Raw genomic sequence first — 58,595 nt, forward strand, 5'->3', positions numbered from 1 at the left:
GCCATCTACTAAAGTTCATTCTCGTGTTACTCGTCATTCAATTAAGTCTCATCTTTTTTCTGTGACTGTTCCTAAGTGCTCCAAAATCTCTGATTCGTCTAGTTTTTTTCCTCGAACATCAGTTCTTTGGAATTCGCTTCCTTCATCTTGCTTTCCTAATTCATATAGTTTACAATTCTTTAAGTCGTCATCAATCGTTATCTTGCTCTACAATTTTCATCTTTTCTCTTCCAGTAACTTTCAACTCTAATTAGTGGTTGCTTGCAGCCTTTTTGGAAACAAAGATGTTTAGAAATAAAAAATGAAAAAAAAGGTCTTCCTTGAACTTAGAGTAATTATTGCACGTACTTGCCTAAAATCAAACTCCATGTTATTGATAAATACACTGCTTCTTGTTTTTTTTTTCAATAACTTTTTCTAAAATCTTTAATACCTGATCAAGCAGTTTTATTGCGCGATGTAAACCATATTCTATTGTGTTTCAGTCTCTTTTATAATTCTTTACCACCCAATTTTTTTTTATATCATTAGCCATAAAACTATGGTTTTAATAATCAGGTTTCTACTTTAATTTATACACTTAATATTAATTTATATAATCAATACACACTGTAGTTACATAAATTTACTCACAAGTTAAAGTTACTTATTAGTAACTTTAACAAAGGTACTGAGTAACAATAACACGCAGGTTGATCTTAGGCCAGTAAAAAGCATTCCGAACCTACAGTAGCTAGTTAATTTACTTTGTAAAAATAACTAGTTATAACTACAAGTTATAATTACAAAATAGTTGTATACAATTATTTTGAAAATGTCTTACTGAATTTATATAGTAAGTTCAAGCCAATATTTTTTTTAAATTTAGATGTAAGTATGTACAAATAAATATAGAAATCAAAGTTTGAGCTAATTTTTAAAGTAATTACAATGTTCACAATAGTAAATAAATAATTTAAATCTAATTTTTGCGTATATGAATTTGAAAGTTGACACCTGAAAAAAGAAGAAAATGCAGAAGAAACCTTATCCAAAAGAAATGAGCTTTGAAAACAAACGGGATCTATTTGAATGGACGGAACAGTTTAAAACAAATCAAAATACATTTTGTTTATGTTTATTTTTTTGTTATAACTCAATCAAAATATATTTTCAAAGGAAATCTATTTTGATAAATTTTTTTTATTGGTGGGATCAAGTACTTATAACTAAAACTTCTTAGTTTTTTTATGTTGTGCGTAATATATTGGTTATAATAATTTATAATTATTTCACAAGTAGTTTTAAAATTTCAATTACATTTTTATAATAACGTATAAACTGTATATATTTCTTTTTGACTTCCAATAGCTCATTAACTCTATAATATTGATTGAGTAAATACAGTGTTACATGGGCATCATACCGAATGCTGTTTCAATTACTCGGAATAAAAAGCATTACGAATCTACAGAAAAAAGAAATACGGAAAAGTATATTTTACAAAGAAAGTACTGTCTATTTGCTGACTATTTTTTTCCGTTAATTCGTATGGAAAAAGTGAAATAAGCAAACCGTAAATTTTACGGAGATAATTGTCTCTTTGCTGCCGGATTTTTTCCGCCAAATCTAGGGAAAATTTTTATAACAGTGTACCGCTATCTCTTTTTTACAAATACAATTATGGTTATTGCTTAAGAAAGTTATTTTCACCTATTTTATCAATCAATTTAATCTCGCATGACTTATCATTCAACTAAGTTGCATCATTTTACTATAAGTGCTCTTTCTTTCTCAAAAAATTTTTACTCATATAGTTTTTTTCTTTAAACATTGGTACTTTGGCATTCTCTCGCGTCTTTTTCCTGACCATACAATTTGCAGTGTAAATCTTCTATCGACTTTCTTGATCTTTAACTCTTATTCTGCTTTCCGTTAACTCCCAACTTAAGGTAGTTAACCCCGATATTTCTGCTAACTCCCAATTTAAACAGTAGTTGCTTGGAGCTTTGTTGAAAGGGAACTCGTAAAGAAAAACTAATAAAGTTAATTAAAAAATAACATTGTTTGTTTTCTGTTTTGTATAAAATGTATGAATCCGCTATAAAGCAGTAATTCTTTTATTGCTAAATTAAATTCACACCCTTTGACTTTATTTTAAAGTTTCTGGTAGTTAAACTTAAAATATTTCAAAGTTTTTTAAATGCAATAATTTCACTACTTTATTAACTATATTCCAATATTATTATTTGTATCCTAACTGATGGATCCAGGAATTTTTTGTGGGGGGAGATGTTGAAATATCTTTGTATTTTGTATCACATTTAAATCTCCTAAAAAATAAAAAAAGTTCCTCATTTTCTAAGATATTTTAGGACTTTTAGATTCTGCGCGGGTGGGGGAAGGGGAAATGGGTGACACATACCCCCCCATACCCCCTCCTGGATCCGTGACTGATTGAAATAATAATATTATTTTTGTCTTCAGTTACATAAAATGTTTCACTTTAATGCTGCAAATTGTATTGAAAAAATTTATTTGATGAAAAATAATTATTTTTGTTTATATTTAAACTTGTTATTTACAAAAATATCAAAGATGTTAAATCATTTCATAATTACAACCACAAAAATATATGTTAAGAGTATTATAAAAACGTTAATCACCCAAAACTGATTTATACTGCTTGAGCTACTTTTAAAAGTGTTAGACTCTTTTATTATATCTGTTTTAGGATCGATAAATTGAGTAACTAGATTTTCAAATTGATGGATCTCTTTTGAATTCTCAGTGTGATTATTTGCTATGCCCGCATTGTCCGCTTTTGTGAAAAATAATGAAGTTGATGAAAGAAAGGTATTTACAAATGAAGTTATATTTGCATTACTTGGAGTAAAAATATTTTCTATTTTTGAGTTTTCTAAAAATGAAACTGTCTCAACAACAGTGATTGGAGTTGTTTCTGCATTTTTTGGACTAAAAACGGTTGCTTTCTTTGAGTTTTCGATTTTTGATTTGATTTGGTATGGAACTAGTTTTTCTCGTATTAATGTTGTTTTCTTTGTTTCCGTATAACTAGGTCTAAAGGTATTTTTTGTGCTTTCCAGACGGAGACGTGGAGTTTCTTTTATCATCAAATTTTCCTTATTAGTTAAATTATGGAACGAAATTATTTTAGATTTTTTCTGGTATGGTACTGTCATTTTCTCCATGGCAGTTTTTTCGCTTACTATGAAAGAGATTTTGTTTTCTTTGATGTAACTTAAATTATAAATATTTTTTCTGTTTGAGTAACTCTGAAATGGAATTGGTGTCTTTATATTTTCAGTAAAAACAATATTTTTTTCTGTATAAAGTGGATAAAAGGAATTTTTAATCGTAAAGTTTGCCTGATAAAAATCTGGGTTTTTATCTATGACAGTGGTTGCATTTTCCTCTAAAGAGTTATTTTCTTTCGAAAAATTTTTTTTTTTTAAATTTACTAGAGAGTTAACTGGTGTTTTCGCTATGGTGGTGGTGACAGCTGCTTCTATGTAATTTGAATTAGAAAACATTTCTGTTAATAAATTTTCCTTAAATAAAATGGGAGTTTTTTTTAAGACAATTGTTGAACTATGTTGCTCATCATTTAAATTTTGTAGGATTTCTGTAATTAAATATTTCTTAGATTGAGCTGGTGTCAAACTCATATTAGCAGTGCTTGTATTCGATACTTTGTTATTTGGAAAGTATGCTATAGTCAAATTTTCTAGATAAAAAACGGGAGTTTTCTTTACAGCAAAAGGTATACTTGCTTGAAATTCGGAAGCAGTTGCTTGGATTTCAAAAGGAGTTGTTTGGAATTTATTTAAAGTTGCTTGATTTTCGGGAGAAATCACTCTATTTTTAGAAACAACTGCATGAATTTTTGACACAGTTGCTTGAATTTTGTATAAATTTTCTTTAGTTTTAAGCCAAGGTGTTTTGAGTTCGGACAAAACCTTTGAAATGTTGTGCGGACTTGCTTGAATATTGGAAGAAGCAGTATGAAATTTGAACGGAGTTGGTTGAATTTTACTTGTTACTTTATAAAAGCTTCCTTCAATTACGTCATGCATTACAGTATTCGATGACGTATTCTCTTTAGAACTTTCATCTTGATATAAACCTGATTCTGTTAATAAAAATTTAAATGGAGATTTTTCAGAATAAACAGATAATGAATTGGCATTTTGAAATAGTGGTGTGTTGGGATTCAAAATATTTATTGGAGTTGGAAATGTGTCCTGAGATTCATATGATGTATTTCCCATTTCAAAAGTTTTGTATTTTTGTAGATCGATAATTTTTAAAATCTCAAAAGTTTTATATGAATTGTTGGTTGATTGTCGACTCATACTAATTTTCGGAGTTGATTGTCGACTCAAGCTTATAATTGGGGTTGATTGTCGACTCATGCCTATATTTGGAGTTAATTGTTGACTCATGCTTATATTTGGAGTTGGATGCTGACTCATGTTTATATTTGGAGTTGATTGTAGACTTATGCTTGTTTTTGTTGTAACTATTGCTTTTTTTTGAGATGTACTTGAAATATTAGGGTTTGCGTTGCTAAACTTGATAATTTTTTTGTTGACGACTTTAATACTGCTAGAACGAATTGTTACAAAATTGTTTACTTTTGTGTGTTTATTATTTAATAATGAACTTAATACCAAGTTTTCTTGTGATGGTTGTTCAAATTTTTCTAATATATCATTATTTTCTCCTGATCCAATGTTACTAGTAAAGGATTCACATATTCCATCAGAGTCGTCACAATTTTCTAGTGATTCTCCATCTCCCGATATCTGAATACTTTCCACTAACTGATTATCATCTTGATCTGAAATTATAAGGGTCTTTATTGAACTAATGTAATGATATTTAGTGGTTATAATAAAAATAAGTGTTCATAGTATTTGAATTTAGTGTTAGAGAAAATAAAAACAGAAAGATTTAAAAAGGTTTTCTGAGCAAAGATTATCAAAATATTTCAAATTAGGATTTTAATATCCAAAAGGATGGATAAAATAAAATAGCGTAGTAGGTAAGAAAACGCGACACTATTTACCAAGAATGCAATTTCGTCCATCTTTTTGAAGTATAAAGCCTTTCCTACAAAAACATTCAATTACATCTTCATCGATTGTTTTGCATAGCTGATTGCAGAAACCGTACGAGCAATCTGAAATAAATTGATAACAAATATAATCGATAATAAATGATAATAAATCGATACATCTTGTAAAACTAATCTAAATATTATGAGAAAATTTAATTTTAAAAACAAAAGGTTATACATACATTTTTTTAATGTTTCAAAACTTACATTTTAATACGATATAAAAAAATGGGAATAAATAACAAGGATTTATATTTTCTGTAACTACGGTATTATAATATCTTACTTGAGCTTTAAGTTCGTTACTTTGCTCTTTTTTAATAAGTATATTATATAAAAGCAATTAAAATTTTTTTTAAATTTGAAAAAGTTATTACAATTACAAATTATGACAGCATTGTTTTTGATAACTTAAATTTGACTATTTTACCTCCTATAAATAATTTTCCATTGCTAGTTACGATGCACATGATAGTAATTAGTGAAATGTTCTTTAAGATGATTTCTCCATTCTTTTTTTTTGACATTTTTTTATGGCTAGTTATTCATTTGACTTATTTTTACTTTTAGCTTTTTAATGTACCTGTTGTAACTATAAATTTTTTTTGACTTTCAAAGTTCAATGTAAACAGTTTTTTAACCCAAAGTATCTATTTATTTAAATATATTTAAACTGATTCATCACGATGAACAAATTGCTATTTTTAAATAATGGATTAAATTTTAGCCGTGTGATATTCGTTTGTCAACATTTATTATTTTATTAACATTTTTTGTTATTTAAATTTAATTATTACAAAGCTATCAGATAAGTACATTCAAATACGCAAACAAATTAGTCATACTTCAAACTTATCCCCTATCAAGTTTCAAAGAAAATAAACAGATTTTCTCAGTATTTTGTTAAACTTTTTTTGTTTTTACTTAAAATATTCAAGCAGTTGTAAAAAGTTTTACTCCATAAAAATCCTTAATCCTTATTTTGTCGATTTTTTTTATCTCTTTAAGCATCTACATAAGATAGCATAATATGGGATAAACCATGTGTTGTATGTTTTCATTTGTAGATGCGATTTGTGTTTTGATTACTATGTAATTACTGCTATGTTACCCCGTCACAGTAACAAATTTTTGCTTAATAATTTTTTGACTTGTGTTAGATTAAACGTTTGTACCAGTCACTTGTTGACTATTGTTTAATTATTTTATAAAATATTTGGGCCAGATGTCGAATTAAAAAATCATTTTATCCACATAAAATGAATGAAAAAATCATTATATCCGCATAGTAGTAAATAAATAGTACATAAATAACAACACAATACGACGGCCATAAATTAGACTAATATCTATTTTTTTGTTGCTGAAAAACTTTAGTTCAAAAATAAGTAAAACCGTGCTATAATACTACTTTTTATGCGTTTTTATTATGTTTATTTTAAATACTAAGCATTTAGGGGTCGTCCATAAAGGACGTCACCATTTATTAGGCATTTTTTGACCCCCTCCCCCCTACTTTGTCACCGGTTGTCCATTTTTTCTATACCCTTTTAAAATGCACTTGGCGGCAATGCGAACAGGCCTGACTTGCAAAAGAGTAATAGCCATTCGGGTAATAACATTGGAATGAGTAACATTGACATGCTTTTTGAGCATGACTTGGGAGGCAAAGTACTAGTTAAAATGCTTTCAGATTTTCTGAGACAAGTTTTATTGCACAGAGGGACACAATACAATATAATACAGAATACGGAATACAGAAGGAAAACGAATCTTTCTGGCGACGTCTGAAATAGATATAGCTTTGAAGCCATCTTCTGACTGGCTAATTGGAATAGGTGGAGGCAGAAATTGACCAGGAATAACATGGAAGTAAGAGCTCCTTTTCAAAGCGCAACATCCGGGATCTTCACATTTCACAATTTGCGTGAAATATTGACTGGTGCGCACATGAGAGGCAAACCAGTCCTGATCCTTTGATAAGAAATGATGGACATCGAGCTCCGTTTTTTTGTCTGGATCGAAATACTCGGCCACCGTTGGAAACTGGTCAATCATCAGACCTGAAAAGACAGAGGCACAGCTCTTTCCAGAAAATTCAAAGTTCTGTTTTTCCAAAAGAAGATCCACTGTCCTGCCTTAAATATAAGTCGCAATGCAGATAATTAACTCCTTAATCCTATATATATATTATATTTTGATAAACAGTTGATAATAAAAATGAATTTGTATCCCTTTAGAGTCTAGATGAGATCCATAATGATTATGAGGTAGAATCAATCCCGCCAACTCTTTACTCAGTGGAGCCATTCTTCTCTCGGCTCGATTGAAAGCACTCCGTCCTGGTGCATTCGTCATGATAAATAAGGCATCCAAATTATTTGTAAGGAAATGATGAATTGCTGTAAACAAAATAAATATTTAAATCATAATAAACATAATATAGATTGATAGATTGCAATAAAAAATTTGAAAAAGAAGGCTATACAAGTTTCGATGACTTTAGCGTAATGTGGATTTTCATGTGGTCCACCATCAACACTGAAGACAACTACTAGCTTGACCAACTTGGTCAAAGGATCTTTTGTGATAGAATTGAACTCTGGCAGAGTCAAAAGTTGATCAAAGTCCAATCCGTGAGCATACTCTGTCGATGATGAACGCTTTCTAGATCGAATATCAGCATAAGTGGAACCGGAATAGAAATCTGAGTCAGATTTTCCAAGCCCATCTGGTTTGATTGGAATACTTGCGTAGACGGACGGGATGAGTTTGTGCTTTGCAGCGATAACCCATTCATGATCAGGAAGAGAAACTCGATATTCCGTATGCATCAATATAGGAGCTTGTTTGTTGGCAGCGGTGATTCCAATTGGATCCAAGCTTTATCGTCTTGCCCAATAAAGCACACAATCTTTGGGGCCCAAAAAAGAGCAAACTTCTTCCACATTCCTTATACTTGCTTGTAAAGGGTAATTATATTTAATGATTGTTTTAAAGCTAACAATTGATTTGCGTTCGTTTGTAAATAATTGCATATTTTTATAGACGTATTTGTATATTATATAAAGACATAATTGTAAATATCAAGAGAATTAGTTTGTATATAAATTATGTTGAATTGTACTAAAATACATGAGGCGTTTTACGCTCAACTTAAAAAAGTTCTTTTGATATGATACAACAAGCTATTTCGGCTAAAGTGTCGACTAAAGTTGATTTAAAGTGCAAACTAATTGGTACAACCGATCTGGCGAGTATTGTTCCCCTCCGTCTCACGAATGGTACATTTGCAGTGTATCAACAGTTAGCAGAAACTGATAAAGAAGATTTTGACCTGATAAAAGAGGCGTTGCTAAAAACACTTGCCGTTAATGCATTTAAAGTTAAAGAATGGAGAGGCGGTTGATGTTCATTTGGCGGAACTGCAAAAATTATCTATGCTGATTGGTGGGCTACTAACAGAGCAATTGTATGTGCCTTTGTTTCTGGGCTCCCTGAGGAAGTTCGACGGATGCTAAGATCGAATTCTCGTATGGATGATCTTACTACTATATAAATACTTGCGCGAGCAAGAGCACTTATGATGAAGAACGGAACGATGGAACGAATGAAAATTTTGCTGCTGCTGCTGCAACAAAATGACGTGCTGTGCCAAGGTTGCTTGAATATCAAACGCAACCAATTTGCTATGAATGAAAACTCACCAATCATTTTGCAAGAGATTGTCATCTACGAAGAAGTAGTAATCAAACAAGGAAGCCCAGCGATGTTTTGTGTTACTCATGTCAAGAGAAAGGACACATTTCAAGAATGTGTCCAAAAAACATGCCGAGGGAGAAGATGATTGGGCCGATTCTCTCCTTAAACAATCAATAATGGCGTTACCTACTATACGCTCGGACATTAAGGGCGTTCTTCGGGATGTGTTGATCAACTCAGAATGTACCTGCTGCATCATTTATAAAAAGTGTGCGCTAAAAATTACGAAGAAAGTAGTTAGCGTGGTAAATGTAAACGGACAACAGTGCGAAAGCGTTAGCCGAACTTGAATTGTCACACCAAATGGAAATAAAGTTTTTGTGGAAGCACTTGTAGTTGACTTCAAACCACTTGGTTATTGTTTTTTGATGGGTATGGATAGAATAGTGGCTTTTGGTGGAATATCTGCAACTTGCGATGTTTGTTTTATGGGAAAAAACGAATCATGTTTGAAAGCGGTATTCCATTGGGTTACCGACGCGCTCCTGGGAAAATCTAGATTGAGGACAAAAGCGTCAAACAAAATGTTTATAAAAAGAAGACTCCAGAATGTTGCAAATATAGTGGACGAATACCAACTCAAAATAGATATTAAGCTTGTCGCTTCAGAAGTTAACTTGGCCGATGCCCTTACTAGAGTGCCCAATAGTTTGTTAAAATTGGTTGACAAACCCTCTGAAATGGCAGCAAGTGGCCTTTTTAGTACTTCGCTATCTTCCAAAGAAATCGAGCACGTTCATAGATCTACAGGACATTAAGGCGTGAAGAAAACATTGTACATTGTTCGAAAAATTGACCCGTCAGTGAGTAAAACAAATGGTTGAGAAATTTATAGCCTGTCAATCAATTGATCCAAGTCCAATAAAATGGCCGAAAGGGGAAATAGAAGTAGAAATTTTATTTATAGTAATTGCATATGTATATAGACGTATTTGTATATAATATAAAGACATAGTTGTTAATATTAAGAGATTTAGTTAGTATATAAATTATGTTGAATTGTATTAAGATACATGAGGCGTTCTACGCTCAACCTAAAAAAGTTCTCTTCGATGTGATACAGCATTGCTGTTCAAAATGGACCATCGACGTGACTTGAATGGAGGTCATTTTGAGCCCGCATCAACTTGACTTGAACCATGTGGACGTGTCTCTTTCCTTCAAGTGAATCACTCCGTTTTGGCAGCAAACGATTATATAAAGCACTTTTGCTAAAATTGTAACCTCTCTTTTCGAGCTCGGCACCAAGTTCATTCAACAATTTGAGGCTCTTTAAAAGTAATTATAAATTATCTGTGAATAAGTTCAGAGGCTGAAAAGTTATATTAAGACCTAATATAGTCCATTAGAACTTTTTCTTATATAAAGTTGTACTCTCACCCTATACACTTCAGATTGTCTTTTCTTGTGGGCAGCAGATCCATGTTTAGCAAGTTGAATGATGACACGCAATATCTCAGATTGTTCTAACCTCAATAGTAGGGCGACCAATTCCGTCACGTACTTAAAGAGCTTTTTTCACTTTCGGGTGGTAGGCGAACACCTACAGTACCGAAAGAACTATACAAACTAATTTATATTTTTTTTCTACAATATTATTATTGTAACTTATTATTATATGGTGCAATAAATATTACCTGATTCATGGCAGTTTTCTGGAAGGAAGGAACAGATTGCATGGTTGATAGATGGGCCCAAAATGAAATTAAAGAACCTTTTTATTTTCAAATTTTGCTTTTCCTTGATCTCATTCCATATTTTATGGACTTTTTTTTTGCATGACGTCCTTTATGGATGGCTCCTTAAGGTTATTTTGTAAATAATGTAGTATTTTGGCTTATTGTCTTACATATGATGAATCTTTCGCAATTAAATGAAATGGAATCAAATTAAACAAACCCGAGAGAGTTGCTTTTTGAAAAAAAATTTCTAGTATTGTCATATATCAATAGATCTAAAAAATCCGGAAAGAAATTAATATGAGAGTGCAGGAAATGCTTCTTAGGCGATACATTTGCTCCAATGACCTTATAGTCCGTTTTTTTTGACCAGTTCTGTGTAGTCGTCCAATTTTCTTTTTCCAAGAAACCCATCAACGATAGCCTTGAATGAGTCCCAAACTTTCTAATGCAAATCAATCAACTTCAAAGTAAGCATGGAGTCATTCATTACAACATGTCTAATTTGAGTTCCTATAAATTCCTATGATTTTGGAATCATTCATCCTTAAAATTGTCTCTTTGAGGTACGGAAGGCTGTGAAAGATTCACACTTCGGTTTCTAATAACACTTACCATCGCGCTTTTTGACCAGAGATTCCATTGTTGAAGACAAGACGCAAGTAGCTCTGCTTTATTATTCGGTAAATTCAGATCTCGTACTAAATTATTGAGTTCAGTTTGTTTGATGATGTGAGGTTTACCGTCTTCAGGTGCATCAAGGCTGTCACCACATTTGTGGGAGGAACGAATAGACGCTGATTCATCACTTTCAACAATGTCACTAGGTGGCACAGCAATTGTCATGGTGTAGTTGTGAAACACGAGCCTAATCTCAGAGGATACATTAGGATATTCAATCTTCTCCTTGTTCTTACTAGAAAATTTTCCCATCTTCGTGATGCATAAGAAGCAATTTTTGCTATAGTCTTTTGATTTTTTCTAAATTATAGAAACTGAAAATAAAAAACTTCTTTTGCCATTTAGCCACCTCGTAAAATTCGAGTAGCATGACACACAAATGATGCACGGTGACCATGTCTTGTTTTGGTCTCCAAGCTTCATATTAAAGTGAGCGTTATAAACAAATTTAACAAAAAAGGTGATATTCTTTCTCTGTGACTAATCCATAAACATAATAAAAACTGTGAATAATCCATAAACATAATAAAAACTGTCAGGATGGTTTACACATCTGCGTCTCTCAGCCATCTTTTCAAACGAATTATAGTTATTACTTTAGCTTAACACCTATAATAAATTTGTAATTAGAGCTAGTTTTTAGTTATTGACTTATAAATCTCCCACTTCACTGGCAAAACACTTTATGAAAGCTTGTTAAATACCAAAGTGTCTTGCTATGCAACCAACAGCAGCTGATATTAGCTACTATAAATAAGCCTTCATCGTTAACTAATGATGTCAGCAGATTTTGATATTATTATCAACTAAAATGTGCTGTGAGAACAAGTTCTGAGCCATCTAAGGTGGGGGAACCTGCAACTACAGTAATAAAATTAGCTGCATGACAAATGGCAAATTGATATGTTGCATGGCGAAAATATAATGCATTGTAAAAGTTGTAACGTAACATAACTCAAAATCCTGATGTGCTAGAAATATTTTGACTACATGTTTGAAATCAGCAGTATTAATGAATATAAAGTTACCTAACAACTTATAAGTTGCAGAAATGTGTTGCACAGTGTTATCTAAAAACTTCAAAAAGTAAACCAAGCTTTGATTATGAGAAGCTATGTGATGACGGGGAAGAAATCAACTTGCTTTAAAACACATTGACTTTTCAAACTCATATTTACTCTGTCGTGGTTCGCAATGAGGATTCCGTTTTCGAGGCACAATGAACCTTGATAACGAAAAATAAGGTTCATTGCCGTAAACAAAAAAATTTTAAGAACAATAAATTTCAAAGCGAAAGTTCAGGAACACGAAAAATGAATCTTCGGGAAAAAAAGAATTTTTAAAACTAAACAAAATTGACAAATGTATTTTAAAACATAATTTAAAAAAAAAGTAATAATTTAGAAACAATTTTTTTTGGTTTTTGTAGTACACGATTAGCGGGTGCATAAATAATAAATATGAAGACTGAATATCTGTGCAATAGTTATCGACAACCGGAACCTATTCATTTAGTATTTAAGTTCCAAAGGCCGTTTTTGTTTAATGTTTTCATCTGTTATGCTATCTGTTTATGTTATCTAAATTTAACCAATTTAAAATTTTAATTCACTCTTTAATTTTGTAGACTTTTATGTTGTCATTTTAGCACAAATTATGTAACTGTTCTTATAAACAAAAGAACTTTTTTTTATATTTGTTAATAACATATGTTCTTTGAAGTTGTGAAAAATCATAATTCTATTTAACATTAAGTTGAGGCCATCTAAAGAAATATCAAGAATAAAACTTCTTATAGTTTTTACTGTTATTTTTGTGTGTCTCAAGGAAACTCCTGGGAGATTTGTAGCTAAAAATCTATTAACATGTTTCTGAAGTGTTAAAAAAAAATTCAGCATGATAATTCAAAATATTTTGTTTGCTTTACCACTTGCTGTTGAAATTAGATGAGACTGCATTGTATATAATAGTGTTTCATCTAGTTAATGATTTTTTTTTTGTAAAGCTTACAAAATACCCGTTAACATAAATCATATTCTGAAGTTTGATTAGTTTCTGAAACAATAATTCCTATAGTCAAAAAAGTTCTATAATACTACCCATTATATCATACTGTGATTCATAGGTGAATGTGTTCAACACATGATTCATAGGTGTTGAAAAAGAACAACAAGTTCTTTACTTTTATTAAATATCCTGTTGCATGTTTTATGCAGTTTTGTTTTAAATTCAGCTATAATATTAAAATTAATTTTAGGAGGAAGAACATTTATAATTTTGAAACATTTAGACAAGAAACAGAAAAATATTGATGTATAGTAGTTGAGAAATACTTTGTTTCTTGTCACTTCGTGTGAAATGCTTTTGCAGTGTTGCTCATAATTATATGTAGTAACAGATCATAAATTTCTGACTTAAATATTGCATAGCAAGCACTTTACATGTTTACTACACTTATCTAGTTTAACATATTTGTCAGGTTCTATTTGTATTTATTATCTGAATGTTCCGTTTTTCGTTTAGTAATCATATTTATTTTTTTTACTGCTTGCATTTGAATTTTAGTATATATATATATATATATATATATATATATATATATATATATATATATATATATATATATATATATATATATATATATATATATATATATATATATATATAGACAAATTTAAAATTCTTCTCATTATAGTGATTAATAGTACTATGAGACTTTTTTTTTTGTGTTTTTTAAAATCAAATTACTTTTTAGTTTAAAAACAGTGCTGCAAATCAAAATGATTTTGGTTTAATGATATAGTTTTTTAAAATGTCACACTTGAGGAGTGCTAGAGTTGATTTAGCTCAATTTAGAGAAGCAACACGTCGCAATTTGTTGCTTTGTCTTGATAAATGTATTGGTAGCAAGGTATTGTCTGATTTTTAACTTTTTTTTTTCAAAATTTTCATATTTGTAACACATTTAAAAAAGCTTATTTTTGTTAAGAGTTTTTGGTGTTTATTTTTAGGCAATTATTTGGGATGATAAGCTAACTGGATCTGTTAGTCTTATTGCCGAATACAGTTTACTAAAGGTAACTATATTCAATATTGTTTGATTAAATTCTGCAAGTTTTTAAAATGTTTTAAAATGTGTAGTTGTGAACTCTGCCCTTTGAATTGGTTTTGTCATAAACACACAACTGAAGATATAAAAAATGTAGACATTTTTTATATGTTCATAAAAATTTGTAGCTCAAAAGTTCATAGAAGATTGTAGTAAAGTGGCATAGTAATATAAGTTTTTCTTTCAAAAATTGGAACTAGTTATAACTTAAGGGTATGTTATATCAATAAATCTAGCATCAACAATAAGGTAAAATTAACCCTAAGTATGGGCACCAGCAGGATTTTTTACAAGGGCGGGGGGGGGCAAAATAAAGTTCAACAGTGATATTTCAAAAACTACATAAATGCATCAATTAATCAAGTCATTTTATTAGACCAGTGACAACAGAAAATTAAAGAAAGCATAAAAATAAAAACACAAGAATTAAATCATTGTAATTCAGTAAATAGAAATTGTAGTCATCTGCATTCACTGCCAAACTTATTTACAATTTGTTTCATAAATTCGGATTTTCTGGAGCGTATTTTTTTATGATGCACGCTCAGCATGCAAAGCCCAGACAAACCCTCATTGGACATGATTGATCGTATCTAGTCTTCATGTGCTGCAATCTACTAAATGATCTTTTTACCATACATGTTGTTGTTGGCAGTGTTATTAAAATGAGCAAAGCTTCACGAACTGCAGGGTAGAACACAGTCCTTGGTAGTAAATCTGTGAATTTGTTTATTGTGTTTTGAAAAGATTGAATGGCCCAAAAATCAAACCAAATTACACTATTGAGTTATCAATTTTTTATACTTCATTGACATTTTCTCAATGAACTTTTCACGAGTTAAAGTTCTCATCTTTGCAGGATGAAGTAAACAAAGGTTAAATTGAGCAATGTTATCTTCTGAGAACCGCATATGAAGCGAATCAATGAATCAAGACAAGGGATATACATAGCCTGGCGAAATTCCTTGACATTTGTATCCATTGTTCCACAATTGTTTCGGTATAACTGCCTTGAACATTGCCTTGGTGGTGTTAGTTGAATGCTCAACTTTCCAGACAACTGGCTCACTCTCTTGTAGATATCTGCACTGAGATGCATATTTTCCTTGTTACGGTGTAGATTTATAACCAAGAGCAATTCATGAATGTGCCTCTGTACTTGTGGAAGGTCTAGTTGAATAGCTTGAAGTGCTTGAGTACAGGGTTCCAGGAGAGCTGAGTAAAACGAAATGATCATTAGTCCAAATAAAAAAATTGTTGAGCTGGATGCTAACAACAACTGATGTGCCGATTGACGTGTGTTTCCGTTTGCTTCGTTAGATAACACATCCAACTGGATAAATATTTGGTCAAAATTATCACAAAACACTTGTATGCTCTTATACTTTGCAGTCCATCGAGTCTTGCAGAGAAGAGGAACGTTGGGTATCATTGACCTTCTCTTAGGACTTTCACGGAAAAACGCAATAATTTGCGGAAGTGCACTCAAATTATTTACAACCAAGTTCAGTCTATGTGATGAGTAATGAACAAAAGCCGCCTTTGGATATTTCATTCTGGTTCTTGATTGGACGCCTTTATCCTTTCCTGCCACGGTTGAGCAACCATCATATCCCTGACCTAACAGGTGATATAAATTGAGACCTAATGATAAACACTTGCTTAATATGGCGTTGGAAATTAAAGCTGCAGACTTGTTGTTTAGTGGAACAAATCCAAGGAATTCTTCCCAAATCATTTGCTCTTTTGTTGGGTTGATAAAGCGTATTCCAATGGATAATTGTTCTGTCTCTAAAATATTGACTGTTTCATCAGCTAATACTGAGAATCCAATGAAGTTATTTGCAGTTGACACAATATCATTTACCAGAATCTGTTCAGATATTTTAATCAATTCTTTTTGTGATGTGATGTATATTTTGTATTCTTTGCAGCAGTATCAAGGTGATTTTTTATAATCTTATCACCAGCCTCAATTCGAAAGTTCAATAGCTGATGCATATTTCCTTTACTTCCTTCCTTCCCTCGCAGAGCCAAATCATTTGAAGAGTCCAGGGGGAAAAACGGCAAAGTCACATTTTCAGTTTTTTTAATCTATTGTGCTTGTCTTATAGAAAGTTTTTAAAATTATATCTTAAATAATAATTCAAGATAAAAAAAACATTTTTTACCACTTGAAAAATTAAAATGAAAAAACTAGGTACAATCGAAAAACCGGCAAAGTCCAGTGTTTACAATGAAAAAAACAGCAAACTCTACACGGTCTTCAGCCACCTGATTTTGATATCCAATGATTTATTTCAAAAATTAAATTTACTTTAAAAGATGGCTGATTGTGATGAGCTTGTTGAAGCCACGAGTAAATCGAGAAAAAGAAAATTTAAAGAAAGGTCGTCACAATTTCAGAAAAAGCAGAAACTTTCTGGTCATAAAACTGGTCCCAACTGTAACTGCTTCAGATTTAATTGTTTTGAAGTTATAAATGAGGAAAACAGAGCTTATTTATTAAAATCATTCATTTCAATAACAAGCAAAGAAATGCAAGATTCTTTTCTTGCTGGACTTATATCGGTAAACAACATAAAAAGCAGAAGACCACATAAATATAATGCAAGCAGAGTTAATATTTTTAGCTACCAATATAAATTGTTTGTAAATAATGGTAAATCTAATTTTGTACAAGTGTGTTTCAAAGCCTTTCTTTCTATATTTGGAATAAAAAAGGTAGAGTGGAAACAATAAAAAGAAGTATTTCTACTACAGGTGCAGTGTTTTTTTTAAATTGGAATTTTCGTAGAAGAATAATAATTATAATAGTTAAAAAAGACAACTATGTGTGAAAAATCTTATTTCTAGTATAAAATTTTCATTGATTTTACACTTAATGCAAATTAACAATATAATTTTAGTTGAGCCACCTAATGATATGAGAGGAAAATATTTTACAAGGCTGCATAAGATTCCAGATGATGTACGTTAAAAAATAATAACCCATATTTCATCATTCAGAGGAAGGTAGTCACTATTCTAAGGAGAAAACTAGACGCATTTATTTAGATGAAGAACTGAATATAAATAAAATGTATAGCATGCTTGTTATACTTCATCCAAATGTAAAGATTTGCTTTGAGTCATATAGAACAATATTTAACAATAAGTTTAATATTGCTTTTGGTTACCCTCGAACAAACACATGTGCTATATGTGATGAACTTAAAATCAGAATTGATGTTGCTTCTAAAGATATATGGCTAATGGGTCAAATCATTATATTTCAACCAATGGCTTGTGGGGTACCATCTCTGATTTTCCTGATTTTTACATATCATTATCTAAATGATGTAAATAGGTTAAATGTGCAATTTCAGAGTTCCAAGTGCAACGGTTTAGAAATTATAGCCTTACAAACACTCTCAGGTAGCCCCCCTCGGTTCCTCGAATGGTAAAAATAGACAACTTTAAGGTCTTATAACTTTTTTCTAACTTTCAGCAAGTGGCTCATTTTTTCTAGAACTATTTTATAGATATTTCTGTTTTAAAATTTGTGATTTTCATTAGCTTGTATCATGTTAGAAAAAAACTACAGCCTCCTAAACTTTGGAAAAATTCTGAAAAATGCTAAATAAAGGCAAAATGAAGTTAACCGTAGTATTTTTCTATTCATTAACAAGTCCTTACATGTTAGTTTTCTAATTAGCTACAATGGTCTACAACAAATTGGCAAAATATAAGCAGCTTGTTACATTTTAGAAATCAGTTTTATCCAAAAATATATAGTCCACTTTACTAAAAAGTCCCATTTTCAGCCATTTGGGGATGGCTCGTAAATTTTTCTAACACTTTGTATTGATCTGATATTAACAGCAAATAAGGCCATTAGATCTAACTATATAAAAATGTAAACATCACAAACTTGTCATGTTCACAACAAAAATGGCAGCATTTTTTATTAACCCTATTTTTCAATTATCAGGGCTGAATAGTGTTATTGGAAACCAGTGCCCCTCCAACCTGCTTTCTGGCCCATGTGAGGGATGTAGCCTATCATAAGTCATTTCTTAAAAAAAAAGAGATATGGTTAGTTACTTACTCCCTGATCTGGACTTTATACCGGATAGGAGCACAACTAAAGGGGTAATAACTATATAGAGCCTGCATTATTTTTAATAGGTGACACTCAAAAAAAAATTTAGTTAATCATAAAATTGCGATATAATCTTTAGTATGATGATTTTTTTATAGTTGATTGAATTGCTAATAATTCAAGGCAATAGTAGGACAGTGGGTTCATACATTACTGGCAATATGAAGTATAACAAGACTAATCAAGCCATTACAATATTGATTTAATGTTTTGTTTAAATAAGTTTTTTAACAAAGTATGAGTTTCAATTTTATTAGTTAATTTTAACTATTTATCTAAAAATGCAATGATTCTATATAATATACCCTTTTGCAAATGTAAATATATAAGCATTTATAACTCAAAATAACTTACCTTGATATTTTTCTGTTCAATAAACTTTGCTATTGCAGTTTGTTTCCATTTTTTTCATTACTTAATTTGTATGTGTTTTTAATTGTTGGATCTTATGTATGTATGTATGTATGTATGTATGTATGTATGTATGTATGTATGTATGTATGTATGTATGTATATACCTGCTGACCTTAAGAACTGGAATAAGAAATATTCATTTGCATACAATTTGCACTCACCATAGGTTACAATTTATTAATTACTATTCAGCATACCATAAATCATGTTGTGACCCGTTCTCAATTCATTCAAAGATTGTTAAAGGAAACCTGACAACTGTCACTCTGGAGCATAATCAACTGGACTCTAATTTAATTCCTGGGAAAAAAATATGTTTTGGTTGTGTAAGAAAAATCAAGAATGTTGAAGAAGTTGACAAGAGACATGATCCAGATTACATATCACCTGATAACTCTGTCGAACACAAATTGATACTATAAATCCTTGTCTTGTTAAATTTGGTGTGTCTCCTATTAAAAGATCATCCAGCATGAGTATGCTACAAATAGACAATAAAATAAAAAAGAAAGTTAAGTTGCTAAATGAATCATTGAATGCATCTGAACAAGATGAGCTTTAAATTAGTATGCTCAAAAGTTCCTCTTTAGATTTTATTGTAGAACAGCTTAAACAAAAGTTTCGTAATGAGATCAATATTTCACAAAAAATAAAATTGCTCACTTTAGCTCCAGTCCATTGGACTATTCAGGAAACAATAAATGAATTTAAAACAACACAATATATGGTGAAGCAAGCTAGAGCTTTGCGGGATGTTAAAGGAATCCTTGGTGAGAGATCAACAGACATAAGAAATCCTAAAAAATTGACTACTGAAGTTGTAAATCAAATTGTCAACTTTTATGAGGATGATAGTAACAGCAAGTTATTGCCAGGAACAAAGGATTACATTAGCATAAAGACAGTTGATGGTAGACAGCACATTCAGAAACAACTCATACTATGCAATCTTTCAGAACTTTACCAGAAATGGTTAGAAGAATCAAAATCTAATGGTGTAGTAAAGGTGGGACTGACATCATTTGCTCTTTTAAGGCCACAACATTGTATTGTTGCAGGAAAATCTAGCTCGCACACAGTCTGTGTTTGTATTGACCATCAAAATCCAAATCTTATGGTTAAATCATTAAAAAATGAAATAAAGTCAAAAGATCTGATGGCCTTAGCTGTATGTTCAATAGAAAATAAACCATGTATGTTTCATGAGTGTGAGAAGTGTCCTGGAAAAAAGAGAATTGAAAAAAAGTTAAATGAACTGTTAGGGGATTCAGCAAATGAAACAACTTATAAGCAATGGTTGAAGACTGATAGATGCTCCTTGGAAACTATAGTTAAAAGTCCTGATGAGTTTCTAGAAGAGTTAACAGACAAGTTATATAACCTCACAAAACATCATTATGTCAGCAAATCACAGACATTCTTTTTAAACCAGCTCAAAGAAAACATGAAGCCAAATGAATGTATTATGCAAATGGATTTTGCTGAAAATTTTTCATTTATTATACAAGATGAAGTTCAGTCATCCTATTTTTCCAAAAATCAAGCAACTCTCCATCCATTTGTCATATATGTGCCATCTTTAAATGGAAACCAATCACCAGAAAGCAAATGTTATTGTGTTATATCTGACAATCTAATTCACAATACTGAGACAGTTTTCAGTTATGTTTCCAAAATCATACCAATTCTGAAAGAGGAATATCCACAAGTTCAGAAGATCAATTGTTTCACTGATGGTGCAAGCAGCCAGTATAAAAATAGGTTAAATTTTCATATCATAAAAAATTTTGATAACAATTACCTATTCTAGACAAACTATTTTCAGCCCTTGAAATGATGTTTTTGAAATTAGATACAGAATTGATAATCTTTAACTGAATAGGTTTCTTTCTTATTGTATTTTAGGTTTAATTTGAAAAACCTGTGTTTTCATGAAAAAGACTATGGACTAAAAGCAGACTGGCATTTTTTTGGGACTGCACATGGAAAAAGTGCATGTGATGGAATAGGTGGTACAGTGAAAAAAGTTATTCATAACCTATCCCTTCAAAGGCCAATTGGCAATCAAATTTTGACACCGAGGGACATGTTCTTAGTTGCTAAAGAAAAAATTAAAAACATCAGGTATATATCATGCTATTGTCAAAGTGTATGTACATTTAGGTTATGATATTTTTTCAAATAACTGATGTCTAGTATCCTATATCATAATAGGCATTTAAACAAAAATAATAAAAATAACGTATGAATGTTTAGTTATAAAAAATCAAATAGTATAGAAAAGGATTCCTTAAAACAAGATCTTACTAAATACATATTTGGAAATAAAATTATGATTTATGTTAACTCTTTTTCAGATTTATCTACATTTCTGAAACCGAAACAGCTGCTATTACACATGAAGTGCTTGCTAAACGATTTGAGAATGTTCCTGCCATCAAAGGTACTCGCTCATACCATTATTTCTCACCTCAATCATGCTGTTTAAAAGCTTATGTAACATCAATCAGCAGTACATTTGACTCTTTTCACATGCTGGAAGATACTTGCATTAATACACAAAAATGGATGAATACTGATATCAATATTAATGATTGGGTATTAGTGAATTATTTTGGTGAATTCTTTCCTGGAAAGATAACTGATCTGAAGGTGACACAGTTTGTATTAGCTGTTTACAAAAAGCAGGCAATTATTTCAAGTATCCAACAACCACAGATATCCATTGGTATCCAGTTAGTGACATTATTGCCACGTTACATGACCCTGAGCTCAAAAACACTAGAGGATTTTACTCTTATCTTATTAAAAAAAGGATGAAATGAATTATCATATATAATTGTTTTCAACTACATTATTATGTATTGCCATTATTAAGGGAGAATACAAGAATTTTGTAAAAAAGATAACTATGCTTTTCACATAAACAACAATGCTGGGCTAGAAATGGTTTTTATAGCAATTATATAAAATTTTGTAAAACAAATTACAGATAGTGGGTTACATCCCTCACATGGGCCAGAAAGCAGGTTGGAGGGGCACTGGTTTCCAATAACACTATTCAGCCCTGATAATTGAAAAATAGGGTTAATAAAAAATGCTGCCATTTTTGTTGTGAACATGACAAGTTTGTGATGTTTACATTTTTATATAGTTAGATCTAATGGCCTTATTTGCTGTTAATATCAGATCAATACAAAGTGTTAGAAAAATTTACGAGCCATCCCCAAATGGCTGAAAATGGGACTTTTTAGTAAAGTGGACTATATATTTTTGGATAAAACTGATTTCTAAAATGTAACAAGCTGCTTATATTTTGCCAATTTGTTGTAGACCATTGTAGCTAATTAGAAAACTAACATGTAAGGACTTGTTAATGAATAGAAAAATACTACGGTTAACTTCATTTTGCCTTTATTTAGCATTTTTCAGAATTTTTCCAAAGTTTAGGAGGCTGTAGTTTTTTTCTAACATGATACAAGCTAATGAAAATCACAAATTTTAAAACAGAAATATCTATAAAATAGTTCTAGAAAAAATGAGCCACTTGCTGAAAGTTAGAAAAAAGTTATAAGACCTTAAAGTTGTCTATTTTTACCATTCGAGGAACCGAGGGGGGCTACCTGAGAGTGTTTGTAAGGCTATAATTTCTAAACCGTTGCACTTGGAACTCTGAAATTGCACATTTAACCTATTTACATCATTTAGATAATGATATGTAAAAATCAGGAAAATCAGAGATGGTACCCCACAAAGTTTTCTTGAAATTGGTTGAAATATAATGATCTGACCCTAATACCGAAGCACAAGAATTAAAAATTACACTTAAAAATTTTGAATTTGAAAGAGATTTGCACCAAAAAAAGGCTGAAACTTTTTATAGAAGAAAAAGAGAGTCTAGACTGAAAGCGCTGCGAGAGCAAAACTATGAAGCCATTGCATTTTTTTTTTTTTTTTTTTTTTTTTTTAGATTATTCACCTCCCCAAGGCCCGAGGGGGGCCACTACATTCGAGGAGGCTACTCATTTTTATTTTTTTTTTTTTTTTTTTTAATTTTTTTATTTGTTATTCGTGGTACAACCCTCTCTCAACTCTTTAACTCCGAAACACGAACCTTTCCGAGCAAGGCCGCTGCGCGGAGAAACTAAGTTGATTTAACTAGTTGATTTAACTAAGCTAATTTAACTATCAAAAAAATTTAAACGTGCCAAATAACTCTAATAATAATTTTTATTATAAGAGAAAACTTTTATTTTTCTTGTTCAACATTCATTTATTGGCTAATAAAGATGTTTTTATCTATAGTTATGACGAAACTGTTGCCAAAAAGGGTTCAGATGAAGTGACATCAATGCTATATAATTTTTTTATGCATCATTTAAGCCTATTAGTCAAAAACATAGATTTATTCTGTGATTCTTGTGCTGGGCAAAATAAAAACTATACAGTCTTTAGGTTTTTGGATTATATGATTCAGCATAAGAAAAGATTTAACTCCATTAAAATTACCTTTCCTGAAAGGGGTCATTCCTACATGGAATGTGACAAAGATATGGGTCTCATTAGGTTCAAATCCATTTCATGAATTTGAACCTAAGCAGGATATGTTTAAAAATATGACTCATTTCTTGAATCCTCTTTATAAATCTGCGTGTCCTGTAGCTACAAGACCACTTTGAGAAGTGTTTTTTTCTGTTAACTCTCCTGGAATAATGTCTTACAGAGATTGTTGAAATGGTGAATATTTAAAATCATTTATTTGTCAAAATGTAAGAAGAAAAAGAAAACTGGCAATATTAGAAAACCCTTTAAACTTGTATTGTGAAAGACTGTATATCAATAGCTAAATATAAAGATCTTCAGGTACTTAAAAAGTTTACAAACAAACATGGTTTTTTTGAATCACTACCATATGATGACAACACGGATGAAGATGATGAATATATATGAAAATAACTTTTTTTTTAAATTCTTTTATTTAAAAAAAAATCTTGTTTTTGTACTTTATTGTGAAAGTCTTTTGAAATTAAATTTTAGCGTGTTTAATAACATGAGCAATTAAAATTCTAAATATTGTAATATTAAATCTTAAATTAAGTAAGGATGATGCACACGTTATAAATCCAGCAGAATTTAGATCAATAAAGCTCCAAATTGCAAACAATATATAATTATATATTTAGCATTCAAAATCTCCTATAATCTTTGATATTTTTTAATTAAATTATTAATTTTGATAAAAAGAAGATAGTAATAAATTTTTTTTTTTTTTTATGATATTGTTAATAAATTTGAAAGAAAAAGTTAGAAGAAACGTTTTCCAATGGAAAAAACGGCATAGTCTGTGAATTAAATATTACTTACTTTAAATATTAAGTGATAAAACTTGTATTTTTCAGGTCGAAATAAATATTTCTTGATTTTACCTTCATAAAATAGGTAATAATGTGGAATTATTATGAAAGAGTCACTTTGTTGTAAAATTATTATTAAAAAACGGTTTTAAAACTTAAAAATTGATTATCTCAAAACTAATAAAATGTGACTTTGCCGTTTTTTTCCCTGGACTCTTCATTTGTTCCACACAACAAAATCGTTGAAAGGATAAAAAAGAGTCTGTTTGCTTCAAGAATGCGTTTTATAGAACCATCAAGCTGACATACAGTTTCCATGTTTGGATTTCTTCTCACTGCCATTAAGTTTTCAGCATCTTGTTGAGAACACATATGTCATGACAATGACATGTGATTTTGAGCACATTCGTTAAAATCCTTATCTTTTCTAAAGGCTGTAGTTATAAATGCGCCTTGAAAACCTCAATGTACTTTTTGTGGGAAAAGAATGCAATATATTCAAACAGCACCTTTTAGTTTTAAAGAATATGCCAGCCAAGGAGCATATTGAACCAACGCATGTCTAAACAGTCGCTTTCCGGCTCATGTTTTGGCACATCTTTTTTGAAATCATAAGTTTCATGGGGCTTGAATGGTTCAGTTAGTATATGATACTTGAGATGATCATTTATTCTACCTGTTGCCTGAATATAAAGTCCAACATCGAAAACTGAGTTATCGTTATCATTTTTACATTCTGATGATTTATCTGCAATTATAATTTCTGATATTTTCTGCATGTTTCCGTTGCTTGCATCAACATCTTGTTGCTGTCTTGCATCAAAATGGCTTTCACTTGGTGCCACTACCGGTTGAGGATGAGTAGAGTGTTCCTGTGATTTTTCGGAATCAACTGTAGTTGCAACACGTTTAAAATTGAAGTAATCCAAAATATTACTACTTTGTCGCTTTTTGGACATTTTTTTCAGTATTTTGAAAAAAAAAAATTGTAAAAACGTAAATTTAGAACAGTCCACAAAAGTAAATAAAGTGAAGAAACTTTTTTTCGAAAATTTTTTTATTATATCAATCATGTATATTTCTGAATAAAGATTTTACATTCATGGTTGTTTACAATTAGTTAAAAAACTAATATGAAGTAAACACCTAATAATGCTAAATTATATAATAATATAATGATTAGTTAAAAAACATTAAATGATTTATTAAATACAAATTAGACACATTCCAAAAAACAAAACAAAAATTAAAATAGGGGAGACCGGGGCTAGTTGGCTCGGTTTTTACTCTATGAGCTCTGTAGGCCTAACAGTATATTTTTTTGAAAGTATTAAAATGTAGTCTTAAAGAGTATGAGTTTACAAAAAAAATTTCTTGGGGCCTTTACAGGCCCTCAAAAAAAAATTTGCGCCAACTTGCCCTACCACAGAGTAAGTTGGCGCAAACTCTAAAAATGATTATAAATGCACTATTAAGTGCAAAATTAATAGAAATTTTTTTAATACTAATTTTAGCAACAATTTATCCCAAAATTTAATATTACTTTTAGCTGCTACCAAATATTAGTCCGTATAAAAGCCAAAACAGTTGCCCACTTTTTATCTGCGATTAAAAAAAAAAATTTTAACTTTTAAATTTTTTTGTAAGAATAAATTTTTTCAATATTATTAAAAATTAAAAAAATAATAATAATAATTTTATAAAAATATATATTTTTTTATAGTAAATGCTATGAGCCAACTTACCCTGTGAAAATTTTGCCAACTTACCCCGAAAGCTTTTTCTTCAAACTTTGAAAAAAAAGTCTGACTGGATATAGTAAACCAATTGTGACTGGAACTTTTACAATAATTTTTTTTCATACGACTAACTATTTTCTTTGTAAAGAAAAAAAAAAGGAAGCAATGTTCTAAAAGTTTTTGTCCAAAAAACGCATAAATTTTAATATCTCCCGTGTGCATGCACAAATCCTGACAATACTACAGTGAATGATGAAATGGTCAATAAGGAAGTTTCTGTGTAATTTTTGTCACTTTCTGATGAAAGGCTCTGAAGATAAACGCAGTTTGTCAACTTACCCCTGCGGCCAACTAGCCCCTACAGCAGGTTAATTCAAGTTAATCAAACTAAATATATTTAATTATAATAATCAACAATTAGCTAGCAAAAAACACAAGGTAATAGTATTAATAAAATAAATATAACACAATAAATTGGAAAAAAATAAATAGAAATACAATACAAGCGAGAAACATTTTGCCAACAAACAAAAAAATAACAACATAAAATAGTAAATGAAACTGACACATTAAAAAATAATTTAAAAAATTTGATCACTGTATCCAATTCTTTCTTCGTTAGTTCGAAGTTTATTTTTTTGCATAAGAACTTTGTTATTATAATTCGATTTCTTTTTTATTATTATTATTATTTCCTTTATTTTCCTTTTTTTTCTTCCTCTCTTCTTTTTGGTTTCTATACTTCTCCTTTATCTATTGTTTTTTTCTATTTATTTCTTTTTTTATTTTTCTATGATCTATTTCTATCTTTTTTTTTTTAAAACTTTCATTAAAAACATCTTTTTTTTGAAATATAAAAAATGCCTTTATAAAAAAACTTCCGTCATCGTGGAAGTCATTGCATTTGATAGTAATATTTCATTTAAATTCTAGTCATTTACATTATGGTGAGTAAACTATAAATGAGTTAAATTGATGAGATATCGAAATAAAATCTTTTAACAGTTAAAAGAAATTTTTTGAATATTAAAATTTGTTATTTTGCATTTCCAGGGGGGGGGCAACTGCCCCTCCTTGCCCTTGCCTGCCGGCGCCCATAACCTTAAGGTTACTTATGTTCTTCAATAGAGTTTAATTAAGTTAATAAAACTTTAACCCTAGGTTAAGGTTTCTTAAAGATCTTTTTTTATATATATCAAAATGCTCTTAAGTATGTAATTTCTATGTTATTAGTATTTTTTATATAAAAAAACAAACAAAAAAAATACCATGTAAAAATTAGGTTTACTAGATTATCTTGTTTACCTGCCAGAGCAGGTGATAATATCTCTGTTAATTAGAATCTCATATCGACACTAAATTCTTTATTTGTAACTCACAAAGGTTGCAAGTAATAAGTTACAAAAGTTGAAATTAAGTCTTGACATGAAAGCAATCAGTCTTGACATGAAAGCAATCAGTCTTGACATGAAAGTAATCAGTCTTGACATGAAAATAATTAGTCTTGACATGAAAGTAATCAGTCTTGACATAAAGTAATCAGTCTTGACATGAGTTATATTGAGCTTGTTGTAAAGCTGCTATAATAAATAATATTATTTTATATATATCACGATCATATTTCATGCACTATTTTTCTCAATAGTTTTATGTATCAAACTTCATTCTTCAGAATTGCAGGCTAAATCAAATGATTTGAATTGATTGTTTTGAAATAGACACATAGGTGTGAAATTCTAACCATTCTGGTTAACTATGGAAGACTATGTTTTTTATTGTGATTAATTTTTGTGATGAATTTCAAATTGTTTAAATAATTTTTAAAAATTTATTTTGAAGTTGTTTGCTTTAGGAACATGAAGTTGGAAAAATGTTTACACTGGCTAAAGGTAAATTGCCCAATTGCGAAGAACATCATTTGGTTTATTTCGTCCGACCAAAGCTTGAAACTATGAAAATTATTGCTGAAAACATCAAGTAAATGTTTATATAAAACACTTCACTAAATTTTATTTGTAGTTTAAGTTATTGCTAATAACACTAAATAAATGTTTACACAAAACACTTAGCTGAATTTTATTTTTTGTTAAAGTTATTATTACAGTAGTTTTTTTTTTTACTGGTGTGTTTTAAGCTTAAAGTTGTTGCTGAAAATAATTGTATTTTTGTGGATATAAATTGTTGTTTTACTTTAAGAGTTGGCTTTCCAGAGATTAAAACAGTTGATAGATATTGGCATCACTTTAGTATGAGTGGCATTTCTTCTAATGATAAAAATCAACGTGCCAGATAAAATATCTTATGTTTGGTTGTTCTTTAGGCTTTTACACAAATCAGAAAGGGATATTTTAACATGATAAAAAGATTATATCAGATGTTTATTTTGTAATGGACTAAGTATATGCTTTTATGATAGTGAATGATAGAATAGTGTAAGTTAATTGGAATAGACTTAAAGTAGAAGACTCAGTAAGAATATTTACATTTATAAATATAAGAATATAAACATTCAATAAACAATCAAGTTTTGTTTAAGTTTGATTTTTCACATTAGCAAATAGTGCCATTTTAAAGATAAGATTGTTGAGTAAGAAAGGTCACTAATGTAGATGTGAAGTAATGTGGTACTAGAGATGGAACTTTTTGGTATCCTAGAAATTATTTGAAATGAAAAAAAGTTTTTCATTTCTAATAATTTCTGAAAATCATTTTGAGAAATGTTATTATAGTTGATTATAATAAATTTATGACAAATAATTGAACTGATTTGTGCAGTACTACCAGGCGGATTTTTGGAATCAAACTTTGATTCCAAAATTGGAATCAAACTTTGGATTCAAATATTTTTTGCTTACTAAGTAAGTATTTTACCACTACAATATTATCAGCTTTACATTATATTTGGACTAAGACTTCTTAGGATACTAATTCCCATATGGACAAAGCAGATTAACTTGTTATTGTAGTTAGACCTGTTCCAGCAGCCAATCCAATTTTGATCCTCTGTCACATGTTCTAAGCTCTTTTTTAAAAATACTGAGGTTCTTGCCACTTTTATTTGTTTTATTTTTTGACTAGAAAAAATAAAAGAGTTTAGTGCATAGTAATAATATGTATTGAAAACCAAGTGAACATCAAAAGTTTTTATGGTTTGACTAAAAGATTGACCAAAAACCTTGATTAGTATTATAATAATAAGTTTAATAGAGGTGCCCAGCTTCCAATCTGAGCATCTCAATCTGGGCACCTCAAATCTCAATCTGACCACCTCATGGTGGTCAGATTGAGATCAAAATTTATCAAGAAATATGAAATTTCATCAATAATGTGGTTAATATGACATATTGTAATACCGTGTACAGTTTACAAACTCCCCAAAATTGATTATACTGTTTGATGAATTTTTAAATATAAGTATCAATTTTTATCTTGTCTAAGGTAATGCTGTTGCTTCTTGTTTGTTAAAAAATAGTGTTTCATAACAGTATACATCAAATTATAGATATTAATAAGTATGAAAATAAGATTATATAATTTGTTCATTATCACATACCAGTTTGAAATGGTTGGAAGCACTGACATTATTTTTTGACGGTGATACCCTCAAAACATGTGAATAAAATTAAGTTGATTTTATTTAAGCTAAACTCCAATATAAAAATATTAGGTTAATATTAGTATTATAATATTAGGTTGTTTATTTTGTCGATCTTTCCATGTCGATCTTTGCATGTCTTGCATTATCTGTAGCTAGTGAGACATTTTGACAGCGATACCCTTAACTTGATAAAAAAGAATTGGTTTTCATTATTATGAATAAAAGCTTAACTCTAATAGACTTTATTATCTAATAGATTTTATGATGCCTTTTTCCTAATTTTAATTTTAATTTTTTCAGCTAAATGTTTGTTGTACATAACACATTCTGAACCTATTTCACCGGTTATGGAGAAAATAATTTTATCTGAGACTTTCAAAGGCAATCAAGGGCAAATTTAATGACTTCAATGTATTCAAAAACCAAATAATTTTAGATGAATAAAGTGTTTATACACCATAAAACACTAGGAGTGGTCTTGTTGTTTTATGGTGTAAAAAACACTTTTTCAAAGTTTTTAAATTATCCAATGTATCCAATGTATTAACTTTGTTGCATATAAAATTACTTGATCACATAAAGACTTATATTAAAGTTGTAAAGTTTTATAAAATGTTTTTTTTGTTTGTTTTTTTTACATTTTTTATTATCTATCTACACGCAGTTTGAAAATTCTGAAAGTAATACTAATGTAATGCCCCAAAAAAGATACTTTAAGATGTGATTCTAGGCACATGTAGAGATCCATGGCAAGTGATTTTGAAATCTTTCCAAATCCATGAAACTTTTTTCACTTTTAGTTTTTTTCCACTTTTTTTTAATTTTCGCCTATGATAGGTTAGGTTTTTCAACAAATTTAGGTTAAAAATTTTGTCCCACAAAAAAAAGTTATAAAATAACAAATCCGTAGTAACTCTTTGCAAAACTTTTTTATTTTATGCAAATTTCTGCTGTGAGCAATAGTTGAAAAGATATTTTTGAAATTGAAAGTGTTTTATCAGTTTTCTTTTTAAAAAACGATAAAAATACAAAATCAAAATGCCAAATTCAGCAAAAACACATCTAGTTTGCATAAGGACTGTCTGTATCATTTGCATGAGAAAAGCTGACAGAACTTACAGAAAGCCTCTTGACAAGCATTAAACAAGTTCTACTAAAGGATGTTAACTTCAAAGATGACAGAGTTCCTTTGGCAATCTGTGACAACTGTAGAATTCAACTTGGAAAACTGGAAAAAGAACAAATAAAGACTGTTCCTCAGCTTTTCAATTTTGAATCAATTTTGATAAAGCCACCAACAAGACTGACTACAACATGTGACTGCTTAATCTGTCAAATTGAAAAACTGAAAGCCTATGAAAAACATCCTTTGAGCAACCCTAAGAGTATGGCAGGTAAAACTGATGAAGCACCTAAGTAGTGTTGTGTAAATTGCTTGTCAGTTCTTGTAAGAGGCTTCCACATCAGTGCACTCCTGGATCTTGCCATGAAAATTTGAGGATGATGGCTAAATCTGATCCTATTGGAGCAGAACAAGTGGCATCAACAGTTGTGGCAGGCAAGGATTCTTGTCCATTGGTACTATTCGACTTATTATCTAATAGATTTTTTTCAGCCAAGAGGAAAACCTTTACTATTAAGAAGAGGTAAATTTTAAACTATGTAGTATGTAAAAGGTTTTATCTAATATTATGGTATTACCTAAAAGTTGATCTTTTAAACAGGAGCTTCAGCTCCACGACAACTGTTCAAGGAACCCCTGACAACACAAAGCATGTTGCAAAAATGTTGCAAAGCACATTATAGGTCTTTCCAACAATGGGGTGAGAGTTAAGATCTGCTTTGAACCTTTTGAGTCCAGTCAGAATTTTGGGACCTAACATTCAACAGAAATTTGCTCAGGCAGGTCAAAAGCTCAATGATTGTTTTACAGTCACAAGTATTCAGCTCAGTGATAGCAATACCACAAGTCAAGTTGTTCACTGTTGGGATCTCAACAAACTCATTGAAATATTCATGTCAGCAAGAAAAATGTCTGACTCTACTGTTGTGAAACTTGGCATAGATGGAGGAGCAAATTTTCTAAAAGTAAGCCTCATTATGGTTCAAGATGAAGATGAGCCTCATAGCCCACTACAGAAAACTGCCAGATTGATGGCACCTTCATCAGCAAAAATTACCATTGTCGAGCAACAAATGCTGGTAGCAATTTCACAAGATACTCCTGAGACCTATGCCAATGTCAAGCCTGCATCAAAATTCAAGAAAAGTATGCCAATAATTCCCTAGTTGTCTCATGTAATATGAAGCTTGCCAATATAATGTGTGACATACAATTTCATAGCAGTAGGCACCCTTACTGTTGGTGGGACATTGTCATCAAATCTCCTTAACTGTGGAAGCCTGAGAACTTTTAGTGGCATAAGAAGTAAGCAAAAAGAGTTTGTCAGCTCAGGTAGCAATTTAAGAAAATAAAATGTCTTCCAAAATGTGGTGCATCTTTTACTGTTGGAGTTTCTGGACCAAATACTTATTTTAGAAGCTATTCCACCAATGAAGCTACATTTGTTGCTAAGTGTTGTGAATCATCTAGTGAAACATCCGATTGATCTTTGGCCTGGTGCAAAGGAATGGCGTTGTATATTCCACTTCAGCCATACCATGGTGGTTATTTCAACAGCAATGATTATATGAAGCTTTTGAGAGGTTTGGGCAAGTTGCATCAGCTTGCTGATACTGCCAATTTCAATCAGGCCATTCCCTTCATTTAAACATTGTCTCATTTTGGAGATGTGGTTACTGTATGCTTTAGCACCCAGCTGGATCCAGACCAAAGTCTGGATCCAGCTGGGTGAGATCAAAAAATTGAGTCAAAAATTATGAAATTCAGAGACAGCTACATCAAACTCCTAATTTCCATCACATTAAAAGTACATGCTGTTTTTCATCATGTGTCACAATTCATCAAAATAAAAAAGACAGGACTTGGTCTCTTCAGTGAACAAGCAACAGAAGCTCTACACTCAAACTTCAAAACTCACTGGGAGAGATACAAAAGAGATATTAAGCATCTGGACTAATCACAAAAACTTTTGAGATGTATTATTGATTATAAAAGTTAGAAGGTTTAAGAATAACTCCAGAACTGTTTGAGAATGTGTTTACTAGTCATTTTTGTTGTTTTTTGTAAGTCATGTGTGATATATTAAACAATATTTGTCATATATTTAGAGAAAATAAAGTTAGAAAATAAAATTTTAAGAGTTGTACACCTGTTTTTAATCTATCATAAATAACTTAACTTTGGTATGTTTTTATTCATTTTTAATAAAAATACTTATTATTTTTTAAGGTCTAAGGACCCATTATTAATTTATTTTGTGCGACAAAGTTTTGACCCTCATTTTGTGGAAAAAATAAAACCTATCACAGGCAAAAATTAAAAAAAGGTGGAAAAACTAAAAGTGAAAAAAGTCTCACAAGGGGTTTGGAAAGATTTCATAACCACTTGCTATGGATCTCTGCATGTGTCTAGAATCACCTCATAAAATTTTTTTTTGTTGGGGTATTTAATTAGTATTATTTTCAGAATGTTCAAACTGTGTGCATGTAAAATGTTTTCAAAGGAAAAACTATTTCAACTTTTCCGCTTGTGACACATGCTTAATTTTGTACACGAACATGTAAATATAATTTCAAATAAAAATTACAAACAAGTAAAAATTATCAGCTTTTAAAAAATAAATCAGTTTATAATAAGTAATACGTGTAGGTTACTGTTTCATGTGTGTTGTTTTGTTTTAAGGTGTAAACACTGAGCTGTTAAATATTACTTTTATTGCAACAATTTTCAAAATACTGTTGTTTTTTTTAATACATTCACTTGTTTGTTTTATACATTCACTTGTTTGTTTTATACGTTCACTTGTTTGTTTTATACGTTCACTTGTTTGTTTTATACATTCACTTGTTTGTTTTATACATTCACTTGTTTGTTTTATACATTCACTTGTTTGTTTTATACGTTCACTTGTTTGTTTTATACGTTCACTTGTTTGTTTTATACATTCACTTGTTTGTTTTATACATTCACTTGTTTGTTTTATACATTCACTTGTTTGTTTTATACATTCACTTGTTTGTTTTATACATTCACTTGTTTGTTTTATACATTCACTTGTTTGTTTTATACATTCACTTGTTTGTTTTATACATTCACTTGTTTGTTTTATACGTTCACTTGTTTGTTTTATACGTTCACTTGTTTGTTTTATACGTTCACTTGTTTGTTTTATACGTTCACTTGTTTGTTTTATACGTTCACTTGTTTGTTTTATACGTTCACTTGTTTGTTTTATACGTTCACTTGTTTGTTTTATACGTTCACTTGTTTGTTTTATACATTCACTTGTTTGTTTTATACGTTCACTTGTTTGTTTTATACATTCACTTGTTTGTTTTATACGTTCACTTGTTTGTTTTATACATTCACTTGTTTGTTTTATACATTCACTTGTTTGTTAGAGAAGAAAGAGCAAAAGGATCTTTAAAAGAATTTCACATTTTTTTTGTTCCGAACAAGAGCACGCTTTGTGAGAATAAATTAAAAGTATGGTTCATAATGTTTATTTTATTATTTTGTACATTATTTAGAAATTTATAATGTTTAATATTAATTACTTTTAGGATCTTAATATTTATGGAGATTTCTCCACAATAGATAAATTTGATATAAGTTTAATTCCATTCGAAAACGATGTGTTATCACTAGAACAGGATAAAGCATTTTATGTGAGATTTTTTGCATTAATTTATTGCATTAATTACTAAATGCTATGCTGGTTTATTTTATCTAAAAAATTTTAATTTATTTGGTATAAAGTATTTTTTTATAGGAATGTTATGTGGAAAATGATTTCACCACTTTGCATCAAGTTGCAAATTCCTTAATGACACTTCAAGCATTGTATGGTGTGATCCCACATATACTTGGAAAAGGAGAAATGTCAGCTGTGAGTTATTTACACTTTGATAATAATCTAGCTGGAAAAACAAATGAGAGTGCTCTTTAGGTGAAAAGCATTTTCTTCAAAATAACTCGTGATAAAATTAACAATTTTTTTTTGAGAGTTTTGATATTTTATTCATTCTTTATCTTTTGTTAGGAAGTCTGGTTTGCAAAAATAAAGTGAGCATAATATATTATTAGTACTGTGCTATGTGTGACTGTACCAATCCTTGTACCCAATAGAAGATCATTATCCATATAATTTAGTTCAAGAAACAAAAAGCCATTTAAATTTAAAACTGCAGTAGAATGATTTTGATCCTTAAAACAAACATAAAATAAAAACAGACAATGACATAATATCCTGTGTTTAATTACAAAAATAGGAATTTTAATTTATTCCTTCATTGAAAAACCATTTTGCTCTTATGTAATAAGTTACCTTTTTTATGCAAAATTTTATTTTATGCTTTTCAATAAAACCTAATTTGCATTTTTCTAGTTTTTTACCATGTTTTACTATTTTTAGTTAACAAAGTTTATTATTTCAATTTCTTTAAATAATAAAATGTTGTTTCATTATTTTTTGATTTTAAAGTATTTAGTATGGCTACTAATTCCTAAATAAAACTTTTATCTCTAGTATAGCTACAATTTTTTTGGTTGAAAAGCAAATAACTATGTCAAACATAATCATGTATTAGAAAAGTATTAAAAACAAAAAATCTTTTTAAAAATGTCTTTCAAAAAACATTGTGAGCTGGAGTTATTAAGAGGATCAAGTATCACAAAGTAAATGTGAGAGGATTGATTTTTTTTTTAAGAATTTATTTTATTCTTGTTTTTTTAATTTTGAAGCACAAAAGTACTTTTGGTAAATTGATTTGAATTGAATTTTTTTTCTACCTGAATTAAGGTTGATTTAAATTGATTATTTCAAGTTCTAATATATTACTGCATTTATCTACAAATATTGCTCACTGCTCACTGAATTTTGTAGAGACATCATCAATGCAGTTTATTGGTTCACTTCACTTTTCTTCTCAAAATAAGAAAAAAAAATTTATGTAAACATTTGCTAAAAACAGATGCAACAGGTACCACTGAATTTACTGGTTTGATAAAATCATTTAATAAACGCAAATATTTAGTTTCACATTTTTTTAGATGTATGTAGAATTCGTAGATAGAAGTAACAATAAAGTTGATTTTTAGAGAAAAACCATTGTAAATCTGAGCGCTTTGAAGAGTTTAAGCAATTTTTGCTGTTATTTTGCCATTTTCAAAAACATGGTTATATAATCAAAACCATCATAATTTTTTCTATATTCTCAATTATTATCTTTTAAATATTTGGTATTACACTTTTTATTTCTTTATATACTTTTCCTGCTTTTTTTTTTAACTTTATCCTCTTAATAAATAATATATAAAAAAATTTACATATAATAAAAAAATCTTATGATATAACAATAATTTTTCTTAGTTTGTTAAGTAAAACTGATGAGATTTTTTAGAAAGTTACTGAAATAATGTTGCGCAAGCGTAAAGAAATGGTGGACAATGAATCTCATATAACACCACTTATTGATACACTATTACTTATTGACCGTAGCATTGATTTGATTACACCATTGCTATCACAACTTGTATATGAAGGGCTTATTGATGAAATTTTCAAAATTGAAAATAGTAAGTGCTTTATGAATTGTTATCTTTTATTTAAAATTGTGTTAAAATGATATTATAATTAATGACACAATTAAAATAACCTAATAATTAATAATACACCAAATGAAATAATATTGTAATTAGTAATGCAGATTTGCCAGCTGACGTTTGTTTTGATAAGTAGGGTCATGACCCACCTGAGTAACTTATATCAGAAGTGTCATATACTTTTGATATTTAGGAAATGTAATTTTAGGCTTCATTACAGTCGAGCAACTTAATGTTTAAAAAGGGTAATATATTTCTGTAAAAGATGTATTAATTGATGTATAAATTATTTAATTGATGTATAGATTATTTAATTGATGTATAGATTTCTTAATTAATGTCAGGACCCTATTCTTGACCCTTTTCAACAGCGTTGAACGTATTTGGGAGAGTTTTGAGCACCATCCGAATTCAGAAGTTAAAATTTAGAACTTTTTATTAATTTTTTTTATTAGTAAATATTGTTTATTTGCAAAAAAATGCCTTTATTCAGCAATGTTTTCATCGATGTATTCTTATGGCACACATCAGCACAGGGGGTATTATTGTAAAAAAAATTTTCCTAGAATATAAGTTGGATGTCCAATATGTATATATCAATTAAGTACATGATGTAAAATAAGTAATACATTATATCTTAACTGATGATCTTAATTATTAATTATAAATCAATGAAGCATTAATACTTACTTTGTTTTATTAGCGAAAGATTTAATATTTATGCAATCAGGCTTGTTGCAAAATATTTTTTATTTGATCTCATTTATTTTTTATTACATTTATTTATTTTGTTATATTTTTTATTTTAGTATGATAATGTAAAATACAAAATAAATAAAGTTAAATACAGAAGTTTGTTCCAAATAGCAGCATCGTTATCAAAAAAAGTGTTCCTATGAAGTCAAGAAGTTAGTTACAGAATTATTTTCTATTTCTACTATTTCCTCCGGAAATACAATATGCAGTTAAGTTTAGGATTAGCATTGGTTAGCAAGGTTAGTAAATTGTTGCAAGGTTAGTAAATTATTTCAAAGTTAGTAGAGGTTCATGTAGAATATATTGTTGCAAAGTACTTTAGTAAGGTTGTTGCATTCTTGGTTAGAAATTGTCTGGCAATACAATACAAATACATAGCATTAAGAAAAAGAAAGCAAAGAGTTAAAAATTAAAAACAAAAACTAAAGGAGAGCAATTTTAGTAAAGCAAGTTGTTTCTCAGTCTTAATTTTTTTTGCAACACTTAAAAGGAGTTTACAACTATGTTGCAGAAATGATTACTAGTAATGATCATTATTATCTTTGCCTATTTCCATCATAGAAGAACTGATATTTTCAATTAAAAATGCATTGAAAGTTTTGTTTTTTAAACCATGTATGACAACGTTAATTTAAAAAAATTTCATGACGCTTATCCATTTAGTTTTTATCTGATGGTTAAGCCACTACCATTTGTAATGGCTTATTATTATAATTATTTTTTATTGGTTAATCAATAAAAAATCAACAGTTTTTTAAGTCAGCTCAATATATCTCATATTGCCAAAAGTATTAGTGAAGAAATTCAAAATTTCATTTATAGTTTTTTAATTCTTCAAAAGTGTATTTAGTTGTTATTCATGCTGTTAATATAGTAGATGAAATTAGAAAGGCAAGTTATGTTTTTTCATTGTTACTTTTACATATATTTACAAATTTGTCTTGAATAATATCAATGCCATTGAAATTTGAGTCATTCAGCTAAAGGATTAGATAATTGAATATGGCAATAACAAAAAGTTAAAGCAACAAAAACTTCAGATCTTTTAATCATTTCACTTGTGTCATACAAAGTTTAGAGAAAATATCAAATTCAAAGTGCCTAAAAAATAGCTTCAAACAAGATAACAACCACTTTATGTCATAAAATGACTTTTAATTTGTACCTCTTTTCCCAATAAAAACCTTTGGAGTATGATAGTACAAGAATGTAAGAGTACATTAGAGTTGGTCTTGAAATCTTTTATCATCATCTGTGAAAGAAAAATTGATTTAAAATTTTTGATTTTATTGCTTTGAACATTTTCTATTGAAAACATTTGAAACTTGTTCTAACATATTTATTTTATAAAGCAGTGTACTTAAAACTTAGAAAAAACAACAAACAAAAAGCATTCAATTTCTTCAGAAAATTTAACAAATCAGATATTAGCTATACAGATCAAGCAAAAAAAAGGATTACTCTTATTAAATACAATTTCAAAAAATTGATGTTGAAGAGTAATTTCTTACATATGTTATAATACATTATTCTCTACAACGAAGTCTAAAGGAATGCTTGCTGTTGTAATTAATCAAACAGTTTAGAAAATTCTTAGGGTAGTCGGGATGTAGAAAATTCTTAGGGTAGTCGGGATGTAAAAAATTCTTAGGGTAGTCGGGATGTAGAAAATTCTTAGGGTAGTCGGGATGTAGAAAATTCTTAGGGTAGTCCGGATGTAGAAAATTCTTAGGGTAGTCAGGATGAATCATTTGAACCATTGCCAGTGGTGATTACTGCCTTTTAAACTGCTGCCAGTGATGGTTGAAGTTATGATGGAGTGATTCTGTTGCTTGCTCTGAATAGATGCCCAGTGAGTAGTTGTGACGATCAATAAACTGTGTCACATGAAAAAAAACAGCATGCGCTTTGAGAGTGACACTCATGTTTGGAAGCTTGAAGTAGGAATCCTTGAATTCTTCAATGAGAATGCAATAGTTGTCTTGAAGAACTTTTCCAAAGGAAGCATGAACAACTGCATCAAACTTTCTGAATGTGTCAATAAATGGAAATGCTAAAAAGCAAGCATGCTTTTCTGCAAGTTGAAGCAAGTCAACATTTTGTAAAAGCTTTCTGCTCTCATTGCTTGCAAATTGCCCTCCATAAAAAGGTTGTTGTTGAATGTTCATCAATTTTGGCCACTTGCTTCACTCCTGAGTCCTTGAAGAGAGGTTTCTTAGTCAGGGGAGAAGCATTTGGTTCTAAGTCGAGAACCCCTAGAGACATATTCAGGAACCCTCCTCCTCTATCAATTTCCACCTTGATAAGTTTATTTGATTGAGGACTTCTGATCTGAACTAAAGTGTTTCTTAGAGCTTCAATATTTTTACAGTACACTAATAGTTTTTTTCAACTACTCACTGGGGAGCTACTTTGTTAAGTGTTGAAACAACCTTGTTCATTCCTCTGTTTAAAAGCCCAGTCTGGATTTGAACTTGTAGAATTTGTTGAGCAGTCAAGGTGGATGTTACTGCTGGAAAAAGTTCTCTTTGTCTTGGTGGTCCTGGAAAAAAAGTTTACATCAACATAACGCAGTTTCTCATAATAAAAATGTGTATATATATATATATATATGTATATATATATATATGTATATATACACTACAGCATTAATAGATAACAAATTGTTACTAGTTTTTCCTACCTATTTTTACCTACATTTTTCTCTAAAAAAGCCATATGCTATAGCATCTGGTTTTTTTAGAAAAAAATGAAGTATGACAGAAAAGATTGCTGTCCCATGCTAAAATCTCACTCAATATAGAAGCACTCCTTTGCAGCATCAGGCTATAAGAGTCTATGTGTGTACTGAAGCACTGGCAGGTTTACTAACCAACTTTTCGTATGGAAAATAAAGAAATCAAAGTGACCTGATTAATTTTTTTTTTAGTAAGTCATTCCATATAAGTTATAAATAATAGTAACCTAATGTATTATATATTTTTTCGTTGTATTTCATTCGGAATTAAATGGATCATTTTTAGAAAAAAAATGTTATGATAAAAAATAATCGTAATAAAATACTGTTAAAAAAGCTGTTATTCGTTATACTTAAGATCACTTCAAACACAGTTTTATTCCCAAATAATAATGAAGTCATTGTGTTGCTAAACTTTTTTCAATGTTATCTTTTGAGTGTACAGCATGAATACAATATGCAACTTCGTTCACTGAAATATTTTTCACTGTTTTATTAGTATAATGGTTTATATTTGATATTTAGACTTGTTTAATTTTTACCATTGATTGAATTTAGCATTGGATAAAAAAAAAATCAATTTAGTTCAAGCTAATATCTTATATTAGTCAAAGTTCGACTTTACAGGAATTGGCTTAAGTCAAAGTTTGTTAAGTCCAACCATTTTCCTTTTTCCTATGAGGTTCAAGTTATCAGGATTTAACTATATATATATATATATATATATATATATATATATATATATATATATATATATATATATATATATATATATATATACATACATATATACATACGTTTTTTTTTTTTATAAACAGCTCTTTTCTTTTTTGATATTGTAAAGGAATGATCCTTTACAATACCAAAAACAAAAAAAATGAAAATAGGTTAAACTGAAGATAAAAAACGTATCATTAATCTAATGAACTTATAATTATTCTAATGAGTGTATCATTAATCTTAGGTATAGATCATTATTCTAATGAATGTATCACTAGGTTTTACATTCATTAGAATAATGATCTATACATTAATCTAAAGATTGTATCATTATTCAAATGAACATATAGTTATAAATAGAAATTTCTTTATTTTATTGAACAGTTAATACTTTTTTCAACTACTATGTTTTAAATGTTCTAAAGTTAACAGATTTTTTAGTGGCTGATACTTTTTTATCTTATTAAGTTGTATCAGCCTATTGTTGGTTATCAGTTATTGTTGGTTAACAATTGTTGTTGGTTATTTATTGTCGGTTATTAATCATTGTTGGTTATCAATTTTTGTTGGTTATCAAAAACTATAAAAAAGTGGATTTAGATGATGTCAACTAGAGGCAGATTTGTATTGAAAAATAGATTTGAACAATTTTGTGTTTGGTTGATAATATTATCATAAAAATTGGTTGTCAAGGATTATCACTGTATTTATTAGAGTTGGTTTGTTAAAATAAAAAAATTGAAAAGTATTTGTGATTACTGGTTGTTTTGATTTTGTTTTGATAAGTATTGTACTAAAATTTAAGTTAATTTTTTTGAAGTTTTCAAAGTAATTTAATTAATTGTTTGACTTATTATTATTATTACTATTATTATTATTATTATTATTATTATTATTATTATTTTGCTTGTAATTTAAAATGTATGAATAGTAATTTATATCAGAATAATACTATTTATATCAAATTAATGTTAATTATTATGATATCTATCGTGCTATAAAAACCTAACCCAAGGATATCGCTTAAAGTTTATTTTACACTACATACAAAGTAAAAAAAATTTAGGTGAAAGTAGTGTTACTTGCTGTTGAGCTTGTATCTTGAATTAATTTTATTTTTCAGCTAACTGTCAGTTACCTTCTGATTGCATATCTAGCAACAAAGATAATCGACAACAGCAAAGTGATACATCAAAAGCAAAGGTTGCATTAAATTCTTCAGATAATCTTTTTGCTGAACTTCGATCGATGAACTTTTCAGCTGTAGCACTTGTACTGAGTCGAGAAGCGAAGCGTCTTGCTGCTGAACAAGAGGTTGTTTTTTTTGTTTTATATATTTATATATATATATATATTTTTTGTTTGTTTGTTTATAAACATACATGGATCTGATCTTAATACACTTCTAAGAAATTTCAAAGAACTTTTTCCTTAATAAATCCCTTAAATCATCCCAGAGAAACATGTATAAATATGTATATATATAAATATATATTGTTTTTTAATATATTAAATTTTTGCTGGATTTTAGTTATCAGTATTGTTAGCATATAACATTGTGTTTAATTTAAGTTGTAAAAAAAGAATACTAATAATTTGACCGATCTTTTCTCTAATTTGTTTTATTGTATTCTATTCTAACAAAACCAGTACTTTTGTTAAATAATTGTATATCATTGTGTTGAATGGTTGTATATTAGTACTTTTGTCAATGGTTGTTTGTTAAATGATTGTATATATTTCCATTAATTTCTTTAAATATCTTTCTTTGTTTTCTTGTAAGGTATTGATTTACTTTTTTGTCTATTTCAAGTTTCCTAAGAACTTTTTTAATTCAATGAAGCATTGCATTGTCTGCAATTAAGTATTATATATTTATTTTGGTCCTAAGTAAAGTTTTATGTAAAGTCTATATTCAATAACTTTGCTGTTTTTATAATTTGAATAACTTTGATGTATACTTTTTATTGTTCCACAAAAATAAAAATAAGTTTTTGCAATTTTTACACTGTAGTTTTAAATTTTAGTTGCATTTATGTTTTAAGTTTTTAATGTAAATTTTTTTATTTTATATTTCAATGAACATCTCACTAATTAACAGCAATCATCTTTCTGATCATGGTCAAACTCTAATTATCATCAGTTAACAGCGATCATCTTTCTTATCATGGCGATCATCTTTCTTATCATCAATTTCTGATTATTATCAGTTAACAGCGATCATCTTTCTTATCATGGTTTATCTTTATTTATCAGTAATCTTATTACCAATCATCTTTCATTTTTTTGATCATTTTTTTTTAACTTAAAAGGTATGATATTGCATGCACATGCACATGTTTTAACTTTCAAATACAATGCAAATTTTTGTAGAATTTTTTTTGTTTTGTTCTATGGCCCTTTGTTCTTTTATCTTTGAAACTTTAACACCCACAGTTTCCTTCTACCACTAATTTCAGAACCCCTTGAAACTGTTATCCACTGTTTTCTTCTGCCACTGGTTTCAGCGCCTGTAAAACTGTTACCCGCTCTTTTCTTTTACCACTAGTTTTAGCATCTTTAAAATTGTTGCCCACTGTTTTCTTCTACCACTAGTTTCAGTACCTTTGAAACTATCACCCACTAATTTCTTCAGTCACTAGTTTCAGTACCTTTGAAACTGTTACCAAATGATTTATCAACTTAAATGAGTATGTAGTTACTATATAAGTTTTATGAAATATTGTACTTTATTTGTATGAAAAATATTGATTAAGTTATAAATACATCAATAATTTTTACTTTTTGAAATTCCCTCAACTAATATGCTAACCCTCTATAGGGATTTCTTGAAAATGTGCTGAAAATTTTTGCATATTTTTACAACAGCTTTTTGTTTATTCAAAGTAAGTCAAAAAATCATGTACTAAAATCCATATTGTTATGTTTGCAGTTCATGTTATGTTTGTAACAAAATGTATAATATGTTTGACTTTTAACACTTTTTTTAAATACTTTATGAACAATAAGTTAAGTTTAGTTAATTTTCTTCTTTTTTTTTTAAATCTATAGGCTTGTTTGAATGTTGTACTAAATTTAAGTTTAAGTTTAAAAAACCATCAAATATCAAGCAGAGCTTCTTTTTTTTTAATGGCTTTGATGCCATATTTTTTTTCAATGTCTGTAGTTGTGGTATGTCTTTAATTTTCAATAAACTGTTTTATTAGGAACATCGTACTGCCAAAACAGTAGGTGAAATGAAACAATTTGTGCATAAACTTCCACATATACAAGCAGCAAAAAAGTCCTTATACTTGCGTAAGAAACTATTTTATTTTATAATAAACTTGTTGAAACTTATTTTTTACAAAAAGAGTAGTAATAGTATTGTTAATAGTAGTAGTAGTTGTTGTTGTTGTTTTATTGTTATAGTAGTAGTAGTTGTAGTATTTGTACTCATAAATGCATTTGACTTATGTGCTAAACATTGTTTTGCAGCAAATTCTTTTTTTCCCTTTACCATTCCATTTACCATTTAAAGAAATTTTTATTTGCTCAAAAATGGTTGAGTTAGTAAGGAACCGGGGCCCCGGCCCTGGCTAAAAATAAGACTTTTTGCAAACCTGGCTCTGGCCCTGGCAAAATTATAAGATTTAGCAGGGTTTGATAGCCGAGGCTAGAAAAAAAATTTTAATACCTAATATATTATAATTTTATGCTCACATTTATTATTTATTAAATACTGGCATACATTTATATATTTTTAAACTCTAATTTACTTCCAACAAGATTGCAAGCAACTATTATTAAGTTATGAGTTACTTTAAATAGAGAATAAGTTAAAATACTAGAAAACGTATAACTGTTGTATAAAAAATAGTTGTATAAAAAGGGAAAGCATGAAGATAGGTAAGAGTTATAAGGTTTTTTTTTATGTTCAAGGAAAAAACTGAATTATAAAAGTTTTTTTAGCCTAAAAGGACAGATATTGTAAAAGGATGCAATTTGTTTATCGTAATAGAGATGATACCTCATTTGAGCATTGATCGTGGTTGTATTATTAGAAAAAAGAAAGAAGAGGGAAGGCCTTCAAGAATAACTTTACTACTGCAGTTTTAAAAGAAATAATTTAATAACCTCAAAACTTTTATAAAAAGAAACTAATAATAGAGTGAAGACTAATCGTAGGATAGTTTTACCGGTCAAAGTGTTTTCTAGAGATTTGAAAAGTTGGAATCACTTATTTAGCACTTTTTAAAAGTTTATCGAAAGTTAAAGAGAGTTCTGGAGAACACTTTTTAAGACTGATGAATCACTGATGAATTTGGATGATGACTGATGAATCTGGAGAACACTTTTTTAAAACTGATGAATTTTTAAGACTTATGATCAAAATCTATTCTGGAGTACAAACTATAGAAGTTTTTAATTGGGAATTAACTTTAGCATTGAAAGCCAGAGAGATATTACGGCCATATTCAAGAGTCAAATTAGAGTAAGATTTCTTTGCAAAAAACTCTGCTTTGTTCTGGAGAGAAGTAAAAAGATCAGACCCATAAATTAAAGATTAAATGTTTGGCTTACTTTAGTTAGTGACATTGTTGAAGACTAACCAAAAGTTTCTAGAACCTAACAAAGCTTAACATTAGCCAGGACTTTTTTACATTGGCTTCTTACAATAATAAAAGGACATTTGTTCTTAAGAGAGATGTTCTAGTAAAAAAGATAAAAAAAAAAATGATTTAGTGTTTAATAAAGCAACTGCTCAAGAAAAACGTGGAGTAGAATGAAAGGACGTGGAGTAGAATGATGTGGAGTAGAATGAGGCTTGACTTAAAATTGAAGAGAAGTAACAAAAACTTCCAAACTTTTATTCCAGAAGGAATAAAAGTTTCCAAGATGCACTTTATGCATACTTATTAGGGATATAAACTTATATGTTTGCTATTTGTTTAGATGCTGGCATACAATATCTTTTATTGTTATATAAACTTTAGTATTTATATGGTGTAGTATTTGCTGAAAAAGATTTTGATGATGATGATCATCATCATCATCACCATGATGATGATGATGACCATGATCATGATTATAATTCTCAGGCTTTAGCCTTCCTTTTTTATGCTGTTGATGATGATCATGATCATCATCATGATAATAGTAATGATTATGATTATAATAATGATTATCGTGTTGATCATAATGATGTTCTTGTATGTATATATATACAAAATATAACATGAATTTTGAATTTAAAAAATATGCTTCAGGATGTATAAATTTCTATGCAGCCCCGGTCGCAAACCCTGGCCTCGGTTATATTTTATCAAACCCGGCCCCGGTCAAATATCAACCCCAGTCACTTACTAGTTAGAGTTAGTCTTTTTAATCCAGAAATCTTTACAGCCAAGTTTTATAATGTAAATGATTGCTGAATCTTAAAATCTGTTAAAAGCACGATATTAAATTTTTTTGAATTCTGTGTAAACAATAAATTTTAAAGAAAATTTATAAAAGATTTATAGATCAAAACTAAAAAAAAATGAAAAAGCGTGTTTTTTACAATAATTGATATGGTTTTTATTCAGATATTATAGATGCTCCAAGTACATCAGTGTCTCTATTTTCATTGTGATTAAATGTTTTTTGAAAAATTTATTAAGATACTGGCATAGCTGAGAAGATAAAAGAAAAAACAGATTCGGATGATTTCAGGGAGGCATTAGGAACAGAGCAAGGTGCTAATTTTAGCAATGTCTGAATTTCTAAAAAAAAATTCACAGAATAACTGTTAACCATTCCTTTTTAATTTAGAGTTTTTCAATGGAATTGATACAGACAAAGCACATCCATACATTGAGAAATGCATTGCAACCAAGGAGCCACTTATAAAAGTTACTTTTTTTACTTTTACTATTTTGTTGCATTTTCTTCATTTTAAAATAATTTTGTTGATTGAATAAAGCTGAGGAAATTAAATGTTAATATATATAATTAAATTTTTATATTTGCATTAATTAAATTTAAAAATGTTAAGCAAAGTTCTACAAGTATTACATCATCTTTGCAATATGTGTTGTCGCTATTGTTTATTAATAATATTGATACTTTAATTTTTTTTTTTTACTGATTACACATCAAACAACACGTTTGTTACCTCAAGAGAAAGTGTAGATGACTTCAAATTTTTGAATTGTTTATTATATAATTTAAAAATCCTTAGTGGTATACAACAAAAGTAAATTTTTGATTTATTTTTGTTATAATAATAAATTTATTTTGTGAACAATGAGAAGAATCTACTCTCATAAGAGAGAATTGTTTGAAATAAAAAAATGAAATTTTTATGTGAACAAATGATTGTTTACATAAACAACTCTTTCTTGTACTTATATAAACACTTCTAACTTTTCATTTCCAAGAAATGAATGCAATTTATTTTTGATTATTTTTAGCTTAAATTTAACTAAAGTTTCTTTCCCAGTTCCTCTGACTAAAGCACGTTTGCATAAACTACATTTGTATGCCAAATCAAGATGTGAATTAATTGAATTTGATCAACAATTGCAATATCTGGAAATATTTCTGGTCTTCAAATTTTCAATTTTATCATTCTCATTAAAAATTGTTAACACTGTTTTAATGAAGGGGTCAATTTATCATATTGGAAAAATTTATAAAAAAACAAAACAAATTTATGACTGCAAAAATAGTCACAGTCAAAATTTACATAGTTTAATTTATTGTTTGTTTAAACACTAGTTAATTCAAGTATTATAAATGAAAAACAAAGATAAATAGTTACTAAAAGTATCAGCAGTAATTTTAAAATTAACCTATTATTAAGAAACTTTGGCATATAAATTCATTTAAGTATGTATATATAAAATTTATATATAAATACTTAAGTACTTAAGTATGTATATATAAATGAGTGTTTATTTATACATACTTAAGTACTTTGTCTTTGTTTTGCATGTGCATATTTTTCCATGTTTTCAATTAATGACTGCAAAAATAGTAACTATGTAAGTTAACACTAAACTTACATAGTTTAATTTATTTTTTGTTTAAACACTAATTAAAGTTTAAACACTAATTAAATTTTAAATTTGTAAACATTAATTTTAGTATTAAAAATGAAAAACAAAGATAAATAGTTATTAAAATTATCATCGGTAATCTTAAAACATTAAAATCAGATTTTAATCCTTCATCAGTTGGATCAAACATTAAAATCTGATTTTATGTCAGGGGGAAACTTTTAAGATTTACTTCAAATTGCTTAAAAAATTAAACATGAATTAATTAATAATACAAATAATGATAAATAAATATATCTTAATATATATTTTATTAGAGTTTCTTTTTTTTTTAAATAACTTTAAGCTGTTAAAATTAATTTTTGTATATTTTTAAACACAATTTAATTTAATATAAATATCTGCATTAGGAGTTTAGTTGACAGCTCTACTTAATTTATAAGAATATATTAAATAAGATTTAAGATATTTAATAATATTGAAATAAAATATTAAATAAGATTTAAATAAGAAGTCATGTTTAAATTTTAAATTTTTTTTAATGAAAAATATTTAATTACTGCTAAATTCCATTAGACTGTTGTGATTTGCAGTTATTTCCTTTTTAATATTACATTGTGCTGTATGTTTTATTTTTGTAGTTTTATCTGATGATTGGTCAAATGAATCAAGATATTGAAGTTTAAATCATAATTATTAATAATAACAATAATAAAAGTATGTTTTTATAATGAGATTATTTATAATTTCAAGATTAATGCACAAATGTGTTTTATTGAATAACAACTATTGAGTTTTGTGATGAAAACAGTGTTGATGATTTTTAAAAAACTACAAATTTAAAGACCATAAGCATTTCTTATTATTTAATTTGTCCTTGCAAGTTGATAAATACCAATAAATGCACATTAAAGTTATATAAAAGCCTAAAACAACAATCTAAACGACCAGAACAATCGATTATTTTTTCGATGGGTGATTTTTTCATATATGTATAACCATAGGTCAAATCATTATCAACATCTGTTAAGTAAAGTAAATACAAGTATTATCAAGAATTAAATTTAATTTAATTAACTAACCTAAATAAGCAGTTGTATTTGGAATTGTGTCATCTACATATTCTTCATCAGTGTCATCTACATATTCTTCATCAGTGTCATCTACATATTCTTCATCAGTGTCATCTACATATTCTTCATCAGTGTCATCTACATATTCTTCATCAGTGTCATCTACATATTCATCAGTGTCATCTACATATTCTTCATCAGTGCTGTGCATATCATAATACTATATGTGCATATCATAGTATATTTCTTTAGCTCTTTGAGAAAGGGTTCCATTGATAAAGATTTAGAAAATGCTACTAGTTCTTCTACCTGCTGTGAGGAATCGGTTAGCAGTAACCTTAGTAATCTGTTTTTTAGAAAGCTTTTTTGGTTATCACCAAAATTTGTCAGATGTTGTAATTTAATATCAGCAATTGTATGCTGTTAATATAGCTTTAAACTCACATAAATTTATTAGTAATGAAGGTGCTTTAACTTTTTTAGGTCAAAATTTAGAATTGTTATTAAATAAAATGTAGCACGCCTATGACTGTAAAAATAAAAAAGTTTCTTTTCCCATTTCAATGCCTTACCTTCAACATCTCATATTAGATTTAGCCACCTTAATGTAATTATTTTCAACTTTTTTTTTCTGCTGTTTTTAGTATTTTCACTTATCTAAATGTTCATTCTCTTATAAGAACTATCAAAAAACATTGTTAAATAGTTTCAAAGTTCAAATAAGGTTTTAAAAAAAATCAAAGTTGATTTTTATCGCCATTATTGATATAGTGAATACAAACAGATGCTTGTTACTTAAAAAATTACTTGTTTTAAATTATTTATTTTGCAACAAAATGCTATACAAATTGGACAATACAAATAATATATTGGCTTTAAATAATTATTTTAAACTTAAATGGATAACCAGGTTCTATGAATTTATTTTTCTAGAAACAATTCTATAGTAAATTTTATTAACATTGATGTTTATATTTTTAGTTTGGATAGGTTGAGCTGCATGTATTTTTATAAAATCTAATTTTTGAGTCACATTTGCATTACAATTTAAAATTTGAATCTGTATTCTCTAAGTTAGTATTCTCTAACCATTTTATATCATTAATATCACAATTATCTTTTTTAGAACTTTTGATCATTTATTCTTATTCGAGTGAAAATAAATTAGTAAGAATTCAAGTGCTCAATTTATTAAGAAATAACTATTCAGTTTCAAAATTATTAAAATTAAACATCATACATCAAAAGCACTTATTTATATTAACAGTTATAAACTTATAAACTGTTATTAAATAGTTACAAATTCAATCAAAGACAAGTAGGCAGTACCTATAGTACCATACTATCAAACTGTTAAAAACAAAATCATATATTATTATAAACATATTATATTGTAACAACAAGTTCAAAATATATAGATACATTTACTGTAATTTTTTTTTTGATAGAAGATTAAAGTTCTTGGTAAAGCCGTCTTTGAACTAAGCGCTCACTAACAATCACACTAAGCAGTCACTAACCATCATGCTAAGAGGCAGTTGCATAAGAATTTTTGAGCTTGAAATCCATGTTCTTCACAGCCAAATGGCATGTGAAGGACATACAGATTTCAAGCATCATGTTGTCTGTTTTTGGAGTTGTAGCTCTTGGTCTTGTTTCTTGTTACATGTGCACATTTATCAAGTGATTTAGTTGTACCCATACTAATAAAAAGGTTAAATTATACATGATTTTTATGTATATCAAGCATATAAAATATTTTACAATTTATAATTTTATAATTACCTAATCACCCATGAAATACCTGATTGTTTTATATGTTGCCAAGACACCTATTTTGCATTTATATGTAATTATCTATAATAATTATAAGTGATGGAATCTTTTTGACTGTAACAATATATATATATATATATATATATATATATATATATATATATATATATATATATATATATATATATATATATAATTATGAGTAAAATTGACTTTAGGTTTTACGTTTGATTTGTCTGCAATGTTGTACCAACAATGGATTTAAAATAAAGCTACTCGAATATTACAAAAGAGAACTTTTCCATGTGAAAATTTTTTATTATTATATGTTTGTATTATATCTTTTTATGTTATATATATATATACATACATACTGAAACATCTTTTTTCCCCACAAAGTTAAAAACAACCACAATTAGAGTTGGAAGTTACTGGAAGAGAAAAGATGAAGTTTGTTAAGCAAGATAACAATTAACAGACGACTTAAAAGATTATATGAATCAGGAAAACAAGATGAAGGAAGTGAATTCCAAAGAACTGATGTTCGAGGAAAAAAACTAGATAAATAAGAATTTTTGGAGCACTGAGAAACAGTCACAGTAAAATAATGATACTTTATTGAATGGTGAGTAACACAAGAATTAATTTTTGTAGATGGCACAAGAGACTCTAGCTCTCTAGAGCAGTGCCCATTGTAGTGTTTATAGAAAAGAGAAAGGAAAGATACATTACGATGATGGGATAATGATTGGAGGTTGGCTGCAAGTGCTAGTCCAACTATGTTTACAATTCATTTTTGCACCTTGTCTAAAAGAGAAAAGGCATCATTCAAAGATCTAATCCAGATATGGCAACAGTATTCCTTACAAGGGCAGATTAGAGATTTATAGATATAAATAATAGAATCCAAAGTAAGTGGCAAGCACAATAAAGATATGCAACCTTAGCAGATTGCTAATTTTGCAATCAATTTGATATATGGTTTCCAAGAAAGATTAGAAGAGTTAAGCCTGGAAAACAAAGACTAAATGACTCATCGACTACATTATCATTCATAAATATAGGAAGATCTAGATTATTGTAATAGCAATTAACTGAAAAAAATTGAGTTTTATCTGAGTTAAAGCTCACTTGCCTCTGAGAGCCCCATGCTGTAGCAGAAGTGAGATCCTTTTCCAGCTCAAATGCCCCCTTCAAGCAATCAGAGAGTGTTGTCTTCTTATCAAGACAAAAATAAATGGTATTATCATCAGCAAACAATGTTATCTCATATATGAGAATTTCTGGGAGATCGTTATTGTAAATCAAAATAAGTATAGGGCCTAGGATAGAACCTTGAGGAACCCCTAAAGTTAATATAATCTTTAAAATGTTACCTGATACACCTTAAGAAGAAAGCTTATGGAAAAGACCAGCATGTCAAACTTTTTCTAAAGCTTTAGAAATGTTGAGAGCAATAGCCCTAACCTCTCAACATCTATCTAATGCACAATAAAGCCTATTAGTTATAACTGTTTACAAATCAGCAGTAAAACAAGAACATTGAAATCTATATTGATGATCAGAAAGTAAGTTAGTAGATTCAAGATGAGAGATTAAGTGTTTGTTAATTAAAGACTCAAAAGCCTTGCTTATGGTAGTAAGAAGACTAATGGGACAGTAGTTAAACAGGTTGCCGCCTTCCACCAGGTTGGAAAACAAAACTGATAAACACTTTTTAAATAGTTTTGTAAGTACAATCGACAGCTGCGGAGGACACTTCTGCAAGACTATAACACTTATGTTGTTCGGACCATTAGCTGAAGAAGAGTATAAGCAGGAAATCACTATAGATACAGAGTGATACAAATTTTCAAGCAGTCTTGTTAAGTCAAGAGTGTAGTCTTGAGATAAAGGAGAGCGATATAGAACAAAAAGAAGGGTAATACAGTGAAATGTTGCTAAACAAAAGCACATAAAAAAATAGTCTGGATTCAAACCTTGTTTCCTGACAAATAGGTGAATTCTTACGAATGTAAATGCCCAGGCCAAGCATGTGGCTATTGGAGTCTTTACGAATTAAAGGAAGATAACCATCAACACTAAGATCACAAGATGAGATGTTAACTCAAATTAGTCTCACAAAGAGCAATTAGATTTGGTAAACTTTGCAAGAGATAAGACTCAGCTGAAGAAAAGTTACTTTGAAGACTGCGAATATTAGTGAATGATAGTTTTAGAGAACTTGGTGATGACAATGGATTTTTGTGTTTTATAGTTTTGGTACTTTAGTCACTTTTGAATTTGTTAAAGAACTTGGCTCAAATCACAGATAGTACTTAGTACAATATATAATAGTCCAAGCAATTGCCTCATTACTATTAATAAACCCTAACCAGTTACATAGCGCTCCATATGTGGCCTTGACAACTCACACCAAAAGTACGAACAGGCACAACATGGCACTGTTAGTACTCTGATACTGTACAGCTGCTGATGGAATTAGTCTCTCTGAGAGCTACTACAGAGTTTGGTAAACTTGACTACCAGCCGGCCTCAGAACCATAAAACTGAATTTTAGAACTGTACCCACATTAGGAGATAATAGAATGAGTTGCCTATTCATATATATATATATATACTGTATGTATGTATATGTAGAATTTATATGCGAACAAATAAAAATAAATTTGGTCTTTTTATTGTGAAACTTTTAAATAATTTAAAGCAATCTTTGTTTTTAGACTTATGGATTAGAACTTTTGTCGACATTTCTAAACTTAGAAAAGGTTGGTTTGTTGCGCCAAACCGCCATTCGAAACTATCCTAACTATCCTACATTGAAGAAAAACTTAAAGCTTGTTGTTGAAGGAGTTCACGAACAGGTTTTCTTCTGTTTTGAATTTTAAACTTATTAGATAGCTATATAATTTTTTATTTGTTGTTGTTTTTTCTAGAATCCGAACGATATTGCCTATGTGCATTCTGGTTTTGCTCCAATATCTATTAGGCTTGCTCAATTTCTCGAACGTTTCTCCAGTTGGAAAGGAATGGAAGAAATTTTAAAGTTACTTCCAGGACCAGATACAGAAGTAGTTCAAGATATTCCGGTATCGCTGAAAAAAGGTTTCCATTTTTTATTTATTCAAAATTTTGGTTTTAAAGAGCATGTTTTAGAAAATTGTTATATAAAAATGTTATATAAAAATGAGAGATGGCATATAAACAAAAAGTGTGTGAGGTGCCCTTATTTTTCGATATCACAAGAATTTAGAATTAAACACAATATTAGGTTTTCATAGTGTTTTTTTAGCCGGTACCCATCCTGGAACTAATAATTCTAACTCTGAAAATCTGCCAAAAATAACGCTTGTGTATTTTATTGGCGGATGCACATATTCAGAAATATCTGCTTTGAGATTCTTAGCACAACAGGAGAACGGTAATTATGAAATTTTTGTTATTTTAAGAACTGCTTTTAAAAAAATATATAATTTTGCAACTTTAACGAATCACTTTTTAATAACAAAATTATTAATTTTATTTACCGACAGCCGTCACGAGTTATGTCATTGCCACAACAAAGATTATCAATGGAAACGAATTAATAGATTCACTTATAGAAAACTTTGCTAAAACACCAATAAGCGCGTGATGCGTCTATATTAAATTTCGATCAGCTAGCTTAAAGTCAATGAAAATTTTTGGTACTATCAGTTGTACAAATTTAAATATCTAATGCTTAGGAATTTATAAAAAATAAAATTTTAGATTTTCTATAGATTTTAACCTTATTGAAACTAATAAACTGATATAAATTAATTTTGAAAACTAAGGCAGATATAGTTGATTCTTGTTTTTAAAATGAGGTTATTGAAAAAAAAAATTAATTTCATAAAATGATCAGTTGTTAATTTTTCAACAATTTATTTTTTTATATAAAGAATTTATAAATTTTTTTAGTTACGTTCTATGAATTTGTTTGTTTGTTCGATAAGACGTCACCTCAGTTTATGCTTGCTTACTCTCTTTTTTTCTAGTCAGTTTTTTAAATTTAGAACATAAATAATAGAGTTCTGACATCAGTTTCCTATTGCTCCGGTCTGCCCGAACCCTATAAACACTTATCTTTTAGTCTTCTTTTTTTATATAACATCTTTTAATCCTTAGTTTACTATAATTCAATTAAATAAATTTTATCGTATTGAAATCAGTGTCGTAAACAAGTTTTTGGGATTTTTAAATTTGATACTTTGTGTAGTGCAAACTCCAAACTTAAATATGTTCACGCTTATGCCAAATGAGAATGTTTTGCAAAATGTTGCGGTGCTAGGAGGTTACAAATTCATCTAAAAACCTTTTTGTATTCAAAAGTTATGATCGTGTAAAGTAACCCTTTCTTTAATGAGGGGGGTAAAACACTTTTGTAATACATTCTCATTTACATATATAAGTTTGGATTTTGCGGATTATGAAGCATCAAATAATCCTGTCTACACCACTGTAATCCTGTCAAATAATCCTGTCTACACCACTGATTAAAATATGAAGTATTAAATGAATCTTTTAATTACAGAAGTTATTAAACTATTAGCTTACCATTGTTAAGTTTATTTACAATAGACAAAATATTTATGAACAGGATATTTTAAACTCTTATAATAAGCCAATACTAAACTATAAAAAGTTATGTTGTTAAACTTTTAAAGTATTTATGCTTCACTTACAAAGGTAGTTTCTAAATTTCCGAACGTTCGTTTAAAAAGAAAAAGTTGTATATTTTCAAGTCAAATAGCTTGAAAAAAAAATCAGCTAACTTTCTTTAATTGTTTATATTAGCTTGAAATTCAGACTGTTTGATTAAATTATGCTGTAATTAAAAATAATGGCAACTACATCTTGAAAAGATGTAATTGAGAACTTGAAAGTTGTAATTAAGAAACGCAAGATCCCAGAGGGCATGTGTCGTCCGGGGGACGTACTTCGGACATCTGGACGTCCGTAGACGTTTAACAGACAACGCATGTCCACTGGAATCTAATTGAGAGGATGAAATCTGTAATTGAGAAACGTAAGGTGTAATTTAGAACATAAAAGTTGTAATTAAAAAACGTAAGATGTAATTTAGAACATAAAATTTGTTTCATCAAACAAACTATCTTATAACCATTTGTTTGTTGATGTTTCTAACACATTCAGTCCTTTTTTTGTTTGTTTTCACTGCTGTTTCTTGAAGAAAGTACCTTTTTTATGTTTTGATCCTCAGTCAAATTTTTTGGCTTATAAAACCACCTCTTCCGATAAAATTTGAATTTCCATTGCAAACCCAATTAAAAGCTAACTTTTATTTGACCCCTAAATTTTGCGCCAGAGTCACCCAATCGTCATTTCGCTCAACACATTTAGCAACTCTTTCTGTCATTCGGTGAAGATAAAACTTAATTTTTTCTTTCAACTTGTTCGGTTGTATGAACTTCACGCCGACAAATTGGACAAGTTAGTTCTGGTTGTTCCAGAAGTGGGTGTAAACTAATTTGGTGAAATAAATGCTGACACGGATTCAATTTAACAGCAGACTTTCGAGTCATAGTGTATTGACATATAACATAACAATCTTTCAATTCTATTATTATTGCTAGTGCATACAAATGCTTGATTTGATATTATTAACTTATTCAAATTCATTTTACAGAAAACCTTTTATAATGACCTATAAACTTACATCGTATAATTTTTTAATTAATTAATTTAAAAAATTACAAATTATGTATTCTCATTTACATTTTACGATTTCTTAATTATACGTTGTGTTTCTTAATTACATATTATGATATTTAAGTTACATATTGTGTTTCTCAATAACATATTGCGATTTCTTAATTACAACTTTCATGTTCTTATTTACATCTTTTTCATCTCATTTACATCTTTTTATAAGTATAAGTTAATTTATTAAGTTAGAGTATTAGAAAATGTGAGCGATTGTGCAAATATCTAACTTACATAAACCTCAAATTATGTAATGTTTTACAGTTATACTTTAAAGTTACTTTGCGGCAACATTGTTAAAACATTCATCAAACAATACGACTTATTAGACAAAGTGGTTAGCAGCATTCTAAAGTGAACTGCGTTGTTTTTGCGTTGCGTGGATTAAATCTTTGCTTACACCTTTTTTTTTAAATCTTTTCGAATTTTCCAAAATACAAAATAAAACATTTTTAAAGTTCTATTGATGTTATATACATAACATATATAAATATATTATATACTATAACGAACAAAAGGAAAAGAGTCTTTAAAAAAGATCGTGTTTTATATTATTATATGTTCAAGAGAGTCGAACCATTGATTTAGTAATCAAAAAAGAATTAAAGCGCAATATCAATAAAGAATTAAAATATTATTATCTAACATATTGTTGTTATCAAAAAGGGCGCCAGTTTAAATCAAGATCAAAAGGTATTCGTCCAACTCAAAAGTCCGTCTGAAAAAAAAGTTTTTATTTAAATTTGTGTTTTTATTTAAATAATAAAAAGTTATTAGCGTTGCTATCAACTTCGACTAAATTGACTACAAGTCGAAAGTCAAAATGAGTCGACTTTGAAAAAATCGATTAGTCGATTTAATCGACTATGGACCTACTACTCGACTGAAAGTCGATTTAGTTGAATAAAAATCTTAAAACCCTTATATATTTTCACTCGATTTAGCTTTTCAATCGTTAATATTTGTTTTGCTAATTCTCAAAGGTCATATATTCTAGGACAAGAATAAGGAGACAGAAGAGTAGGTATTTTTATAGAGTTAGACTCTAAATCTCTTTCTCTTAGAAAAATAGATTAAAAGTAATAGCACCATTTATTTAGGAGAGGAACAATTATTAATAAAGACTGCATTTGTATTGTCTCATCTTAAAGGTGTTACAATTAAAATTAAGAAAAGAGTTAAGAAAAGTTAATTTCAGAAATAATTTCATTAAGTTTATATTTTATAGAAGGTAGAGTAAGGCGAAATTAAATTGTTTAGAATTTTGCTCCAAAATAAAGTGTAAAAGTTGAGTGTTTATACCAATGATAAGAGGTGAAACTAGTTGTCTTCACACAAAAAATTTAGTTAAGTAACAGTGGTTCTATTTTATGTGCCATCATATTGGCCAGTTATATTTATTGGTGAGTTATTTGCAAAATGAAGTGAATTTTTAATATTTGTGTTAAAATTAATGCTTTTATCAGACATTTTAGAGTAATAAATAATAGCTCAGAGCCTGTGTCAAAAAGGACTAATACTTATGTTCTTTTATATGTTGTATTTATAAAGCCTTTTTGACTTACAGAGGCTAATATTGTGACCATTTTTGTTGCATTATCTTGATCAATGTTACACTTGTAATATGTTGCTGCACCTTTTAGGTATTTTATTTGGCTACTTTTGTTTTATGATGTTGTTTTGATTGGGTTTGTTCCTCAAACCTATAAATTTCAGCAATATTTTTGTTTCAAAATTTTATAGAATTCATTTTACAAGAGGTGTTAGTGTTAGATTATTTTATTTTTGAGTAATTTCTTCTTATTTTGTATTGTGTTTTTATTTTTTATTGTTTACTTCAAGGATATGATTTAATTAATAACTGTGTGGATTCTTTTTGATTGATGCTTAAAATATTTTTTGAAGACAGTTCTGCATTATGTTTTTACTGCAGTTTAAAAACATGCCAATAATTTAAAAATTATTCTGCGTAATGTTTTTTGGATCGTTGGCATGTAAAATTGAAAACTCAGTCATTAATTGTGGAAAAGGTTCTGCTTAAATGAAAAAGCTTATAAAGTGTGCTTGGCTGATTAGTTTAACTAGTTTCAATGGTGATGATTGATTGGTGAGAAACTTATTTACTTTTTATGTTTTAACTAAATGGTTTGTTATTGTTAATTTTTATGTTATGAATTATTTGTGAGGTAGTTATATTTAAGTTTTTATTTGCATTACTTATCACGAATATTTAGTTATTTTTTCTACAGATTGGTTGGTAATAGCCTTTATTATCTTATTTGTTTGATGTTCAGTGTATTGTTACCTAGTTTTTGAACTAGATTAGTAATAAATATTTTTTAATACATGAATTACTGCTGGCTATAGATGAATTTAATTTAAGTTTACCTCTTTGGGATTTTATATCATTTGGGATTTCCTTGGGATTTTATAC

The 58,595-nt window shown here is 28.9% G+C and overlaps 2 protein-coding genes across 2 annotated transcripts; one reads left to right on the forward strand and one right to left on the reverse strand.

Moving 5' to 3' along the window:
- Nucleotides 1-2,512: 2,512 nt before the first annotated feature.
- LOC100212495 (uncharacterized) lies at nucleotides 2,513-6,002 on the reverse strand. Its single transcript, XM_065807661.1, has 3 exons — nucleotides 5,553-6,002; nucleotides 5,072-5,185; nucleotides 2,513-4,843 (listed from the first exon to the last, which is right to left on the reverse strand). The coding sequence occupies exons 1-3, from the start codon at nucleotides 5,647-5,649 to the stop codon at nucleotides 2,586-2,588; spliced, it is 2,469 nt and encodes an 822-aa protein (XP_065663733.1). The 5' UTR covers nucleotides 5,650-6,002; the 3' UTR covers nucleotides 2,513-2,585.
- Nucleotides 6,003-14,000: 7,998 nt separating this feature from the next.
- Nucleotides 14,001-54,406, forward strand: LOC100208846 (vacuolar protein sorting-associated protein 33A). Its single transcript, XM_065807662.1, has 16 exons — nucleotides 14,001-14,155; nucleotides 14,256-14,321; nucleotides 27,857-27,981; nucleotides 34,127-34,211; nucleotides 34,289-34,393; nucleotides 34,498-34,614; nucleotides 36,128-36,302; nucleotides 41,666-41,856; nucleotides 43,749-43,839; nucleotides 46,185-46,259; nucleotides 46,336-46,415; nucleotides 50,632-50,718; nucleotides 53,137-53,277; nucleotides 53,350-53,518; nucleotides 53,706-53,834; nucleotides 53,947-54,406. The coding sequence occupies exons 1-16, from the start codon at nucleotides 14,057-14,059 to the stop codon at nucleotides 54,045-54,047; spliced, it is 1,836 nt and encodes a 611-aa protein (XP_065663734.1). The 5' UTR covers nucleotides 14,001-14,056; the 3' UTR covers nucleotides 54,048-54,406.
- The last annotated feature ends 4,189 nt before the right edge of the window (nucleotides 54,407-58,595 follow it).

The sequence above is a fragment of the Hydra vulgaris genome, chromosome 10, assembly GCF_038396675.1.
Source record: "Hydra vulgaris chromosome 10, alternate assembly HydraT2T_AEP".
NCBI lineage: Eukaryota > Metazoa > Cnidaria > Hydrozoa > Anthoathecata > Hydridae > Hydra > Hydra vulgaris.

Coding starts and splice junctions, on each gene's coding strand:
- LOC100212495 (XM_065807661.1), bottom strand. CDS start 5,649: ATGTCAAAAAAAAAGAATGGAGAAATCATCTTAAAGAACATTTCACTA. Junction 5,186..5,552: donor TGGAAAATTATTTATAGGAG/GTAAAATAGTCA, acceptor AATTTATTTCAG/ATTGCTCGTACGGTTTCTGC. Junction 4,844..5,071: donor TGGACGAAATTGCATTCTTG/GTAAATAGTGTC, acceptor TTATAATTTCAG/ATCAAGATGATAATCAGTTA.
- LOC100208846 (XM_065807662.1), top strand. CDS start 14,057: ATGTCACACTTGAGGAGTGCTAGAGTTGATTTAGCTCAATTTAGAGAA. Junction 36,303..41,665: donor AATTTTCAAAATTGAAAATA/GTAAGTGCTTTA, acceptor TTTATTTTTCAG/CTAACTGTCAGTTACCTTCT. Junction 46,416..50,631: donor CCAAGGAGCCACTTATAAAA/GTTACTTTTTTT, acceptor AATTGACTTTAG/GTTTTACGTTTGATTTGTCT.